Source organism: Ranitomeya imitator, chromosome 5 (assembly GCF_032444005.1).
Source record: "Ranitomeya imitator isolate aRanImi1 chromosome 5, aRanImi1.pri, whole genome shotgun sequence".
In the NCBI taxonomy this organism is placed as follows: Eukaryota; Metazoa; Chordata; class Amphibia; order Anura; family Dendrobatidae; genus Ranitomeya; species Ranitomeya imitator.
The window spans coordinates 459,290,448-459,361,992 of NC_091286.1; the positions used below are offsets into that span (position 1 = coordinate 459,290,448).

A 71,545-nucleotide genomic window follows, 5' to 3' on the forward strand; every position below is an offset into this window, starting at 1 on the left:
AGGATGGATGGAGGCAGAATGGAGGCAGGATGGATGGAGGCAGAATGGAGGCAGGATGGATGGAGGCAGAATGGAGGCAGGACGGACCGGGCTACTCTAGTCCAATGGCAGATGCCAGCGGCCCCGGGGCCAGAGGAGGGAGCAGCCGGGCGGCTATTTATAGAGGGGCCTGGGTGACGGACACTTGTCTGCCGGGTGCAGGCGGTCACATTAACCAGCGCCAGCCCGGGCGCATGTGACCACAGACAACACGGTGACGCAGAAGCAGGGGGGATTACAGTCCTAAAATGTGGCCCTTGTGAGCAAAAAAGAATGACTACAGAGGCAACGCTTCTGATGGAAAACCTCCTGTGTAGTATCGTACTAGAAACGCAGTGTGTGACCGCAGCCCGGCGGACAGGAGCCATGGAAGTCTCCCCCCCTCTGCAGCTCTTATTGACACCGCGTTATGCGAGTCTGAAATCCGCAACCTGTCAATTTCTCTTGAGGTAAAATTGTTTTATTTGTGGATTTTCCTCATAGACTTGAGTGATATGAGGTAAATTTGCAGGTAAAAAATATATTTTCTGCAGAGGAAACGCACTAAAACACATTACACAGCCTGTCATCCGTAACATTACTATTGGCCTTCAAGGCAATAAACAATAGCATATTAGAAACACGCAGTGACCAACCTGATTTTTTTTTTTTTTTTTAAAACTACTCTTTTTCTCGCGTTGCTTTTTCTCTCCATTTTTTTTATATGTATTAGGCTACTTTCACAATAGCGTTGGATTCGGCCCGTCGCAGTGAGTCGGGCCGAGATTCCGACGCTAGCGTTTGATGCACCGCACAACAGGTGCAGCGGATGCATTTCTCCGGCGCATCCGCTGCCCCATTGTGAGGTGCGGGAAGGTGGGGGCGGAGCTCCGGCCGCGCATGCGCGGTCGGAAAAAGCGGTCCGTTGGCAGCAAAAAACGTTACATTTAACGTTTTTTGCTCCCGGCGGTCCGCCACAACACGGCAACTGTCGCACGACGGTTGCGACGTGTGTCAATACGTCGCAATGCGTCGGTAATGTTACTCTATGGGGCAAAAACGCATCCTGCAAACAACTTTGCAGGATGCGTTTTTTCCCCTAAACGACGCATTGCGACGTATTCAAAACAACGCCAGTGTGAAAGTAGCCTTAGCAGTAGTGCCGTGCTATTTTAGCAAGTTTTCAATAAAGATCAATTCCTTTTAGATTTTACAAGCCAGCTACTGTGCCATCCTCACCAGGAGCCTTCTGCTACATACAGCCAGGATGGCAGCCACATACAATCCTTGCCGTTTATGCTTTGTGCACATGTTGCGGATTTCCTGCGAATCCGCAGCGGTTTTTGCCGTGCAGAAACGCTGCAGATCCGCAAGTGATTTACAGTACAATGTAAATAAATAGCAAAAAAAAAAGCTGTGCTGATGGTGCGGAAAATTCCGCGCCGAAACGCTGCAGAAGAAGTAGCATGTCACTTCTTTTTTGCGGATCTGCAGCATTTTTGTACCCATTCCATTATAGAAATCTGCAGGGGTAAAAAATGCAGTAAATCAGCACAAAAAACGCCTCAAATCCGCACCTGCGTTTTCTGCCAAGAGATGCAGAATCCTCACCAAAAATCCCTAAACCTAATCCGCAATGTGTGCACATAGCCTAATTCTTTTCATGCCACAGTTGTCTGTTAGATAGCTCAGTCTATCAAACCATGCCATAGGTTGGGGGTGGGGGCTTGATAGTCTAAGGCTGGAGTCACACATGCGAGAAACCCGTCCGTGTCTCACATTTGAAATCCAAGCTCTGGCGCCAGCACTCCAGAGCGGAGCGTGCGGCCGCATAGCAACACATGGAGCCGCACGCTCCGCTCTGGAGTGCTGGCACCGGAGCTTGGATTTCACATGCGAGACACGGACGTGCACACATATCTGTGAGGGCTGCGGATTTTTCCGCTGCAGATTTGAAAAATCCGCAGTGCAAAACCACTGCGGTTTTTACTGCGGATTTATTGCAGTTTCTATTGCGGACTCCGCTGCGGGTTTATACCTGCAGTTTTCTATTGGAGCAGGTGTAAAACCGCAGCGGAATCCGCACAAAGAATTGACATGCTGCGGAATGTAAACCGCTGCGTTTCCGCGCGTTTTTTTCCGCAGCATGTGCACTGTGGATTTCGTTTCCCATAGGTTTACATTATACTGTAAACGCATGGGAAACAGCTGGGGACCCGGAGCTGCGGATCCGCTGTGTGTGCACATATCCTAAGGCTAAGTGCACACGCTGCGGATTCCTTTGCGGAATTTTCCGCAGCGGATTTGCAAAATCTGCAGTGAAAAACCGCTGCGGTTTTTACTGCGGATTTATCACGGTTTCTTTTGTGGATTTCTCTGCGGATTTTCACCTGCAGATTTCTATTGGAGCAGGTGTAAATCCGCAGCGGAATCCGCACAAAGAATTGACATGCTGCGGAAAATAAACCGCAGCGTTTCCGCACGGCTTTTTCCGCAGCATGGGCACAGCGTTTTTGATTTCCCATAAGTTTACATTGTACTGTAAACTCATGGGAAACTGCTGCGGATGCGCAACATCCGCAAAATCCGCAACATGTGCACATAGCTAATTCTCAGGCTGGAGTCACACACGACGTATAAAAAAATTAAAAAAAATCGGTCCATTTTACACGGACGAGAATCGCAGAAATGTTCCCTGAACAGTGATCCGTATGTCATCCGTGTGCAGTGCGAGGATGCGATTTTCTCACATCTAAGCATCCGTGTGACATCCATACGGCGAGATTTCCTCACCGACTTGCAAGATGGACATAGGATGGATTCATAGGCTGAAATATTCATAAAAACATATATATATATATATATATATATGTATATATATCATTGAGACACCTATATATATATATATTAATATTTCATACAGAGCTAGATAGCAGAATAGCCGGTAATTCAGTTGCCGGCTTTTGCTAAATCATTACCGAACCTGACAGGATATGAGACATGGTTTTACATACAGTAAACCATTACATATCCATTAGATTTTTATATATTCCTCACTAATAATGTTAGGTGTGTGTGTGATTTGGGAGCTGTGTAAGGATATATGCACACGTCCAGAATTTCTTGCAGAGATTTCCTGAGGAAAAACCTGAAATTTTCTGTAAGAAATCTGCATGCGTTTTTTGCGCGTTTTTACCACATTTTTGGTGCGTTTTTGGTGCATTTTTTTGCGGATTTTTCCAGACATTTCCCAATGCATTATATAGTGGGAAATCCGCAAAATTAATGAACATGCTGCATTTTTTACCGCGATGCATTTTTTGCGCGGAAAAAAAAACACATCATGTGCACAAAAATTGCGGAATTCATTCTAAATGATGGGATGCATAATGTATGCTGTTTTTTTGCAGTTTTATAGTGAAAAAACGCGAAAAATCAGCAACGTGTGCACACAGCCTTAAAGGATTAATTCACGGAAAAAAATGGCGTGGGCTCCCCCGGCTAAAAACATCTGTCCCCAGCCAACCGATATGCAATGGTTTACTGTATGTAAACCATGTCTTATATCCTGTCGGGTTCTGCAATGATTTTACAGAACCCGACAATTGAATTATCGGCTATTCTGCTATCTACCTATGTATGAAATATAAAGATATATATATGTGTGTCAATGACATATATATATATATATATATATATATATATACAGTATATACCTATACTATGTGTAGACATTTATTCTATCTATTTTATTCTATACTAACCCGTCAGTGTGATTTTACTGTACACCGCACTGAATTGCCGGCTTTTCTAAAGGACACCGGTGCGTATTTCTCGCACGTCACACTGATGGTCCGTTTGTGCGAGTTTTTCTCACGCCCATAGACTTGCATTGGCGAGTCTCAGCTGATATCGCATGCTGCGATTTCTCTCGCACGTATAATACGGCTGAGAAAACAACGGTTGATAGGAGCTGCTCCATAGAGTAACATTGGTCCGAGTGCTCTGCGACGTTTTATCGCATAACACTCGTCCGTATTATACAGTAGTGTGACTCCGGCCTCAGTTAAACGCTGACGGGATAAGAAATGCACTGTACTACATAGGAGGCACAGTGTATTTCAATGCAATCAAACTCATTTGTTGTAAAAAAAAAAAATACATGTATTTTTGCTGTAAAAACAAGGCTCATTCAGATGTCAGTTTTTCTCGTATGGGTTCTACCCATGTTTCTCACGGATAGCATCTATGACGTTCCTCAGAGTGTTCCTCTGCACAAATGTACAGAAGCTTGTCCAACATTAATGTGTCAGATCAAACTCACCAATGCAAGTCTATGGGTCAATTTAAAAAAAATCAGACAGCACTCAGAGGCCATCCATGTGCTCACCATTTTTCATGGACTGTGATAGGAGAAGCTTGAAAAACCTCCATAAATTTTTTTCATCCAAGGAAAACTGATGAACTCTGACCAAACTCTGATAGTAGCTCAGTAACTCTGATGCTCTGACTCATTATTGATGGAGTTCTGAACAAAAACACTACTGAAACTAGAGAATCACTATTTCTTGCCAGGAAACTGATAGCCATGTGTTGGATTGGTGGTTCCCCTCCTGGGAGACATCTTGTATTAAAAGCACCCTCCCCAATAGGGAGGTACCTTAGCAAGCCCTATAGTTATGGTTAGGTGGTTTTGTGTGTGCACCTGAATGTTGCAAGGTCCCCCATCTATAGTCTGTTAAAGCTATCCCCTTATCATGTGTCCCATTAGTCCATTATAGGTTGTCCTTGTTTCTTGTGACCGCTTCAGCGGTGTCTGCACCCTGTGGAAGCATTGGCGGTTCCTGAACTGTAACCCGAGACCTGTGTCTGAACCTGTCCCAAGTGGCCATCCTGTCTGCACAGTCTGAACCTGTCCCGAGTGGCTGTATTGTATGCACAGTCTGAACCTGTCCCAAGTGGCTGTAGTGTATGCACAGTCTGAACCTGTCCCAAGTCGCCGTCCTGTCTGCACAGGCTGAACCTGTCCAGAGTGGCTGTAGTGTATGCACAGTCTGAACCTGTCCCAAGTCGCCGTCCTGTCTGCACAGGCTGAATCTGTCCCAGTGTATGTCCTGCCCTGTCTAGAAATCTGGATTAACGGCTGGGACCCTTGGAGTCAACTGCTACTGTCGGACGCTACCCTGTAGTGGCACCTGGCAGCTACCTGCCACAAGCCTGACCTCACCAGTAGAGGCTCCAGTGAACACCAAGGTAGCTGCTTAATTATGCCCCTCCAGGGTAGGTCCGGTCTGCGGCACAGAGGGTCCACAAACCACATGTACCACCTGCAATGTAACAATTTGCTCAGGCCATGGGCCCCGCTGAGCTTCATGGTCCTCTGCTCTTGGGAGTTATTTGAATCATTGTTTGGCCAATGTATGCGACAGGAAGATTTTCTTTTTCATCCACAGACTCAGGATACCCGATCAGAAACCCTGACTATTGCTGCAACAGCCCAAGTTGCAGTACGTACAGCTGTGCTTATGCAACCCAAAACCTATGCCTCTGAAGTGGAACTCATCCTGTCGGATCTGCCTGTGTACTATGGAGATCTGAAGCAGTGTCATTGTTTCTAAGAGCAGTGCATGCGGCACTATGAAGTTTTCGGTCAACACATTACCTCCGATTGGGCAAGGTGGGATTCCTGATGTCGTGCCTAGCAGGAGATGCCCTGGCATGGCTCAACCCTCTATGGGAAACAGGGGCTCCCATCACCTCAGACCTGCGTGCTTTACTGGTGGCCTTCCAAAAGGTTTTCGATGAACCGAACTCCGAGTCCTTTGCAAAAACTTCCTTCACAGGGTTGCTGCAACAGAGAGGAGCCAGAAGACCGCAGCATCTGATTGCTTCTACTCCTGTGCTGAGAAGAACACTTCTCCTTCGTTTTAATGGGGTTTATTTCTTTTGGAAGAACATGGGTTAATAGGCCATGTTGGAAACTCAGATTTCAGCTGAGCTCACTAGGTCCTCATTCAAATCCATGTCAGAGCTGGCATTTGCTGCATGACTTAGGAGGAGAGGTGTTCGTATGAGAAGTTTTGGAGAAGTGAGTTAACAGTCACGTCTGGCCCTATTGTTTCAAAGACCATCCGTTCCCAAGCCTTTTGAGGTAGCTGCTAGTACAGAATCCATGAAGGTCAACCGTGTTAGGCTGAGCAGATGCCGTAACTCGGTCGTGAGATGGGACTGCAGCGTCAGGTATTCCCATTGGTCGTCCAGAGCTGAGAACTCAGGTGCCTTTTCTGGTCTGCAGACCCCGTCTGGTGCTTCATTGGAGGCAGCAGAGTCACTAGAGGTAGGTGTCTGGTCACCATACGTCCAGGTTTGCTAGTTGCAGAGTCTCTGCGTACTCGTGTCTCTGAAGAAAGGGAAGCGGAGGCGATGTCCTCATTCAGTCCCAACAATTGTCCAAATGATCTGCCCCCAGGATCCTCCCAGCATCGTGGACTTTTCACCAGGCTGAAGATGGATCCTCAGCAGGCATCTTCAATTTCTAGTAGGTCAGAAGAGAACGTCAAGTTGGTAGTATCTTCCAAGTCTCTTTAACCCACCCACCAGGTGGGGCGGAGGAACTCCAGTCGGTCGTTGCATCCTTCGGGGAGGTAACTGATCCCAATGAATCGAGAAAGATCTCCCAATGCCATGTTCCTGGTACTACTCCCGCATCGTCCTATGCTGAGGATGGCTTGATGGAAAGAAGCATCCTAATCATGAAGATGGTGAGAGCGGTCACTTCTAGTGGACAGAAGTCATGGTCTTGATAAGAAGTTGTTGAAAGAGGTGTCAGCTTCCAAATTCTCTGCAGAGTCCTCCCGGGCTTGAAGAAGAGGGGGTGTAGAGGAGGGGGGTACTGTAGAGCTACTGCTGGCACCCCTGCATGGTGTCCCCTTCTCCCTCCATGCAGGAACGCGGCCTTAACACACTGGCGTGCTCCTGCTTTCTGTTTTGTGTGCACACTGAAGTTCTCAGAGACGCACCTAGTACACGCTACATTGCTCTTAAAGGGGCAGTACACGCATGGCAAAATACCACCAGCTGACGGCTGGGAGGCATTTTGTTAACGTAATCACCTGTGAAGGAGGCTCCTAGCCAACATCTGGGAGACTTCTTGTATAAAAAGCACCCTCCCCAATAGGGAAGTTCCTGAGCAACCCCTATAGTTACTGATAGGTAAAGCTATTCCCTTATCCTGTGTCCTGTTAGTCCAGTAGAGGTCGTCCTTGTTTCCTGTGACAGCTGCAGCAGTGTCCATATCCTGAAACCATGTCCGTGGTATCTGTACCCCATGGCCGAATCCATGGTACCTGAACTGTAACCCGAGACCTGTGTGTCTGCACAAGTCTGAACCTGTCCCAAGTGGCCATCCTGTCTGCACAACTCTGAACCTGTCCCAAGTGGCCATCCTGTCTGCACAACTCTGAACTTGTCCCAAGTGGCCATCCTGTCTGCACAACTTTGAACTTGTCCCAAATAGCCGTCCTGTTTGCACCTGTCCCAAATAGCTGTCCTGTCTACACAGGCTGAACCTGTACGAGTGGACATCCTGCCCGGTTTAGGAATCTGGATTAATGGCCGAGACTTTTGGGGTCAGCTGCTAGCGCCGGACGCTGCCCTGGAGTGGCATCTGGCAGCGCTACCTGTCGCACAAGCCTGACCTCACCACTAGAGGCTTCAGTGAACACCAAGGTAACTACTTAGGCTACTTTCGCAATTCCGTCTTTTTAGAGCCGTCACAATGCGTCGTTTTGGGAAAAAAAACGCATCCTGCAAACGTGCCCGCAGGATGTGTTCTTTTTCCCATAGACTTGTATTGCCGACGGATCGCGAATTATGGCCACACGTTGCATCCATCGTGCACTGGATGCGTCGGTATTTGGAGGACCGTCGTAGCGAAAAAACGTTCAAGGGAACGTTTTTTCGTAAGCTCTGTCCTGCATTTTAAACTGCGCATGCCCGGACGTAACTCCACCCCCTCCTCACAGAGTTTACTATGGGCAGCGGACGTGTTGAAACACTGCGTCCGCTGCCCACGTTGTTCAAAAAATCACCACTGTCCGTCGGTATGTTGCGCCAACGCTTTGTGACGGCCCCATACTGACGGAAGTGTGAAAGAAGCCTTAGTTACGTACACGAACCACATGTGCAAGCTGCGAGCGTAACATGTTGTAGGGCAACATGTCCGTGACGGAGGCGAAAACGGTCCATATAAAGGAAATGTGGGGACTTTATTTTCAGCCAAAATGCAGCAGACAATGTAGCTGAAAAACAATGACTTGCCCAGCTAGGCGCTAAACAATACACCATACCTCTGACTCATGTTACCAGGGATGTGTGCGAGGCTCGACTCTCCAGCAACCCAGCGTTTAGCACATTTAACCTCTGTACATATCCTTTTCTGAAATACACCATATCGGTCTGGAGGCTGTGTCTCGCTCTGAATCTTTTCCCTCAGTCTTTTTCGGTGTCTGTAATGAAGCGACCTCTCTCAGCTGAGCTGCCTAAGCCTCCAGTACTGGATCGGGAGTTAGGAGTCCCACTACCAAATCCTACTCATCATTCCAATAAAAAACCGATTCGGACCACTGTCCCTTTATGAGGTTATAACTCTGGAACGCTTCAACGGATCCCGGTGATTCTGACAATGTTTTCTCGTGAAATATTGTACTTCATGATAATGGTAACATTTCTTTGATATTACCTGCGTTTATTTGTGAAAAAAATGGAAATTTGGCAAAAGTTTTTAAAATTTCGCAATTTTCCAACTTTGAATTTTTATGCAATTAAATCACAGAGATATGTCACACAAAATACTTAATAAGCAACATTTCCCACATCCATTATCATAGTCCTAATTATATTTGTGGCTCAAAAAGTCACTCCAAAGGGTATCTAACAACCATAATCCTCTAAAGGGTATACCAGGCAGAGGATAAGAAGTGAAATGAACAATAAATAAAGTTAAAATAACTGTTTATTAATACATTAATTAAAAACGTGGGGGGACACAAAAATGTTTAGCATAGAAAAGACACAAAATGGGACCTCCAAGTGGTAGAGGGAGAGAGAAGCCAGCAAGATAAATAATGTTGTAGAGTGGTATATATGCCGCATGAAATAGATCCCCCCTCCAAACCAGGGTATTACTGATCTATAAAGTGAAACACCAAGAAAACCATCCTTCACACAATATCAAGTAAAAACCATATATACTTTATTGAAAATTTCTTAAAAAGTAAACAGTGATAGATAAAATCCACAGCACAGGAAAAGGTGGGCTGTCCAGGAAGTACACTCCGAGTATAATAACTAAATCCTAATACATGACATATGTGCCAAGTGACCATGTACATACATGCAGAGGAAAATCGGTAAAAGAAGACACAGTATAAAGTAAATACAAAGTGTATATAATATAATAATTACCTATGGAGCGCTCCTGGAGACCCATCACACCCGACGCGCGTTTCGCAATGAAATGCTTCGTCCAGGGGTGATCTATAAAGTGCAAGTGTGGCTATAATACTATGGCTATCTGGACTAACAGGTATATTTTACCACCTTGAAGAACCATCTCATACATAACGTATATAGTGACAAGGCCAAAAGCAATGCATTGGTAAGGGGTGTTCCAGTTTACAAAAAGCCGCTGGTACTTAAAAAGCTACACATAAGACTGATGCAGGAATCCCTATATAGTCACAGCGTCAGTTTCCCGACACCTGCGCTCACATTGGCTCCGACAGCCCCACCTCTATGCACCTCTCCTCCTATCAGCACTTTCCCTTCCCCACAAAACACCGGTCTTCTCTGAACTCCTGTACCCGCCCCCCGGAAGAAGCATCCTTGCGAAACGGCGCTCGTCGGGAGAACGCAGCCACACGCCTCTATATGCCTGCTTGATCCCAGGGCACTTGCCTCTATCTCCTCCACGGCACAGGTAATAAAATCCATTTTATAAAACGCCATCTATACCTCTCTCAGCCACTGACGCTGTGACTATATAGGGATTCCTGCATCAGCCTTATGTGTAGCTTTTTAAGTACCAGCGGCTTTTTGTATACTGGAACACCCCTTACCAATGCATTGCTTTTGGCCTTGTCACTATATACGTTATGTATGCGATGGTTCTTCAAGGTGGTAAAATATACCTGTTAGTCCAGATAGCCATAGTATTATAGCCACACTTGCACTTTATAGATCAGTAATACCCTGGTTTGGAGGGGGATCTATTTCATGCGGCATATATACCACTCTACAACATTAATTATTTATCTTGCTGGCCTCTCTCTCCCTCTTCCACTTGGAGGTCCCATTTTGTGTCTTTTCTATGCTAAACATTTTTGTGTCCCCCCACGTTTTTAATTAATGTATTAATAAACAGTTATTTCAACTTTATTTATTGTTCATTTCACTTCTTATCCTCTGCCTGGTATACCCTTTAGAGGATTATGGTTATTAAACATTTCCCACATGTCTACTTTACATCAGCACAATTTCGGAACCAAAATTTTATTTTGTTAGGGAGTTATAAGGGTTAAAAGTTGACCAGCAATTTCTCATTTTTACAACACCATTTTTTTTTTTAGGGACCACATCTCATTTGAAGTCATTTTTAGGGGTCTATAACCAAGTGTGACACCATTCTAAAAACTACACCCCTCAAGGTGCTTAAAACCACATTCAAGAAGTTTATTAACCCTTCAGGTGTTTCACATGAATTTTTAGAATGTTTAAATAAAAATGAACATTTTACTTTTTTTCACAAAAAAATTATTTCAGCTCCAATTTGTTTTATTTTACCAAGGGTAACAGGAGAAAATGGACCCCAAATGTTGTTGTACAATTTGTCCTCAGTACGCTGATACCCCATATGTGGGGGTAAACCACTGTTTGGGCGCTTGGCAAGGCTCAGAAGGGAAGAAGCACCATTTGGCTTTTCAAGGCAAAATTGACTGGAATTGAGATGGGACGCCATGTTGCGTTTGGAGAGCCCCTGATGTGCCTAAACATTGAAACCCCCCACAAGTGACACCATTTTGGAAAGTAGACCCCCTAAAGAACTTATCTAGATGTGTGGTGAGCACTTTGACCCATTAAGTGATTCACAGAAGTTTATAATGCAGGGCCATAAAAATAAAAAATCATATTTTTTCACAAAAATGATCTTTTTGCCCCCAATTTTTTATTTTCCCAAGGGTAAGAGAAGAAATTGGACCCCAAAAGTTGTTGTACAATTTGTCCTGAGTACGCTGGTACCCCATATGTGGGGGTAAACCACTGATTGGACGCAAGGCAGAGCTCGGAAGGAAAGGAGCGCCATTTGACTTTTCAATGCAAAATTGACTGGAATTGAGATGGGATGCCATGTTGCATTTGGAGAGCCACTGATGTGCCTAAACATTGAAACCTCCCACAAGTGACACCATTTTGGAAAGTAGACCCCCTAAGAAACTCATCTAGATGTGTTGTGAGAGCTTTGAACCCCCAAGTGTTTCACTACAGTTTATAACGCAGAACCGTGAATATAAAAATTCTTTTTTTTTCCCCACAAAAATTATTTTTTAGCCCCCAGTTTTGTATTTTCCCAAGGGTAACAGGAGAAATTGGACACCAAAAGTTGTTGTCCAATTTGTCCCCAGTCCACTGATACCCCATATGTGGGGGGAACCACCGTTTGGGTGCATGGGAGCGCTCAGAAGGGAAGGAGCGCCATTTGGAATGCAGACTTAGATGGATTGGTCTGCAGGCGTCACGTTGCATTTGCAGATCCCCTGATGTACATAAACAGTAGAAACCCCCAAGTGACCCCATATTGGAAACTAGACCCCCCAAGGAACTTATCTAGATGTGCTGAGAGAACATCCAAACACACCCCTAACCCTGACACACCCCTAACCCCAACCATAAATGTAATCCTAACCCTAACTGTAGCCCCAACCCTAATGGGAAAATGGAAATAAATACATTTTTTAATTTTTCCCTAACTAAGGTGGTGGTGAAGGGGGGTTTGATTTACTATTTATAGCGGGTTTTGTAGCGGATTTTTATGATTGGCAGCCGTCACACACTAAAAGACACTTTTTATTGCAAAAAATATTTTTTGCGTTACCACATTTTGAGAGCTATAATTTTTCCATATTTTGGTCCACAGAGTCATGTGAGGTCTTGTTTTTTGCGGGACGAGTTGACGTTTTTATTGGTAACATTTTTGGACACGTGACAGTTTTTGATCACTTTTTATTCCGATTTTTGTGAGGCAGAATGACCAAAAACCAGCTATTCATGAATTTCTTTTGGGGGAGGCGTTTATACCGTTCCGCGTTTGGTAAAGTGGATGAAGCAGTTTTATTCGTCGGGTCAGTACGATTACAGCGATACCTCATTTATATCATTTTTTTATGTGTTGGCGCTTTTATACGATAAAAGCTATTTTATAGAAAAAATAATTATTTTGGCATCGCTTTATTCTCAGGACTGTAACTTTTTTATTTTTTTGCTTATTATGCTTTGTGGCGGCTCGTTTTTTGCGGGACAAGATGACGCTTTCAGCGGTATCATGGTTATTTATATCCGTCTTTTTGATCGCGTGTTATTCCACTTTTTGTTCGGCGATATGATAATAAAGCGTTGTTTTATAGGTCGGGTCGTTACGGACGCGGCGATACTAAATATGTGTACTTTTATTGTTTTGTTTTTTTTTAGATAAAGAAATGTATTTATGGGAATAATTTTTTTTATTTATTTAATTTTTTTTTTTTTTTTTTACACATGTGGAAAAATTTTTTTTTCACTTTTTTACTTTGTCACAGGGGGGACATCACAGATCGCCGATCTTACAGTTTGCACAGCACTCTAAGATCGGCGATCTCACTGACATTGCTGCAGGCTTACCAGCACCTGCAGGCGACCCGGAAGTACTCCCTGCAGGACCCGGATGCAGCCCCGTGGCCATTTTGGATCCGGGGCCTGCAGGGAGAAGACGTTCGGTACAAGGTGAGCACATCACCTTGTACCGATCGTCTCAGGGAAGCATGCAGGGAGCCCCCTCCCTGCGCGATGCTTCCCTGTACCGCCGGCACATCGCGATCATGTTTGATCGCGGTGTGCCAGGGGTTAATGTGCCGGGAGCGGTCCGTGACCGCTCCTGGCACATACTGCCGGATGTCAGCTGCGATAGTCAGCTGACACCCGGCCGCACTCCCCCCCGTGAGCGCGGCCGATTGCATATGACGTACTATCCCATCACTGGGAATTAAGTCCCAGGTCACCTCGACGGGATAGTACGTCATATGGGATTAAGGGGTTAAAGCCAAGAAAATTGCCATTTGAAATTACTTTAATTTTGTGCAGTGTCTGTGATCTGCTTTTTTTCTACAAAATTAAACAACTGAATGAACATCCTGCAAGGCCGGTGATTCCATAATTTTTGCCAGGGGTTGTACATCTGCCTTGCTGACCTGATACATCCATCAGAACACAGATTCTGAGTTTAATCACTTGAATTGAACAATACGAATTAGAGCAAATTATATTAAAGCATACATCTGAATCAATAAGTGTTTCCAAGTCAGCAGAGGACAAATATGTAGATCTACCGGTTCAGAATTGTGCTGGATGGAAGCACTATGAGTGACAGAGAGGGCATGATCCCTACACAGCCAAGGTTTATAACTTATAACTTCACAATAATGCTGATGTACCCTCTTGTCTTCCTGCTGCTAGTCTATGGACTTAGACTAATATTCAGTGTTACATTTTCATTTCCGCATTACGTGCCCATCATTTTTCCCATTGTTGTATTAAAAAATATTACACTAAGCTGGTAGAATTTATTTGAAACAGATTCACCAGAATAAGTAGACAAGAAATTAAGATTTACAACACTGAGTGGTCAGGAGCACTAGTTATCAGGGAAAGCCTTTGGTGTATCATCAATAAGGGTCTTGTCCAAAGTTGGAAACTGATACCATGGACCATCTCCGTTCTGTCTCATAGAGCGGCGTGCTGCATTTTCATGGAGCCTGCAAGAAGAATCAAATCAGAATTGAGTTACGGTCATTCAAAGATTACAAATAGATATCAGACGATCAGTGGACATTGAAGGCACCACAACACCATGTGAGAAAGCCAGAGCATTGGGGCCAGTCTACACACAGAGATGGCCAGACACCGCGCTGTGCAGGGGCTCTATGATCACAGCTAAAAGTCAGATCCCATCATGTGTAAAGAGGAAAGCCTCTCATCCTGAACAGACAAATTCCAAAAATGTTATCACCATCTCTAAATCCTCGTTCACTTCCCCTCAGTAAGTTGGCAAATGGCCCCTGCTTTGCATTGTACTGCATTCCCAGACTCTTAAAGGGAAATTATCATTAAGAAAAAACAAAATCTTTATCTGCAGCCATAGTGCTAAACTGTAGGTAAACACATTCTAAACATCAGTCTAACAATGTTTGATTATACACCATGTTCCAAATTATTATGCAAGTGACATTTTTCTCGGATTTTCCTAAATGGTCGGTGCAACTGACAGTCAGTCTAATAAAAGTCATCACCCATTAGAGTATACATCAAATTTTATTGAAGACGCCTCCCAATGATAACAGTATAATCTCCAAAATGAATAAAAACTCAAAATGCACTGTTCCAAATTATTAGGCACAGTAGAATGTCTAAATATTTGATATGTTTTAAAGAAATGAAAATGCTCATTTGTGGAATTTGCAGCATTAGGAGGTCACATTCACTGAACAAAAAAAGCCATTTAACTCCAAAAAATCCTAACAGGCCAAGTTACATGTTAACATAGGACCCCTTCTTTGATATCACCTTCACAATTCTTGCATCCATTGAACTTGTGGGTTTTTGGAGAGTTTCTGCTTGTATTTCTTTGCATGAAGTCAGAATCTCCTCCCAGAGCTGCTGTTTTGATGTGAATGACGTCCCACCCTCATAGATCTTTTGCTTGATAATACTCCAAAGGTTCTCTGTACGGTTGAGGTCAGGTGAAGATGGTGGCCACACCATGAGTATCTCCTTTTATGCCCATAGCAGCCAATGACTCAGAGGTATTCTTTGCAGCATGAGATGGTGCATTGTCATGCATGAAGATGATTTTGCTCCTGAAGGCACGTTTCTGCCATGGAAGAAAGTTGTCAGTCAGAAACTCTATATACTTTGCAGAGGTCATTTTCACACCTTCAGGAACCTTAAAGGGCCTACCACCTGTTTCCCCATGATTCTATCCCAAAACATGACTCCTCCACCTCCTTGCTGACGTTGCAGCCTTGTTGGGACATGGTGGCCATCCACCAGCCATCCACTACTCCATCCATCTGGACCATCCAGGGTTGCTCGACACTCATCAGTAAACAAGGCTGTTTGAAAATTAAGTCTTCGTGTATGTCTGGCCCCACTGCAACCGTTTCTGCTTGTGAACACTGTTTAGGGGTGGCCGAATAGCAGGTTTATGCACCACAGCAAGCCTTTGAAGGATCCTACATCTTGAGGTTCGAGGGATTCCAGAGGCACCAGCAGCTGTTTGCTGCTTTGTAATGGTATTTTGGCAGCTGCTCTCTTAATCCAATGAATTTGTCTGGCAGAAACCTTCCTCATTATGCCTTTATCTGCATGAACTCTGTCTGTGCTCTGTTTCAATCACAAATCTCTTCACAGTATGATGATCACTTAAGTTTTCGTGAAATATCTAATGTTTTCATACCTTGTCCAAGGCATTGCACTATTTAACGCTTTTGAACAGCAGAAAGATCCTTTTTATTTCCCATATTGCTTGAAACCTGTGGCCTGCTTAATAATGTGGAACATCATTTTAAGTAGTTTTCCTTTAATTAGAATCACCTGGAAAACTAATTATCACGTGTTTAAGATTGCTTTCAGTGATCCATTGAGCCCTGAGACACAATTCCATCCAGGAGTTTATTTGAAAAACAAAACAGTTAAATCTTTATAAACACTTAAAGGGAACTTGTCACCCCGTTTTTTGAGATTGAGCTATAAATACTGTTAAATAGGGCCTGTGCTGTGTGTTCCTATAGTGTATGTAGTGTACCCCGATTCCCCACCTATGCTGAGAAATAACTTACCAAAGTCGCCGTTTTCGCCTGTCAATCAGGCTGGTCAGGTCGGGAGGGCGTGGTGACATCGCTGGTTCTTCCTCAGCTTTACGTTGGTGGCGTAGTGGTGAACAAGCAGCGCGCGATCTGCGCTGTCATCCCTTTCGTCGGTGGGGGCGGCCATCTTCCTGGGGCCGCGCGTGCGCAGATCGAGTGCTCTGCTGCACGGGGCTTCAGGAAAATGGCCGCGGGATGCCGCGCGTGCGCATTAGAGATCGCGGCGGCCATTTTCCCAAAGCCGAGTTTGCATCTCGGCTTTGGGAAAATGGCCGCCGCGATCTCTAATGCGCACGCGCGGCATCCCGCGGCCATTTTCCTGAAGCCCCGTGCAGCAGAGCACTCGATCTGCGCACGCGCGGCCCCAGGAAGATGGCCGCCCCCACCGACGAAAGGGATGACAGCGCAGATCGCGCGCTGCTTGTTCACCACTACGCCACCAACGTAAAGCTGAGGAAGAACCAGCGATGTCACCACGCCCTCCTGACCTGACCAGCCTGATTGACAGGCGAAAACGGCGACTTTGGTAAGTTATTTCTCAGCATAGGTGGGGAATCGGGGTACACTACATACACTATAGGAACACACAGCGCAGGCCCTATTTAACAGTATTTATAGCTCAATCTCAAAAAACGGGGTGACAGGTTCCCTTTAAATCCAATTTGCATAATAATTTGGAACATGGTGTAGAGAGCTGATGTAATATACCCCCAGCAGCCGTTCACTTCTAGTCAAGTCGCGGCACTGGGTGCTGTGCACACTCAGAACTCCAATCACTCTCCTAATGCTGGGAGTGATATCCTGCACTGCACGCATACTGCGAGCAAATGTCATTCAATCAGCATGGGGGGTGGCCCGGACGTGCTCCCTGCCGCCAGTGGCCCAGACGTGCTCCCTGCCGCCAGTGGCCCAGATTTGAAACGATTGACTGCAGGGAAAAGGGAACAGTTTTCTCATCCAGTCCGACAAACAAATGTTCAGATTTTTTTTTTTAATCACAATTTCATTTTTAGCCTTCTGACAAATGTATGTACAAGCTGAAACAATATTGAAAACGTTGCAAGTAACAAACCTGAGAATACGTTTCTCATTTTCAACATGAATGAGACATAAATTTTGTTCATATGCCGCCTGATAATCTTTATATACGTAGTGGACAAGAAAACGGGTAATCGGATGCTGAAAGAGAAACATCACAAGTCTCAGGAGCTGTTCTCACAGCAACAGACAATGGCTCACATAGGTAAATACACTTAAGGCAGATCACATGACAGAATAGTGTGACCTACAGTGGGTAAGGAAAGTATTCAGACCCCGTTAAATGTTTTCACCCTGTTTCATAGCAGACATTTGGTAAATTCAAAAAAGTTCGTTTTTTCTCATTAATGTACACTCTGCACCCCATCTTGACTGAAAAAAACAAAACAAAAACAAATGTAGAAATTTTTGCAAATTTATTAAAAAGGAAAAACTGTATGGAAAAATATCAGCTCCAGGGCTCGCTCACACTTGCGCATAAATTGGATGAATGCAATCCGATAAAAAAAAAAAAAAAGGCATTGCACTTGAACCAATGTTATTCTATGAGGCAGTGCAGATCTACATATTTTTTTCTCAGCTGTGTTTGGCAAGAGAAAAAAAATTGCAGCAGCCTGTGATTTCACTCAAAAATCGAACAGTGCGAGACTAAAAAATAAAAAAACTAAAAAATATGTCATGCCATACGGCCAATCAATATAACATGCAAATTTTGTGGATACATTCTAATTCTGTAGCATAGGAAACTGTAAATGGTTATGTAACAGATTAATGGCTGCCGAGTAAAACAATGGATTGTATACAGATGACAAGTGAGAAAAAAAATTTGGCCCACGATCCTAAATAGGAATGGACTGATTATATGTAAATGTGAGTGAACCCTTAAAGAAGTAGTGTTTTGTAATCTCTAAGGCTAAAAGCACACAAGTACCCTTAAATCCCCATACACCAGAGGCCAAAACATTGTTCTATCGGCCTCTGTCTGGTCATTTATACATCTGTATACCATTTATCTACCGATGTAGGAAAGAGGAGCAGCCTGTGCTGTCCTGTACAGAGAGCCATCAAGAAAGGTAGAGGCCTGTGCCTGCCATTTGATGTATGCGTCAATGGTATGAAGATGCATTTAGCCTTAGTGACCATCTTGGGCAATCAATTCATTTTCCAAAACGTACCGGGTGGTATTCCCATGGTTCAGGAATATAATCCTCTGGAGTTTCCACTAATTCTGCAGGTCCTAATAATAAACAAACATCAGGATTTAATATTTGTCAGCAGCAATGGTCAGGCAGTACATATTACAGAATATCTAATTAAATATTATGAGTATATAGTGTATCCTTACACCTGACAACTCCATGGAAAAGGCTGTTTTCAAGTTTCTCGTGATTGGGTTAATCCCGTGCTTGTACACACATGGCATGATGATATTACATTATTATTATTATAGTGCCATTTATTCCATGGCATTTTACATGTGATCATTCACATACATGGTTTATCAGATCTCTATAAAAGGCTAGTCTCATCTTCATTAAAAGTGTTGTCCCAAAAAACAAAATTGTGATTTAGTGAATAGATAATGGAAAATAAAGCATTTTCACAATTGGATGCGTTTTAAAAAATATTGCTGTGCAGAGAACCTAATAATGCTGCCCCTGCAGCTTCCTGTGTAAGGCCGGCGTCACACTGGCGTTTAAAACGGCCGAGTGCAATGTGATAAAAAAATCGCATTGCACTCGGACCAATGTTAAAATATGGGGCCGCTCCCAGCAGCCGACTTTTTGTCGGCCGTTTTCCTCGGTCCGAGACAATCGCAGCATGGCTCACTCGCACCCATATGAGCCTATGGGTGCGAGTGAGATAGCGCACACCACTCGGATAACATCCGAGTGATGTGCGCTATAAGCGGACCCCAGCAATGGAGGAGATGGAGAAATTCATTTCTCCGCCTCCTCCGCAGCTGTGCTCTGATCCTCCCTGTGCGAGAGAATCGGAGCACAGACGCACGACACTCGGCTTCTGCTCTGCTGCGAGCAGGAGCCGAGTGTCATTAGCATATCGCATCCAATGCTCTCGCATCGGATGCAATACGCTAGTGTGACGCCGGCCTAAGGCTTGTAGCCGACCACGTAGGGAGGGAAAATAAGTTCCCCTTCATTTAAATAACAATGGTCTCTGTTTAGTAGAGGACCTTTGAACTCCCTTAACCCTGAAGCCTGTTTTCACCTTCCTGACCAGGCCGATTTTTGCAATTCTGACCACTGTTACTTTATAAGGTTATAACTCTGGAACGCTTCAACACATCCCACTGATTCTGAGATTGTTTTTTGTGACATATTGTACTTCATGTTAGTGGTAAAATTTCTTTTGATATTACTTGCGATTATTTATGGAAAAAATGGAAATATGGCGAAAATTTTTAACATTTTGCAATTTTCAAACTTTGAATTTTTATGCCCTTAAAATCAGAGAGATATTTCACACAACATAGTTAATAAATAACATTTCCCACATGTCTACTTTATCCCTGCTGTTCTGTTCGGTCTGGGGAGACCTATTTTGAACTTTGGTATTTTTTGGGGTGTTCAAGATGCGGTTCTGAAACTTGTGGTTGATTGACTTAAATGAGGATGGGTCGGTCGGCCACGGGTTTCAGAGCCGCATCTTGAATATTTTAAAGAATATTGAAGTTCAAAGTCGGTCATTTTTGACCAACAGAACAGCAGGGTTAAATCAGCACAATTTTTTGTTTGTTAAAAAAGTTATAAGGGTTAAACGTTGACCAGCCATTTCTCCTTTTTACGACAATTTACAAAACCGTTTTTTTGGGGGTGACCACCTCACATTTGAAGTGACTTTGAGGGGCCTATATGACAGGAAATACCCATATGTGACACTATTATAAAAACTGCACCCTTAAGATTATTCATGTAATGGAAATCACCGCACACTCAGAACAGTTATGATGCAAAATATTACACAAGTTTACTGTGTTCACAGTCAATGTTGCCACAAAAAGAAAACGTGCTGATAGAAACCCAACGTTTCGACCCTCCCGGGTCTTATTCGTGGGGTTACTTGTTTAACGATTCGACACATATAATAGTGGCAGACGTAGAGTAGGAGCAAAGATCCTTGGCGTATGAATTGTCACTTTTGCAAGGATTGCATGTAAGCGGCGCTCCCACGCCCTGCTGACTGTGTACATGCGACAACCAGACACAACAGACCCATCCAGGACGTGACAGTCTCCCACTGGGAATCCACCTGTCCCCGTTCCAATCCTTGCAAAAGTGACAATTCATACACCAAGGGATCTTTGCTCCTACTCTACGTCTGCCACTATTATATGTGTCGAATAGTTAAACAAGCAACCCCATGAATAAGACCCGGGAGGGTCGAAACGTTGGGTTTCTAGCAGCACGTTTTCTTTTTGTAGCAACATTGACTGTGAACACAATAAACTTGTGTAATATTTTGCATCATACCGGTTCTGAGTGTGCGGTGATTTCCATTACATGACTATTGGGACCACATGGTCTGTTTCACCAGCACCTCCCTGTTCTTGACCCGAGTGCACACAATTACCCCCCTTAAGATTATTAACCTTTTTGGTGCTTCACAGGAATTAATGGAACATGGAAGGAAACAAACATTTAACTTTTTTTTTTCCACAAAACACAAACATTTTCCTTTAGACCTCATTTTGTTTTTTTACTTTCACAAGGGCAACAGGAGAAAATGGACAAATTTGTTTGGCAGGTAGAACGAATAAAAACCAACAATGCAGGAATTGTTATTTGGGTTTTTTTTTTTTTTTTTTTTTATACCGTACCACGTGTGGTAAAATTGGTAAGGAAGCTTTAATCTTCAGGTCAGTACAATTAAAGTGATAACACATTTATATAATTTTTTTTATTTTTTATACCTTTGGCACAATACAAACTATTATATAGAAAAAATAAATTTTTGCATCATTTTATTCTGAGAGCTATAACTATTTTTCTGCTGACGGAGCTGTATAGTGGCTTGTTTTTTTGCAGGAGAAGATGGCTTTTTCAGCTGTACCATTTTTATGTACATTAGTCTTTTTGATAGCGTTTTATTGCACTTTTTGCTCGGCGGTATGATGATAAATAAAAAACGAGGCAAAAAAACTATGCTTTATTTTTTATGGTGTTCACTGAAAGGGTTAATTAGGGGGACCGTTTTATAGGTCGGGTCATCCTGGACACGATGATACCAAATACTGTATTTTCTGGCGTATAAGACTACTTTTTAACCCCTGAAAATCTTCTCAAAAGTCGGGTGTTGTCTTATACGCCAGGTGTCGTCTTATAGGGCAGGTGAGGAGTAATCTGCGGTCGCCGCATATTGTGGGGGGAGCGACCCCAATAACAAGGAGAGGGGGCACCTCACCGGGAAGGTGTAAGTGAAGCAGAGGCAGAGAAGGAGATAATAGGATACAAGGGCGAGCCAGATTAGTGAAAGAGGAGTGTTTTTCTGGGCACAGCATTGCTCTCTCTCTTTTTTGCATAACTCTGGCATCCCAGACACTGACAGTTTGCTTCACTTACACCTTCCTGGTGAGGCGCTCCCCTCACCTCGTCATCGGGACCACTCCCCCCACTATATGTCGACCGCAGATTGCTCCGCACCCACCCTATAAGACAACACCCGGCATATAAGAAAACCCCCACCTTTTAAGAAGATTTTATATTTTAACTGGAAAAGTTGGGGGTCGTCTTATACGCCCAGTCGTCTTATACGCCGGAAAATACGGCATGTGCACTTTTTTACATAAATGTATTTATTAGATTCATAGTTTATTTTTTTGTTCTTTATATGGGGATTTTTTTTTTTACAATATATTTTTACATCTTATAAATAAAGTTTTTACATTGTCCCAGGAAGGGACATCATCTTTACACTGACAGATCGCTGATCTGATACTCTGCATGCTTCTGCACTGCAAGGCATCAGAGCAGCGTCTGACATTTAAAATATCTGTCTGGTGATCACTGTTTTTGCATAACCCTTTCCTCTTTTTTTTTTTTTCTTGATCGGCAGGGGAGGAGGCATGTCAGCACCCGGGTGGGAGGTTAACCATCGGCAATGGGTGCCAGCACCAATCGTGGGCATTGCTGCAGGGTGTCAGCTCTCACATACAGCCGATAACCGCACCCAATCGCAGCGGCGCTCAGTCTGAGCCCCGCGATCGCAACGCTGTACATATACTGCGCTTTTCAGGAACGCAGCTCCATACATGTGCGGCGCATGTCTGGAAGGGGTTAAATAAATTACCCTATTGCATTGCAACAGCTCAGTAACTGAACATATAGGCTGTTTTTGTTTGTATTTTTCCAGTTGAACCCCTTCATGACGTGGCAAATTTCGGTTTTCGTTTTTTTTCCCCTCCCCTTCTTCCCAGAGCCAGAATTTTTTTTATTTTTCAGTTCACAGACATATAGTTTTTTTGCAGAACGAGTTGTACTTTGTATGACAATTTATTTTACCACATAATGTACTGGAAAACGAGAAAAAAATTCCAAGTGGGGAGAATTTGTGAACCCCCCTCCCCCCTACACCAATACTAAACATGCCCAGATTATTTATTATTATTTTAGTACTTAAAAAAAATCAGTTTGCAAAAAATTAATTAAAATTTGGAGTTGTGTCGCTATTTTTCAAGACCTGTAACGTTTTAATTTTTTGGTTGATGGAGCTCTAAATTTTTTTAATTTTCTTTTTATTAGTACCATTTTGGGATAGAGTTGATGTTTTGATTGCTTGTTATACAATTTGTCATATTCCAGCAACCAAAAAAAAAAACCACGCAATTTTGGCTTTAATTTTTTCGTTTACGGTTTTTACTGATCGGGTTAATTAGTTTTATATTTTGACAGATCGGACTTTTCTCAACGCAGTGATTTTTTTATTTTATTTTTAATGGGGTAAAACTGGGGCGATTTGAACTTGTTTAGCTTTTTTTCTTTTAGTTTTCACGGTCCTCATTATTAATCACTTGTGCTATATACAGAGATATCACAGTATTGCTGTATATAGTAAAATTCACAGTCTTCAAAAGACCCCCTGCTGTCATAGCAACCCATAGGTGACTTGCAATCACGTTACGGGCTTGCTGATGAGTGCATAGAATGACGCGCCCTCATGTCAGCGCATGTTAAATGCTGTCTGATTTTGACAGTGACATTTAACAGGTTAACAATCGCGAGGAGAGTTTATTAGAGGCAGGTCCTGGCTGTAACACACTTTCGTCACCTGCCGAGCATGAAGCAGGCTCACCTCGTAAGTCATCTCCATATACCTGCTTTCAACTTAGGGTTTTTTTTTTTTTTTTTTTTAACCCCTTAGTGACAGAGCCAATTTGGTACTTAATGACCGAGCCAATTTTTACAATTCTGACCACTGTCACTTTATGAGGTTATAACTCTGGAACGCTTCAACGGATCCCGCTGATTCTGAGACTGTTTTTTCGTGACATATTGTACTTCATGTTAGTGGTAACATTTCTTCGATATTACTTGCGATTATTTATGAAAAAAACGGAAATATGGCGAAAAATTATTAAATTTTGCAATTTTCAAACTTTGTATTTTTATGCCCTTAAATCAGAGAGATGTGTCACGAAAAATAGTTAATAAATAACATTTCCCACATGTCTACTTTACATCAGCACAATTTTGGAAACAAAAATTTTTTTTTTGTTAGAGAGTTACAAGGGTTAAAAGTTGACCAGCAATTTCTCATTTTTACAACACCATTTTTTTTTTAGGGACCACATCACATTTGAAGTCATTTTGAGGGGTCTATGATAGAAAATAACCAAGTGTGACACCATTCTAAAAACTACACCCCTCAAGATTCTCAAAACCACATTCAAGAAGTTTATTAACCCTTTACGTGCTTCACAGGAACTGAAACAATGTGGAAGGAAAAAAATGAACATTTAACTTTATTTTGCAAACATTTTAATTCAGAACCATTTTTTTTTATTTTCACATGTGTAAAAACAGAAATGTAACCATAAATTTTGTTATGCAATTTCTCCTGAATACGCCAATACCCCATATGTGGGGGTAAACCACTTTTTGGGCGCACAGCAGAACTTGGAAGTGAAGGAGCGCCGTTTGACTTTTTCAATGCAGAATTGGCTGGAATTGAGATTGGACGCCATGTCACGTTTAGAGCCCCTGATGTGCCTAAACAGTGGAAACCCCCCACAAATGACACCATTTTGGAAACCCCTTAAGGAACTTATCTAAATGTGTGGTGAGCACTTTGAACCCCCATGTGCTTCACAGAAGTTTATAACGTTGAGCCGTGAAAATAAAAAAAAAAAAAAAAAAAATTTGCATTTTTTCTACAAAAATGATCTTTTTGCCCCCAAATTTTTATTTTCACAAGGGTAACAGGAGAAATTAGACCACAAAAGTTGTTGTGCAATTTCTCCTGAGTACGTCGATACCCAATATGTGGGGGTAAACCACTGTTTGGGCGCACCGCAAAGCTTGGAAGAGAAGGAGTGCCGTTTTTACTTTTTCAATGTAGAATTGTCTGGAATTGAGATCGGACACCATGTCGCGTTTGGAGAGCCCCTGATGTGCCTAAACAGTGGAAACCCCCCACAAGTGACCCCATTTTGGAAACTAGACCCATTAAGGAACTTATTTAGATGTGTGGTGAGCACATTAAACCCCCAGGTGCTTCACAAAAGTTTACAACGTAGAGCCGTGAAAATAAAAAAAATAAAAAATTTAAAAAAAAATAATAAAAAAAATAAAAATAAAAAAAATCGCATTTTTTTCTACAAAAATGATCTTTTTGCCCCCAAATTTTTATTTTCACAAGGGTAACAGGAGAAATTACACCACAAAAGTTGTTGTGCAATTTCTCCTGAGTACGTCGATACCCCATATGTGGGGGTAAACCACTGTTTGGGCGCACCGCAGAGCTTGGAAGAGAAGGAGTGCCGTTTTACTTTTTCAATGTAGAATTGGCTGGAATTGAGATCAGACGCCATGTCGCGTTTGGAGAGCCCCTGATGTGCCTAAACAGTAGAAACCCCCCACAAGTGATCCCATTTTGGAAACTAGACCCCCCCATGGAACTTATCTAGATGTGTGGTGAGAACTTTGAATGCCCAAGTGCTTCACAGAAGTTTATAATGCAGAGTCATGAAAATAAAAAATATTTTTTTTTCCACAAAAAAAGATTTTGTAGCCCCCAAGTTTTTATTTTCACAAGGGTAACAGGAGAATTTGGACCCCAAAAGTTGTTGTCCAATTTATCCCGAGTACGCTGATGCCCCATATCTGGGGGTAACCCACTGTTTGGGCGCACGGCAGAGCTCAGAAGGGAGGGAGCACCATTTGACTTTTTGAGCGCAAAATTGGCTGTCGTGTTTGGAGACCCCCTGATGTACCTAAACAGTGGAAACCCCCCAATTCTAGCTCCAACCCTAACCCCAACACACCCCTAACCCTAATTCCAAACCGATCCATAATCCTAATCACTAACCCTAACGATAATCACAACCCTTACCCCAAAACAACCCTAATGTCAACCCTAACCATAACCCTAATCAAAACCCTAAATCCAACACACCCATAATCCTAATCTCAACCCTAACCTCAAACCTAACCCTAATCCCAATACACCCCTAATCACAACCCTAACCTTAACCCTAATCCCAAACCTAACCCTAATCCCAAGCGTAACCCTAATGCCAACCCTAACCCTAATAACCAACCCTAATCCAAACCCTAACCCTAATCCCAACTCTAACCCTAACTTTAGCCCCAACCCTAACCCTAAGGCTACTTTCACACTTGTGTTTGGCATCCGTCGCTATCCGTCGTTTTGGACAAAAAACGGATCCTGCAAATGTGCCCGCAGGATGCGTTTTTTGCCCATAGACTTGTATTGCCGACGGATCGCGATGGATGGCCACACTTCGCGTCCGTCGTGCACTGGATTAGTTGTGTTTTGGCGGACCGTCGGCACAAAAAAACGTTCAATTTAAGGTTTTTTTGTACGTCGCGTCCGCCATTTCTGACCGCGCATGCGTGGCCGTAACTCCGCCCCCTCCTCCCCAGGACATAGATTGGGCAGCGGATGCGTTGAAAAACTACATCCGCTGCCCACGTTGTGCACAATTTTGACAACGTGCGTCGGTATGTCGGGCCGACGCATTGCGACGGCCCCGTACCGACGTAAGTGTGAAAGAACCCGAACCCTAAATTTAGCCCCAACCCAGCCCTAGCCCTAACCCTAACGCTAACCCTAATTTTAGCCCCAACTGCTCTTCTCCTGCCGGCCGGCAGATGGCGGGCACACTGCGCATGCGCCCGTCATTTTCTTTTCCCCGGCGGCCAGGAGGAGCAGCAGGAGGACCCAGGGACACCGGTGAGTATGATAGGGTCCCCGAATCCCCCTATTTCTGTGTCCTCTGATGTGCGATCACATCAGAGGACAGAGAATTGCACTTTGCTTTTTTTTTTTTTTTTTTTTGCGGTCGCCGGTAAATTACCGGCGATCGCAAAACAGGGGTCGGTAAATCTGACCCCGATCATGTTCTTTGGGGTCTCGGCTACCCCCGGCAGCCGAGACCCCAAAGATCCTCCTGGTGCCGGCCGGCGGGCGCACTGCGCATGCGCCCGCCATTTTTTTGCCGGAAGAAGATGGCGGCACCCATCGGAAGCCACAAGGAGCACCGGGGGAGACAGGTGAGTATAGGGGGGCTATTGGGGACCCCATTTCTCTGTCCTCTGATGTGCGATCACATCGGAGGACAGAGAAATTAAAAGGGAAATTGCGTTTTTTTTTTGTTTGTTTTTTGCGATCGCCGGTAAACGGTTAATTACCGGCGATCGCAAAAGCGAGGTCAGCAAAAAAAAAAAACCCGAATCATGTTCTCTGGGGTCTCGGCTACCCCCGGCAGCTGAGACCCCGGAGAAAATCCGACTCTGGGGGGCGCTATTCACTTTTTCCACAGCGCCGTTAATTAACGGCGCTGTGGTTTAAATACCCTTAGCAGCCGCCGTTAAAAGGCGTATCGGCAGTCGTTAAGGGGTTAACAGTCCACAAGCAGTGCTCTGAAGCTGGCCTCCTTACTGAATCCGGCCAAATTCAGTGCCCCTGCACTTCTCACATGGTGCAGAGGCAAAGCTGCTTCACTTTGGACAACCAGCATAACCTTGCCATTGGTCCAAACTGGCAATCTTCAAAGCATTGCAGAGTATTAGAGCAGCAATCAGAGCAGGGAAAGAGGACAAGGTAAGGTAACGTTCACACTAGCGTTATGTTCGTTTGCGTCGGGGGACGCAGCGGCGATGCATGCGTCATGCGCCCCTATACTTAACATGGGGGACGCATGCGTTGTTTTTTTTTGTTGCGTTGTGCGACGCATGCGTCTTTTTTGCCGCTAGCGTCGGACCAAGAAAACGCAACAAGTTGCATTTTTCTTGCGTCCAAATTTCGGCAAAAACCGACGCATGCGTCGCAAAACGCAGCGTTTTCGTGTGCGTTTTGCTGCGTTTTTGCGTGCGTTGCGTCGCCGACGCAGCGGCGCACAACGCTAGTGTGAACGTAGCCTAAAAAAGTTTAAAAAAAGGTTTAAAAAAAAAAATTGTAAGAATATATTTTTTTAAATTTCCAAAATAAAGAACAAAAAATGAAAAATATTATACCAATAAATACATATGTTTAAGTAAAAACAAAAATATACAAAGTACACATATTTGGTATATCCATATCCGGAACGACCCGACCTATCAAACTATCACACTAATTAACCCCTTAAAAATAAAATAAATGCGACAAAAAGGTATGCTTTTTCATCATACTAAATTTTGAGGAGACATATACGAAAAAAAAAACTTTTTTTTTTTTTTTTTTAAATAAAATGGTGGTGCTTCTTATTATCGATGCATCTTATTGTTTACTGGGGATGGTGGCTGCGGTGAAGCGGGGTCCCAGGATCGCTTCTGGAGGAGGCAAGAGTGGATCATGGCCACAGGCTGGGATGAGGGGGTGTTCAGATGTTCGGCATGCCGCTGCAGGTGTTCGGTGTTGCAGGGGCTCTGCCGACGTTTTGTGAAAGCCCAGAGCCCCCACACTTACATGGTTTCCTATGCGGTGGACTCCGAGAAAATGGCTGCCTTGTAATTCGGAAAATACGGTAATGTGATCAAAAAGTCGAATGTAAAACATATGGCTGAAAACGTCATCTTGCGCCACAATAAACAAGCCATCATACGGCTCCATTGGCAGAAAAATTTTAAAAAGTCATAGCTCCCAGAAAGTAGTGATGCAAAAACAATTTATTTTTTATAAAATTGTTTTTCTGTAAATGCAAAAAAAAAAAAAAAAACCAGCATTAAAAAAAACAAATTCCTAAATTGCTGTATTTTGTTCATTCTGACTCACAAAATGCAGAATAGAAACGGATCAAAAAATGTCATGAGCCCAAAAATACCAATAAAAACCACTCGTCCTGCAAAATACAAGCCATCACATAACGGTCAGCATAAAAATAAATTATAACCCTCAAAATATGGCAATGCAAAAACTGTTTTGCAAAAAAAAGGGTCATAAAAAAAACAATATAAATCTGGCATTGCTGTAATCGCACCAACCTGAAGAATAAAGTTGCCTAATAACTTGCACCACACTGGGTAAGGCGTAATAAATAAATAAAACCAATTCTTGACCTGCTGTTGATTTGTTCATTCTGCCTCCCAAAGATCGCAGTAAGGCTCGGCGCACATTTATCTTGCTTTCTGCACTGAGCACTTACACCAGGGTTTCCATGTAAAGCTCTGAAATAAGTGATTCAAACAGAACCCCCGAAGCAAGATTCCCTATAGTGAGACAGATGGGAGGCACTATGGACGTCGTCTGGACTATAATCCAGCCACAGTCTTGTGCACCTCTGAAAAGAAGGAGACGGCTAAACAAAGGCCAGACAGAGTCCAGAGTAACTCATTATAGTGAATGGATCCCTCGGGGGTTTCATCTGAATCACATCACTCAGAGATTTATAAATGCACCCTGATATAACTGCTCAGCGTAGAGTGCTGCATAAATGTGATCCAAAATGTTATGTAAATATTCCCAGCAAAAGCTTCAACTCAATCCACAAAAAAAGCAAGTCCCCACTCAGGTCCATCATCTGTCAATGGAAAGATAGAGGCTTGCATGTTACTGGTGACACAAAGTCTCTGGAAAAGCGCTATACCTCCTCGCTCCCCAAAAGAAATCCAGCAAATTCTGCACTCCCAAATCCAAAATGCCCCCTCCTCCCTTCTGAGCACAAGTGTGCCTAAACCACATTTAGCGTCCACAGGAGAGGAGAGCCTGCTTAATTTACAGGGTGTGTGTGTCTCCAGAAGCACAAACTGGACACAATGTATGGGCACTACAACGTATTGGGCACTACAACAGTAGATTTGCAATTTCCACTCAACATCTACTGCTGCTTGTTTCTGGAACACACCCATTGAGTCAAAATCATTACTACGCCTGTAGCTAAATTCCCAGAGGGGTGTAATAGCACTTAGAGGTTCTGTATATGGAGTCAGCAAACTATTCTACGATAATTTGTTCTCCAAGAGTCAAATAGTGCTCTGTCCTGCCAGAGTCTCGCTGTGTGGCTAAGCAGTACTGTACAGGCACATTTAGGGTATTGCCACGTTCAGCAGGCAGTTGGTTCAATTTTTACCCATTTCCTCATGTGAAAATGTAAAATTTGGGGCTCAAATTACAAAAACAATATTTTTGTAATAAAAATGTAATTATTTTTTGTTCACTGCCTAATGGTATAAAGTTGTGTGACACACCCGTGGTGTCAATAGGATCACTGCTGTCCAAGATGAACTCATTGAGATGCAGTTTGTAAAATAGGATCAATTATTGAGATGTTCTGCCTCCTCACGGGCTCTCCCAGTGGGTCAAGACACCCGCAACAGCAAAATCTGCACTATAATATGACACTCCTTCCCTTCTGAGCTTTGCACTGTGCCTGAAAAGCAGTTCCCGATTACATGTAGGGTATTGACGCAATCAGCGAGTTCCATTTTTTCCTATTAACCCTAAAAAAATTAAAAACTTGGGGCTAAAACATTTTAGTGGTAAAAATGTAATGATTCTTTCTTCACCACCCAATGAGATAAATTTCTGAAAGGCACATGTGGTGTCAATATGATCACTGCAACCCAGGATGAATTCATTGGGGGTGTAGTTTGTAAAATTATGGCACTTATGGGGGGGGGGGGGGGGCCTGCTGTTCTGGCATCTCAGAAGCTCTGCCAATGTGACATTCCACCCTCAAACCATTCCAGCAAAATCTGAAGTCCAATATGGTGTTTCTTCCCTTCTGAGCTTTGCACTGTGCCTCAAAAGTAGTTTTCGACCACATAAAGGGTATTGGCTAACTCGGGAGAAATTGCGAAACAAATTGTATTTTTCATTTTGGCCTTTTACCCCTTTTTGAAAATTGTAAACTTGGGTCCAAAGCAACATTTTAGTGGAGAAAAAAAATGATTTTCCACCGACTTCCAATATTATACAATTCTATGAATAGCTTGAGGGTTAAAAATGCTCACTACATCCCTAATTGAATTAATCAAGAACGGTCTTTTCCAAAACTTGTGGGGGTTTCTGTTTTGGTACCTCAGAGGCTCTTCAAACGTGACATAGCATCGGCAATCTATTGCAGCCAAAATTGCACTCCTGAACTCAATTGGCGCTCCTTCCAAGCCCTGCCATCCATCACATATGGGATATTGATGTACATAGGAGAAATTGAACAACAAATTGTATAGTCCATTATCTTCTGCTACCCTTGTGAAAATTCTAAATTTGGGGCTCAAGCATCATTTTTGCGGGAAAAATGTAAATGTTCATTTAGTCCTTCCACATTACTTTAATTCCTGTGAAGTAATTAAAGGGTTACTAAACTTCTTTAATAGGGTGCAGTTTTAGGCTAGTTTCACACTTGCGTTTCAAAACGCATGAGTTTAAAAAAAAAAAAAAACGCATGGTGAAAAAACGCATGTAAACGCGTGCAAACGCTGCGTTTTTTTAACGCATGTGTTTTTGCATGTGGTGAAAAAAATGCGGCGTTTTGACGCGTTTACATGCGTTTTTTCATGCGTTTGCGTTTTTTAAACGCATGCAGATAAATGTGTGACAGCTGCCAATCATCAAAATAAAGTAAAAAACCCAGTATAAACATAAAGAGCTAGGGTTAGGGGTAGGGATCCTAACCCTAACGGGATCCTAACCCTAACCCTACCCCTAACCCTACCCCTAAAGGGATTAGGGTTAGGGGTAGGGTTAGGGGTAGAGTTAGAGGTAGGGTTAGGGGTAGGGTCAGGGGTAGGATCTCTTTATCAATTTTATGGTGTGGGGTGGTTTATCAGTGTGTGTTTTTTTTTTTTTAACGCATGCAAACGCATGTGGTTAAAAACGCATGCGTTTACATAGACAGCAATGCATTTTTTTGCCGCAAAAAACGCATGCGTTTTTTTTGCGGCGAAAAAAACGCCGCTAAAAATACTACATGTTGCATTTCTGCAACACAACCCATGCAGAAAAAAAACGCATGCGTTGCAAAAATGCGTCAAAACGCATACAAAAAAAACGCATGCGTTTTTAATGTTAAATATAGGGAAAAAACGCATGCTTTTTTTGCGTTTTTACCGCAAAAACGCAAAAAAAAAAACGCAAATGTGAAACCACCCTTATATTGGTGTTACTTTTAGGTATTTTCTGTCACGTAGGCCGCTCAAATTACTTCAAACGTGATGTGGTCCCCAAAAAAATGGTTTTGTAAATGTTGATGGAAAAAAATTAGAAATTGCTGATAAACTTTTAAACCCTCTAACAAAAAAAAAAAAATATGCTTAAAAAAGGATGCTGATGTGAAGTAGACATACAAGAAATGTTATTAATTATTTTGTGTGATATAGCTATCTGGTTTAAGGGTATAAAAACTCAAAGCTTGGAAATTGCGAAATTTTCTAAATTTTTGTCAACACACCAATATTTTTTAAAAATAAATGCAAAACAATATTCTGCCTAAATTTACCACCAACATAAAGTACAATATGTCATACAAAAAAAAAATCATTCTTAGAATCGGTGGGATCCGTTGAAGCATTCCAGGGGTTATTACCTCAAAGTGACAATGGTCAGAATTGTAAAATTTGGCCTTGACAGGAGGGTGAAAGGAGGGCCTGTGGGTGAAGGGGGTTCATGAATATGAAAAATCGGCCTCCCATAATATATTACTGTCTTACCAACAAAAATGTTGATGAGTGCAATGGCTATTCCTGCAGGTATGGCTGTCAGCAACGTGTAAAATTTCTGTAAATAAAAGATAAATTAGCTCTTAGTTCGTGTCTGCAGTCAGTTTATATAGGGCACATTTACAGAACACATAACAATACAGCAAGAGTGACATTTTGGTGTTGAGATTCTGAAAACAACTGTTTTGTCCAGCATCCAGTCACCAGTGGCAGCTGAACCGTGGCAGACTTCACTGCGGCTGTCACCCTGACGTTTTGGGGTGTAATAAATGCCAAAGTCACTTAGTATGGCAAGATGACAGAGCAAGCCGTAAAAGTGCAGCCCAGACGCCAGACTATTAATCCATATCTGAAAACAGAGACGTTTCGGTTCTTACATGAGGAACTGATACATCGCTGACCCTGGATATGGATTAATAACATCTCTTTTTCATTGAACCGATGGAGTGCTGCAGTTTTTGGATTATATTTACTATATACATGGTTGAAATGTGGATTGCACCCATCTTTGCTACCCCCTCCCCCCCCCCCCCCCAAAAAAAAAAAAAAAAAAAAAAAACAGCACTCGCCCAAGATAGCTGTTGGTGTAAAACTGAAGATTTGTAATTAAAGTTATATTATTATCCTTACTTTCATGTTGTGAGTTAAAGGGATGTTCTATGAAACTCAGTATTGTCAAAATGTTGTTCTCGTGCTCAGTGACATACCGATAAAATCTTACTTTTCAAATAGGGGGTGTGTTCATTTATGTTGAGCACTGTACACATACCGGTATATACAGTGGCGTGTAAAAGTTTGGGCACCCCGGTCAAAATTACTGTTATTGTGAACAGTTAAGCAAGTTGAAGGTGAAATTATCTCTAAAAGGCAAAAGTTCGAGCACCCTGCATGGTTAGTACCTAGTAGCATCCCCTTTTGAAAGCATTACAGCTTGTAAACATTTTAGGTAGCCAGCTAAGAGTCTCAATTCTTGTTTGAGAGCTTTTAATCCCTTCTTCCTTGGAAAATTCTTCCATTTCTGTGAGATTCCTGGATCATCTTGCATGCACTGCTATTCTGAGGTCTAGCCACAGATTTTCAATGATGTTCAGATTAAGAGACTGTGAGGGCCATTGTAAAACCTTCAGATTGCGCCTTTTGAGGTAGTCTATTGAGGATTTTTGTTTAGGATCACTATCCATTTGTAGAAGCCATCCTCTTTTCAACTTCAGTTTTTTTTACAGATGGTGTTCTGTTTGCATCAAGAATGTGCTGAAACTTCATTGAATCCATTCTTCCCTTTACCCGTGAAATGTTTCCCGTGCCATTGGCTGCAACACAACACCAAAGCATGATTAATTCACCCCCAGGCTTATTGGTTGGCAAGATGTTCTTTACCTAAAATTCTGTGCCTTTTTTCTCCACACATACCTTTGATCATTGTTGCCAAAGAATTCTATTTTACCTCATCCGTCCACTGGACTTGTTTCCAAAATGCATCAGGCTTGTTTAGATGTACTTTTGCATACTACTTAGGCTGAATTTTATGGTGAGGACGCAGGGAGAGGTTTTCTTCTGAGGACTCTTCCATGAAGGCCACATTGTGAAGGTGTCTCTGAACTGTAGAACAATGTACCACAACTCCAGAATCTGCTGAATCTTTATAAAGGTCTCTTGCAGACAAGCAGGGGTTTCGATTTTCCTCTCTAAGGCTACTTTCACACTAGCATCATGTGACGTACATCGCAATGAGTCGTTTTGGAGAAAAAACGCATCCTGCAAAGTTGCCCGCAGGATGCGTTTTTTCTCCATAGACTTGCATTAGCGACGCATTGTGACGTATGGCCACACGTCGCATCCGTCGTCCGACGGATGCGTCGTGTTTTGGCAGACCGTCGGCACAAAAAACGTTGCATGTAACTTTTTTTGTGCGTCGTGTCCGCCATCTCCGACCGTGCATGCGCGGCCGGAACTCCGCCCCCTCCTCCCCCGGACCTTACAATGGGGCAGCAAATGCGTTGTAAAACTGCATCCGCTGCCCCCGTTGTTCATTTTTTTCGCAGTTTGCGTCGGTACGTCGGGCCGACGCTAGTGTGAAAGTAGCCTAACAATCCTACGAGCAGCTCACTGAAAATTTGTTTGGTCTTCCAGACCTTCTCTTCTCTTCCACTGGGTCAAGATTAGGTCTGGAAGACTAAGCAAAATGCAAGCGCTGCTCGTAGGATTGTTGGAGAGGCAAACAAGAACCCCAGCTCTTTCAAGTCAGAATGATCATATATGTGTCTTCTGAATAGGATTGCCAGGATTATTTTTTTGCTTTGGTGGTGTATGATATTTTTTATGCATTTTATATTCGTGAAATTTCTTATGCACATTAGTATTTTTCTATAACTTTGTAATATATACACTTGTATTTGATTCTGGACATTAATTGCATTTGAACACTGGTATGATTTTGTATTAATTTGTGATTATTATGGATAACTGTAATAATGACATTCATCCATTTCACTATATTCCCTTAATATTTCTTATAGCTTAATGGAATAGTTTCTTCTTAAATTATTCACATTGAATCCGATTGTGTTATTCTGTTTCGGCACTGTTTCACTTTATTCCTTATGCCAAATGTAATATTGATCTAGTCATTGTATCCTACAGTTACACATCCAGAGTGTTCTCTATCTTTTTCTTGTTTCATCTTACAGCTGGTGCGCATACCTATGATGCGATGCGTTGCGGAGCATCGCAGACAGCGCCATGTGTGTGACACTTGCAGTTCACTGACGTCATAGGAGAGTGTCCCCTGACCCGCAGTGCCACATGGGCAGCCCGGATGCCCCACCATGCTTCACTGTTGCCTGTAGACATTGATTATTGAACTGCTCTCCAGCCCTTAGGAGAGCAAGCAGTCTTCTATTACAGAAAAATAATTTCAAATTTTGTCTCATCAGTCCAGAACACTTACGGCTATATTTCCATACTTAAGTTCATTTGTTTTCAAGCACAGTTGAGTCATTTTTCCTTGTTTTCATCTCAAAGCTCTGGCTTTTTTTGCCACAATGCTTCCATGACGATCACTTCTCGACAAACTACTCCGAACAGTAGATGGGTAGCTGGGTCCCACTGGTTACTTTGAATTCTGAGCTGATGACACTGCTGGAAATTTTCCTACTTCAAAGTTAATAAGAATTGTGTCTTTTCTGCTGCAGTTCGTTTCTTTGGGCGACCATAGGCTTTAAGGTCGTCAACGTTGATCCGTTCTTGGTGCTTCTTCATAAGAGCTTCAACAGCAAATCTTGAAACCTTTGCCTGGGAGAGATCTTGCTGATGCAGTGTAACTACCTTGTGCCTGTTGCTATGCTCATAGTTTATTACCAGTGACATGCAATGGGCTTTCCTCAAGCTAACCTTTGTAGTACAGTTTTAAATCTCCTATACAGCTGTTTCTGTTTTAGTTATTGACGGTTTCAACCTACCTATGAAAATTATGACCATTATCACCTGTTTGGTATAACTGGTTACGCATACACCTGACTATAATCCTACAAAAATTCGACTTTTTGCAAGTGTATCTATTAGTGATGAGCGAGTGTACTCGTTGCTCGGGTTTTCCCCGAGCACGCTCGGGTGACCTGCGAGTATTTGTTAGCGTTCGGAGATTAAGTTATCATCACGGCAGCTATTAGACAGCTTGATTACATGTGGGGATTCCCTAACAACCAGGCAAACCCCACATGTACTCAGCCTGGCTAGTAGCTGTAAATCATTCAGCTAAGGCGATGAAAACTTAATCTCCGAACACTAACAAATACTCGGAGGTCACCCGAGCAACGAGTATATTCGCTCATCACTAGTATCTATAACTATTGATGCTTTCATGCCGTTTGGAAGCCAAAAGGTGGTCACACCAAATATTGATTTTAATTGGATTTATTCTCGTTTGATCATTGATAAAAAATAAACTGTTAAAGCTTTTGTTTTTTAAAGTCACTTACTTTTTACCTTTTTTTTCCCGTTGTGAGACAGTAACCAGCCGGTTTGTGTCACAGAGGAGGAGGTCCTCTGTGCTGTAAGCCTGGAGTGTTTATCTGGGACTTGTAGTTCCACAAGCCTTGCTTAGTGTATAAGGGGCAGGACTTGCAGGGTTAGTCGGAGAGCTGGGCGGGTCTGGCTAACCACATACTTCTCATCAATGGGTGTGTGTCATATAATGAGACTGTGGTTTGGTCACATGGGCTCTGTGTTGGAAGGTCCTGCAAGAGTACAGGTTTCCTGGAAGGCACATGGAAGTGGCATGTGCCTGCTGAGTCCTGACGGCTATCTGTGTTTGGGAAGCTATCGTCCTTCTGTGGGTCTGGAACTGACAGATGTGTTCACTGATGAGGGTCAGTTAGTGAACTGTGCAGACATAACCGCAATTGAAAGTGGACTGTATGTTAGGTCTGGGAGGTATAACATAGCATACGGTGGTTTATGAGTGCTGAATAAACCACATGGACTGATTTAAGTGGAAAAATCGTTCCTGTGTGCCTTAATCCCGCTGCCAAGTGAGTGTCCCCCAACATATTCAGTGAGCACTGCAATACATAGTGTACTGTACATACATATTTGTTGTGTTTTAAATGCATACACAACGTGAAGGATATCTACATGAAAATGGCAGTTGGAGCAGACTTACCAATAACCTGAGAAATCTTTTGTCATAGTACGTAGATGGTGTTACTACAAACAACTTCTTTCCATGACTTCCAAATCGTACAGGTACTATAGGAAGAAATAACATTTTTAGTATAAGATGTGGTACGTTTAAATTTAATAATCAACTAAACCTTACAAAAGGGAAATCCAAACACTTGGAACTTTAGGAAAGCTAAATTCACTTGATTAAGGGAAGAGATTAGCCTTGTAGACTGGGATCATGTCCTGCTAATTGGGGGTACAGAACTTAAATGGGGAGTGTTTAACAATGTACTACTAAAATCCAGTAGAAAGTTTATACCCTCTGGTAATAAAATGTCCAGGAATAAAAAGAAACCATGGATAAATAGAGCAGTACCAAGTATAAGACAAAAACAAAGGGCATTTCAAACTTTGAAAGCTGAGAAGTCAGAAATAGCATTCCAGGAGTATAAAGATCTCAATAGGAAATGTAAAAAAGAAATCAAGCTACAAAGTTACCAAAGAAAAATCAACAGCGGCAGCAAATTAATTAAAACAGTTTTATAACTGTATATCAATGCCCAAAAAGAGAAAATTTGATAGCAACAGCACCTTAAAAATGATTATAGCAATGTAATTATAGAGTTCAAAGAGATAGGTGAGATATAACCTCCTGTCGCCTCCAGCTCAAAAATATCTCCAGGATCCGTCCTTTCCTCAATCCCCAATCTACTAAAATGCTTGTGCACGCCCTCATCATTTCCCGCCTTGACTACTGCAACATCCTTTTCTGTGGCCTCCCTGCTAACACCCTTGCACCTCTCCAGTCCATCCTTAACTCTGCTGCCCGACTAATCCATCTCTCTCCTCGCTACTCCTCTGCTTCCCCCCTCTGCAAATCTCTTCACTGGCTCCCATTCCCTCAGCGTATCCAGTTCAAATTGCTAATACTGACCTACAAAGCCATCCACAACCTGTCTCCTCCATATATCTTTGAACTAATCTCTCGATATCTTCCCTCACGTGACCTCCGGTCCTCCCAAGACCTCCTTCTCTCCTCCACACTTATTCGCTCCTCATCCAATCGCCTCCAAGACTTCTCCCGAATATCCCCCATCCTCTGGAACTCTCTGCCCCAACACGTCCGACTATCAACCACAGTCGGATCCTTCAGACGGAACCTGAAAACTCATCTCTTCAGGAAAGCCTACAGCCTGCACTGACACCGCTGCTGCCTCATCACCAACGAAGCTACCGCCTCACCAACACCGGAGCTACCGCCTCACCAACACCGGAGCTACCGCCTCACCAACACCGGAGCTCCTGCAACCCTCAACCTACTGTCCCCTTCCCCATAATCCTGTAGAATGTAAGCCCGCAAGGGCAGGGTCCTCGCCCCTCTGTATCAGTCCGTCATTGTTAGTTTGTTTACTGTATGTGATATTTGTAACTTGTATGTAACCCCTTCTCATGTACAGCACCATGGAATCAATGGTGCTATATAAATAAATAATAATAATAATAATAATAATAATAATATAAAAGACACTTTTCATCCGTATTCACCAATGAGCTGCCTGTGCCAGGCATCATTCAGTGAGGCAGAAATTTAAATTCACAACCCAATATAAACACAAGTACGGCTGTGTCTGAGCAAATTACGGTAAATATTTATTGACAAAGCTCCCTGGCCAGATGGCATTCATCCATGGATACTGAGGGAGTTGAGCTCCGTATTTGACAGGCAGCTGTATCATCTTCTTAGATTCTCTCGTATCAGGGGTGGTGACAAGATTGGAGAATGGCTGATGTGGTATCGATATTTAAGAATGGTAACTACCATGGACTAAGTACATTTTTGAGGGCATCATAAAAGATGACCTGCAATGACTATAATGCACCTAGGCCGTATTAATCGCATTTCTGCATATACAGTACATTGAATGGATACTGTGGATTACAGAACAGGAGAAGGGCTTGGGTATTCTGGTTACAAGCAAGATGAGCAGCAACACTCAATGACAAGCAGTAGCCGCAAAAGCAAACAAGAGTTTAGGGTGCATAATAATAATTAAAAAAATCCCATGATCCCAGAGTATTACTATAGCTCTATAAATGACTTGTAAGGACATCTTGAATATGGCATATAGTTTTGAGCTCCATATTTTAAAAAGGATATTTGGAAGTTAGAATCAGTTTAACCCCTTCACGATCTTGGGATTTTCTGCTTGAGCGTTTTTGCTCCCCTTTTTCCCCACAACCATAACTTTTATATTTTTCAGTCAATACGACGGTGTGACGGCTTGTTTTTTCGTGGACCGAGTTGTACTTTTGAACGTCACAATTGATTTACCATATAATGTACTGGAAAACGGGAAAACATTTTTCCAAGTGTGTGTTTTTTTACCATGATCACTAAATGCTAAAACTGACCCACCATTATTATTATCCAGGTCATTACGAGTTTGCAGATACTAAACATATATGTATGGGTTATTATTTAAGTGGTGAAAAAAAAAAAAAAAAAGTTTGTGTTAAAAAATAAATAAAAAAATGGTTACATATATAGCGTCTCAAAAATATATCTATAGAGTACGAGGTACATACGGCTCAAATCATAAAGTAGACCTCAAAAAAACATATAAAACCACTGTTTATTGTTAAAATCAAGGCGACGAACCCAACCCTAAGTGACAAATACACACAAACAAACCAAAAAGCACAAAAACACGTGCTATAAAACCTACTTGAACTAATGGGGATGGCTATATGCCCCTAGTAAGGTAACTAGATGCTCCCCTACCTATCTGCGGAGGTTGACACCCTAGGGGGAACGTACTGGCGCCCCCGCTCAACGATGAATATCCCTAGGGGCCCTAGTGTGCCCTATACCACTAGATGGTCACCTCTACCCAGCAGCTAAAGGGTCCTCTAGTACTATACAGAGATCAACTGCACTAGGGAAAGCCTATACCCCAAAATGAACAAGAAAAATATGAATGATAGACACTAATGACGGTAGGTGAAATGCCAATATACATATAACAGATAGTACCGCAAAAATAGCTGGACTAAAAGCAGGTAGCTGCCAAAAATAGGGTATAATTGCTGCCAGACAGAACCAACTCGTTCATATTCACTGGAGCATCCTCAATAGGTATCCCTGATGTAACGCCAATTGCTATGTCATCTCAAAACATTAATATATACAAAAACTGTCGGTACTCATCTGCCGGCATGTCAGCGCTGCCGCCATCTTAATAAAGAACGCCTCAACGCGTTTCGCCTGCCACGGCTCTTCAGGAGGCCAGATATGATGATAGGTAGTGTCACTTATGATGAACGATAGCATAAACGCCCAGGCTCACCTTCCCTCCTTATATAGCTGCCGTCAGTCATGCTTCCCCATGGTGCCGTCTTACCACTTCCTGTGGCGTGCCCCCAGATGAACTGCGCATGTCAAACTCTACCTGCGCACTCAGGGCACCAGCCGTTGCCCACTGCGCAGACATCCCGGCCCGGGTCCTGGATGGAGGAAAGTACGTCCATTTCTGCACATGTCCGTTACAACCTGCGCACTAAGGGCACTGCGCAGTCGTCCTCCCGTGCGTCCTGGACAGGACAGAAAACCAAAACCGCTCCTGCGCATGTCGATAACACGTCACAGAGTGCCCCCATCTGACTGGACTCACACATCACCAGTCCCGCCCATCGACATAGCCGCACGCAGAGAGGTATACCGAAGACAGGAGGAGTCAGTGCTACAAATGTACGATCACAAAGCACAGCATCTATTTGAGTCAGGCGGAACCACTGCTTCTCAGAGCTACAAGGCAAAGTAGATTGCACCTAGATGTAGCTATTGTAGGATGCTAGACATATACGTACTCCTTTGCCCAGATGTAAACAAAAGTTTCATAGCTGTTAGGCCGTGCCTGGTAAGCAGTTTACCTCTACTTGTGTTATAGCTAAAACCGTACTTGCAAATAAATAAGATACAGCAATTAAGGGCACAATGTCCCAAGATGCATATCAACTGTAGTTGAAAGTAAATGAATTAAAATGAAACAGAAATGAAAAATGAGGCCAGCATTTAACGAAAAGTACCAGCATACATCTTACGGGCTTACGGGGTGAAAAATTACACCCAAAGGAGCAGCAGACATGAACACCTAAACACAATAAATAATAAGATATAATAAATGCATTTAATGCGGCAGCCACAAGGCGGTGAGTCACGAATAACATAACATCAAAACCCTAACGATGCAGAACGCATAATATATTAGATATGTCATGGAAATCCATGTGAATCCTCAAACATGGGGATCCCATCGACAACAATGGTTACGCCAAAGTGTTCCTTAAGCCGAAAGAATTCAGACAAAATAGGGTTACAAACCCCAAGAGTAACAATATAGGTGGACAAGTACATAAATTACAAAAAACAGGTGTATGATATTTGTTCATTAATCCCCTTTGGTTCAAGAGACTCCATTCTAAAGATCCATTCGCACTCACGTCTCAGGATCAGTCTATCCAGATTACCTCCTCTCGGGTTCACTTTCACCACCTCTAAGATACTGAATCTCACCCCTGTCGGATCTTCACTATGATGAGTATACATATGTTTTACCAGGGGGGTGTCCCTCTTATGGCGAATATCGCCCATATGCTCCCCCACTCTTCTCCTGAACTCCCTCTTGGTTTTCCCGATATAATCCTTAGGGCAGGAGCAGGACGCCACATACACCACACCATTGGTTTTGCAGTTAGAGAAGTCACGTTGGTAGAAAATTCTACCTGTACTAGAGCTCTTAACCTGTTTGCACGGTCTCATCCACTGGCACAGACTGCAATCTCCGCATTTAAAGAAGCCACAGGGCCTCCTATCAAGCCAGGTTCCAACAGATTTAGGTCGCTGGTACTGACTGTGTACTAACAGATCTTTAATGGAGCGGCCCTTTCTGAATGTTATGTTGGGGCGTTCACCTACCACATCAGTTAGATCTGGATCTAATTTCAAAATGTCCCAATGCCTGGCAAAGGCCCTCCTAACCTCTTGATGCTGCATGTCAAATGTACCGATGACTCTTACAGTGTCCTCAGCCTCCGTCCTCCTATGTTTCTGTAACAGCCCTTGTCTCTCAGCTCTCCTCGCAAAGTTATAGGCCCTACTCACCACAGGTCTCGGGTACCCCTTCTCTCTAAACCTGTCAAACATATCACCAGATTGACTCCTAAATGTATCCTCCCTGGGACAATTCCTCCTAAGTCTGAGGAATTGCCCTTTGGGTATACCTCTCTTCAGGGAGACCGGATGGTGGCTATCCCAATGTAGGAGACTATTGGTGCTTGTTGGTTTCCGATAAATGCTCGTAGCTATTTGCCCACATTCCTCTTTCGAAATTTTCAAGTCTAGAAACGCCAACTCTATCTCACTGATCTCTGATGTAAATTTTAGGCCCACCTCGTTGATGTTAAGGCTTCCCATGAATAGCGTGAACTCCTCTTTTGTGCCAGTCCATACCATAAAAACATCGTCGATGTATCTATACCAGATAGAAATAAATTTATGCCACCACTTCTCTACATATATAGCGTCACCATTAGTGATGAGCGAATATACTCGTTGCTCGGGTTTTCCTGAGCACGCTCGGGTAATCTCCAAGTATTTGTTAAGTGTTCGCAGATTTAGTTTTTGTTGACTCAGCTGAATGATTTAAAGCTATTAGCCAGCCTGAGTACATGTGGGGGTTGCCTAGTTGTCGCAAATCATCTAGCTGCGGCAAGGAAAACTAAATCTCCAAGCACTAACAAATACTCAGAGATTACCCGAGCGTGCTCGGGAAAACCCGAGCAACGAGTATATTCGCTCATCACTAGTCACCATCTTTTGGGATTTGGGGCTGGGTGAAGGGTTATTTTCTGCACGCCGAGCTGATTTTATTGAAAATATATATACAGGTGGCGCAAGGTGTCAAGAGGATAATTTCCTGATGCCAATAAACAATCACCGCAAAAATTGTAGTAAAGTATAAAATAAAGGAAAAATATTCACTCTGAAAAAAGCCAATGGAATAAAAAATAAATATATGTATGACCACGAGAAGCACCAGAATCCGTACACAAAGGTGCAGGTATAATCAACCAGTGATACAAATACTAATATAACCCGCAGGTATCTTCCAGCAACTAGTGTTGGACACATGCGCTAAGGAGAAACAGTCTATGTTGTGTAAAGATAAGTTGATTGTTTACCACCAGCAAGATAACCATGGAAGTTGGTGATTTCCTGATGCTCCAAACTGAAGTAAGTAGAGTAGATGAAGTCTTTAAAATGATGCTGGAGAGCTGCCCCGAATGTTGTTGCGATCAAAAAAAGTATTTCTTGCATTTTGATTCTTTTTAGATGTTGATATATCGGGCATTTCTGAAGATGGCGATACCAAATATGTGTATTTTTTTTTATCGATTTATTTTGAATGGGACAAACAGCGGGGTGATTTGAACTTTTATATTTTTTAAAAACTTTTCTTCTACTTTTTACTTGCTTCAATTCCTTAGGGAGACTTGAAGCTGCAATCATAGTCCTACTGTGTGTAGCAAAAATAATCATCTCCTATAGGAAATCTGCAATGACTAGCACAGGGGTCTTCTGCAGACCCCTAGTTGTCATACCATCGGTGCCCCACGATCATGTGACACGGGTGCCGATGGGTGGGGTTTGTGATGCTCTTCAGGCGCAAATGTATTAAATGCCGTGTTAGAACCTGACAGTGGCATTTAAAGGGAACCTGTCACCCCGAAAATCGCGGGTGAGGTAAGCCCACTGGCATCAGGGGCTTATCTACAACATTCTGTAATGCTGTAGATAAGCCCCCGATGTTAAGGTACCTTCACACATAACGATATTGTTAACGATATCGTTGCTTTTTGTGACGTAGAAACGATATCGTTAAGGAAATCGTTCTGTGTGACAGCGACCAACGATCAGGCCCCTGCTGGGAGATCGTTGGTCGCTGAGGAAAGTCCAGAACTTTATTTCGTCGCTGGATCTCCCGCTGACATCGCTGGATCGGCGTGTGTGACACTGATCCAGCGATGTCTTCACTGGTAACCAGGGTAAACATCGGGTTACTAAGCGCAGGGCCAGTGCAGGAGGAGTGCAGAGAAGCTGAGCGCCGGGGACAGACAGCGGTAGGCAAGTATGTACTGTTTTTTTTTTTTACTTTTACGCTGGTAACCAGGGTAAACATCGGGTTACTAAGCGCGGCCCTGCGGTCACCCGGGGACCTCGGCATCGTTGGTTGCTGGAGAGCTGTCTGTGTGACAGCTCGCCAGCGACCAAACAGCGACGCTGCAGCGATCGACATCGTTGTCGGTATCGCTGCAGCGTCGCTGAGTGTGACGGTACCTTTACCTGAAAGAGGAGAAAAAGACGTTAGATTATACTCACCCAGGGGCGGTCCCGCTGCTGGTCCGGTCAGATGGGCGTCTCTGGTCCGCTGCGGCGCCTCCCATCTTCATTCCAAGACGTCCTCTTCTGATCTTCAGCCACGGCTCCGGCGCAGGCGTACTTTGTCTGCCCTGTTGAAGGCAGAACAAAGTACTGCAGTGCGCAGGCGCCGGGCCTCTCTGACCTTTCCGGCGCCTGCGCACTGCAGTACTTTGTTCTGCCCTCAACAGTGTGGCCAGTACAAAGGAATGGCACATGACTTACTCCTTCCAAGGGCCATACCAAGGACCAGGGGGCACGCATTAAGGGGGAAAGAAAGGAGATTCTGGTGTCTAAATAGGAAAGGGTTCTTTACGTTAGAGCAGTCAGACTGAGGAATGCCCTAGTAATTCTAATGGCAGATACTAGAACAGTATTTTTTAAAAAAGACAATAAATAGCATTGTGTGTTATCGATAATATAGTGAATGGATAACTAGTGGCGAAAGGCTAAGCTTGCAGGACCTATGGGCCCAATACATGATGGCTGGTGGTATTCACACTGCCCATGATGAGATGTACTTGAGTCACATGATCCAGATTCACGAATAGGCATACTCCTCTTCATGAATTAGGAGCGCTGACTGGGTAGCATCAACTTTTATGTGCCGCACCACAAATACTACTCCAGTCCCAGCTGGTGTCCTTGTGGTGCAGCGGATGGCGCAGTTCATCAAAAATTTGAGGCGCAGAGGTCACTGTGATCGGCAACCCCCTACCAAGCACACGTCACAGCCGTAGAAGGCGACCCACCGTCCAGTGCACGTGCCATAGATGTGGTCAGTGACCCACTGTCCACTGCACGTCACGTCACAGCCATAGCAGTCGACCCACTGTCCAGTGCACGTGCCATAGATGTGGTCAGTGACCCACTGACCCGTGCATGTCACAGCCGTAGCAGGCGACCCACTGTCAGTGACCCGTCGTCCAGCGCACGTCACAGCCTTAGCAGGCGACCCACCATCCAGTGCATGTGCCATAGATGAGTTCAGTGACCCACCGTCCAGTGCACTGCACAGCCGTAGCAGGCGACCCAGTGTCCAATGCACGTGCCATAGATGTGGTCAGTGACCCACCGTCCAGTGCACGTGCCATACGTGTGGTCAGTGACCCACTGTCCAGTGCACGTCACATAGAAGTGGACAGTGACCCACTGTCCAGTGGATGTCACAGCCGTAGCAGGCGACCCACCCTCCAGTGGACATGCCATAGATGAGTTCAGTGACCCACCGTCCAGTGCACTGCACAGCCGTAGCAGGCGACCCAGCGTCCTGTGCACGTGCCATAGATGTGGTCAGTGACCCACCATCCAGTGCACGTGCCACAGACAGTTCAGTGAACCACCGTCGAGTGCACGTGCCATACATGTGGTCAGTGACCCACTGTCCAGTGCACGTCGCAGCCATAGCAGGCGACCCACCGTCCTGTGCACGTGCCATAGAAGTGGACAGTGACCCACTGTCCAGTGCATGTCACAGCCGTAGCAGGCGACCCACCCTCCAGTGGACGTGCCATAGATGAGTTCAGTGACCCACCGTCCAGTGCACTGCACAGCCGTAGCAGGCGACCCAGCATCCTGTGCACGTGCCATAGATGTGGTCAGTGACCCACCATCCAGTGCACGTGCCACAGACAGTTCAGTGAACCACCGTCGAGTGCACGTGCCATACATGTGGTCAGTGACCCACTGTCCAGTGCACGTCGCAGCCATAGCAGGCGACCCACCGTCCTGTGCACGTGCCATAGAAGTGGACAGTGACCCACTGTCCAGTGCATGTCACAGCCGTAGCAGGCGACCCACCGTCCAGTGGACGTGCCATAGATGAGTTCAGTGACCCACCGTTCAGTACACTTGCCATAGATGTGGTCAGTGACCCACAGTCCAGTGCACATGCCATAGATGAGTTCAGTGACCCACCGTCCAGTGCACTGCACAGCCGTAGCAGGTGACCCAGCGTCCAATGCACGTGCCATAGATGTGGTCAGTGACCCACCGTCCAGTGCACGTTCCATAGATGAGTTCAGTGACCCACCGTCCAGTGCACGTGCCATAGATGAGTTCAGTGACCCACCGTCCAGTGCACGTGCCATAGATGTGGTCAGTGACCCACCGTCCAGTGCACGTGCCATAGATGTGGTCAGTGACCCACCGTCCAGTGCACGTGACATAGATGTGGTCAGTGACCCACCGTCCAGTGCACGTGACATAGAGGAGTTCAGTGACCCACTGTCCAGCGCACGTCACAGCCGTAGCAGGCGACCCACCGTCCAGTGCACATGCCATAGATGTGGTCAATGACCCACCGTCCAGTGCACGTGCCATAGATGTGGTCAGTGACCCGTCGTCCAGCGCACGTCACAGCCATAGCAGGCGACCCACCGTCCAGTGCACGCACCATAGATGTGGTCAGTGACCCACCGTCCAGTGCACGTGCCATAGAGGAGTTCAGTGACCCACCGTCCAGTGCACGTGACATAGAGGAGTTCAGTGACCCACTGTCCAGCGCACGTCACAGCCGTAGCAGGCGACCCACCGTCCAGTGCACATGCCATAGATGTGGTCAATGACCCACCGTCCAGTGCACGTGCCATAGATGTGGTCAGTGACCCGTCGTCCAGCGCACGTCACAGCCATAGCAGGCGACCCACCGTCCAGTGCACGCACCATAGATGTGGTCAGTGACCCACCGTCCAGTGCACGTGCCATAGAGGAGTTCAGTGACCCACCGTCCAGTGCACGTGCCATAGAGGAGTTCAGTGACTTACCGTCCAGTGCACGTGCCATAGATGTGGTCAGTGACCCACCGCAGGCGACCCACAGTCCTGTGCATGTGCCATAGATGTGGTCAGTGACCCGTCGTCCAGCGCACGTCACAGCCATAGCAGGTGACCTACCCTCCAGTGCACGTGCCATAGAGGAGTTCAGTGACCCACCGTCCAGTTCACGTGCCATAGATGTTATCAGTGACCCACCGTCCAGTGCACGTGCCATAGAGCAGGGGTCCCCAACTCCAGTCCTCAAGGCCCACCAACAGGTCATGTTTTCAGGATTTCCTTTGCATTGCACAGGTGATGCAATTATTACCTGGGCAAGATTAAGGAAATCCTGAAAACATGACATGTTGGTGGGCCTTGAGGACTGGAGTTGGGGACCCCTGCCATAGAGGAGTTCAGTGACCCACCGTCCAGTGCACGTGCCATAGATGTGGTCAGTGACCCACCGTCCAGTGCACGTGCCATAGAGGCGTTCAGTGACCCACCGTCCAGTGCACATGCCATAGATGAGTTCAATGACCCACCGTCCAGTGCACGTGCCATAGATGTGGTCAGTGACCCACCGTCCAGTGCACGTGCCATAGAGGCGGTCAGTGACCCACCGTCCAGTGCACGTGCCATAGATGTGGTCAGTGACCCACCGTCCAGTGCACGTGCCATAGATGTGGTCAGTGACCCACCGTCCAGTGCACGTGCCATAGAGGAGTTCAGTGACCCACTGTCCAGCGCACGTCACAGCCGTAGCAGGCGACCCACCGTCCAGTGCACATGCCATAGATGTGGTCAATGACCCACCGTCCAGTGCACGTGCCATAGATGTGGTCAGTGACCCGTCGTCCAGCGCACTTCACAGCCATAGCAGGCGACCCACAGTCCAGTGCACGCACCATAGATGTGGTCAGTGACCCACCGTCCAGTGCACGTGACATAGATGAGTTCAGTGACCCACCGTCCAGTGCACGTGCCATAGAGGAGTTCAGTGACCCACCGTCCAGTGCACGTGCCATAGAGTTCAGTGACCCACCGTCCAGTGCACGTGCCATAAATGTGGTCAGTGACCCACCGCAGGCGACCCACAGTCCTGTGCATGTGCCATAGATGTGGTCAGTGACCCGTCGTCCAGCGCACGTCACAGCCATAGCAGGTGACCTACCCTCCAGTGCACGTGCCATAGAGGAGTTCAGTGACCCACCGTCCAGTTCACGTGCCATAGATGTTATCAGTGACCCACCGTCCAGTGCACGTGCCATAGAGGAGTTCAGTGACCCACCGTCCAGTGCACGTGCCATAGATGTGGTCAGTGACCCACCGTCCAGTGCACGTGCCATAGAGGCGTTCAGTGACCCACCGTCCAGTGCACGTGCCATAGATGAGTTCAGTGACCCACCGTCCAGTGCACGTGCCATAGATGAGTTCAGTGACCCACCGTCCAGTGCACGTGCCATAGATGTGGTCAGTGACCCACCGTCCAGTGCACGTGCCATAGATGAGTTCAGTGACCCACCGTCCAGTGCACGTGCCATAGATGAGTTCAGTGACCCACCGTCCAGTGCACGTGCCATAGATGTGGTCAGTGACCCACCGTCCAGTGCATGTGCCATAGATGTGGTCAGTGACCCACCGTCCAGTGCACGTGCCATAGATGTGGTCAGTGACCCACCGTCCAGTGCACGTGCCATAGATGAGGTCAGTGACCCACCGTCCAGTGCACGTGCCATAGATGTGGTCAGTGACCCACGGTCCAGTGCACGTGCCATAGATGTGGTCAGTGACCCACCGTCCAGTGCACGTGCCATAGATGTGGTCAGTGACCCACCGTCCAGCGCACGTGCCATAGATGTGGTCAGTGACCCACCGTCCAGCGCACGTGCCATAGATGTGGTCAGTGACCCACCGTCCAGCGCACGTGCCATAGATGTGGTCAGTGACCCACCGTCCAGCGCACGTGCCATAGATGTGGTCAGTGACCCACCGTCCAGCGCACGTGCCATAGATGTGGTCAGTGACCCACCGTCCAGCGCACGTGCCATAGATGTGGTCAGTGACCCACCGTCCAGCGCACGTGCCATAGATGTGGTCAGTGACCCACCGTCCAGCGCACGTGCCATAGATGTGGTCAGTGACCCACCGTCCAGCGCACGTGCCATAGATGTGGTCAGTGACCCACCGTCCAGCGCACGTGCCATAGATGTGGTCAGTGACCCACCGTCCAGCGCACGTGCCATAGATGTGGTCAGTGACCCACCGTCCAGCGCACGTGCCATAGATGTGGTCAGTGACCCACCGTCCAGCGCACGTGCCAAGGATGTGGTCAGTGACCCACCGTCCAGCGCACGTGCCATAGATGTGGTCAGTGACCCACCGTCCAGCGCACGTGCCATAGATGTGGTCAGTGACCCACCGTCCAGCGCACGTGCCATAGATGTGGTCAGTGACCCACCGTCCAGCGCACGTGCCATAGATGTGGTCAGTGACCTGCCAGCCATAATCCTAAGAAGTCTCTTTCCAGCCCTGATGTAAGGTGTCCTCCCTCCTCCGGTCACTCCCGCCATTGGTGCCAGTATTCCCGCAGCAGCCCCTGCAGTACACAGGGTTCCCCCTCCATGACCCGATGTCCTGCACACACATCCCCTCAATGTCAGCTACCAAGGTCACCCCGGGCCTGGCTCCAGACATCCCGGACACACAGTTCTCCTCACCCGCCGGCAGCGCTGTCCTCGCCAGGCCGCTCCTCCCCAGCACTCCGTGCGGTACCGGCTGCACCCGGCTGACAAGAGAAGTCGCCACCGAGCGCAGGAAGCTCATGGCCGCCATGTTTACTGAGGGCAGGCGCGGAGGTTGTGGGCAGCGCTGTCATGACGTCTAACTGCTGCGACAGGTCGCGTCTACGGTGTCCTCTGGAGTAATAGTATACAGAACTGCAGTTATCACTTCGCCTGTATAAGGGCGCGTGTATTTGGCCTGTCCGGCGACATGTCTGGGCGCTTTTCACATCATCCCGTTATTGCACACTTGTGACTTCCGGCCCCGGAGCAGTGTGGGAGATGGCAGCCTGACATGATGGCGGCAGCCGCAGTCAGGGGGCTGCTGAGCGGAGGTCGGGGGTCCGCACGAGTCCTCTCCAGGTAGGTGGGGTCAGCAGTGTGCTCGTGTGAGAACTACAAGTCCCAGCGCGCAGGCCAGTGACGTGTGCTCTCCCATTGCAGTGTGTTCCGTGGCCTGGCTCCTCGGCTGCAGGGCTCCTCTCTGCACTCGTCCGCAGCGCGCACAGGACTGCACGAGTTCTTCGATGACCCCAAAAATTGGGGAGAAACTACAATGAAGTCCGGTGAGGCCAGAAGTGGGGTTAGCGCCCCGTAATGTAAGGAAAAAAGCCTAAGTGCTGGGCAAGGGGCTGCTAATGGGCCCGAGGTTCTGTATACAGGAGAGTCTACAATTCCCTCCACAGGGGACTCCCAGCATAACCCCTGGTGACCGCTGCAGCCAATCAGTGGCCCTTGGTCGCCTGCAAACTGCACGGTTGAGTCTGAGTGGAAGTACAGTGAGGAGGAGGAGGGTGTATGGCCGTACAGCTAGGTTCATCTGGTGTGGGGGCACGGTGTGTGTGGGGGCACGGTGTCTGCTCCATGTGGTCACGCTCTCTTTTTTTGGTGCAATTTACATTTAAAATAGTGTTCACCTGGCGGATGGATGTGTGTCTATCTATCTATCTGAGGCACACATATCATGGGTGCAACCTCTGCGGCTCATGAGGTAAAGGGCCCATTTCCTCCCGCTAAGCAGGTGGCAATGTGCAGTTGGAGGAGCGGTTGGACGGCAGGAGGCCCATACATTGTTCTGGCACAGGGGCCCATACATTGTTCTGGCACAGGGGCCCATACATTGTTCTGGCACAGGGGCCCATACATTGTTCTGGCACAGGGGCCCATACATTGTTCTGGCACAGGGGCTCTTCTGCCTGTGCCCGCCAGTGATATAGATATACGCCATGGTTGTAAAGCCGCACTCTAGAATTGTTTTGTTACTGCTGGGTGCAGATATTAATGTAAAGGTTCTGTCACTAGTCTCATACTCTCCATCTTCTGCTGATATCTGCGCTGCTGCAGTCGGTCTCCACTAGTTTGTGACCTGCTGGTTGACTCCATTGTTTGCTGGAGTCACTTTTCACTGCAAGTCTGAGGGCCTCGCTCTGTCCTTGTTCTGGCCCTCATACACATGCATTGAGAGGTTGTGACAATCATGGTCAGTCAGAAGTTGCAGTCCCAGACTGGCGGCACTGGACCACAGTGGCGCCCTGAAGAGCTGAAGACAACAGGTGGTGAGTGTAATATTAGGTGCAGGGACTTTGTGGTAGTAGCACCACTCCAGCGCTGCGCTACAAACACCAGCTTGCTGATGAGGCGCTTTAAAACGATGAAATAAGACGCAAGTACTTGGCGTTTAAGGCTACTTTCACCCTTGCATCGGTACGCGGCCGTCGCAAAGCGTCGGCTTGACGTACCGACGGACATTGTGCAAAATCAGCACAACGTGGGCATTGGATGCAGTTTTTCAAGGCATCTGCTGCCCATTCTAAGTCCCGGGGAGGAGGCGGAGTTCCGGCCGTGCATGCGCGGTAGGAAATGGTGGATCCAACGCATGAAAAAACATTACATTGAACGTTTTTTCGTGACGACGGGCTGCCAAAACACGACGCATCCAGTGCATTACGGACGCGATGTATGGCCATATGTCGCAATCCATCGGCAATACAAGTCTATGGGGAAAAAAACGCATCCTGCGAGCACATTTGCAGGATGCGTTTTTTTCCCAAAACGAAGCATTGCGGCGGATCTAAAACGACGCAAGTGTGAAAGTAGCCTTACCCATAACCTAATGTGAAAACCTCATAAGACCGATCTAATTGCCCCATATTAGGGGGAAAAATACAGAACTCTGCCTCGGTTTATAACTTGGGAAGCCCCTTTTAATCCAACATAATGTGTGTGTGAACCTGGCTTGCTATGTCCCTAGTAGCTGCATGGGGCTCATTCATGGGGCATGTCAGTATGTCCGTGCAGAGAGAAGCCAACGCAGCAGCACAAGAGCTGAGCAGTCTTCCTCACTTTTCTGACCATGTCTTTGTTTTCAGGTGATTTGTGGACCATTAACCATCTGAGATGCAAAGGCAGTGAAGACTTGCACAAACTTTGGTTAGTAACTCCAAGTAATGTAAGCAAATAATCATATTGACTTGGGATTTATTCCCAAGCAGCAGATTTTTTGCAGGAATTTTTGTGACCATCTCCAAAAATCTAAATGGAGCGTGCTGAAATTATGCGCTTGTTGCCAAAACGGCCCCGTTTAGATAGTTGGAACAGAAGTCCAAGACACAACTGCAGCAAATCTCCCACATGAGCATAAACATTACAGAGAAACCTATAGCCATCTGGTCATTGCTTTTTTGGCAATCTAATATATAATTGCCTAGAATACTACTTCCTGCAATTTGTGCCAACTTCCGTGGCTTTGTCCGGAGCTAATGTCCGGAGCTAATGTCCGGAGATAAGTGACGTCAACAGTGTCCAGTGTCTGATTGGTTGCCGCCTGCTGCGAGCGACCAATCAGAAACGTGCCGTACTGTGACACACTCCGCCCGCCATTTTGGTGTGATTTTTGAATTTTTACCTCACAGCAAGTTTCTACTGCGTGGAGGCGGGCCCAGTGACGTTGCTCTTCAAGCTCCTGCCGAATTTCGTCAAAAAAATGATAATACCATTTACCAAAAATATATATTTAGTTGTGAAGTGGTTCAGTGACATTTTCACACCAATTTTGAACTTTTGTTTGGTGTTTTCTCCATATACTGCCTATTATTTTTGTTCTTTCTTACTATTATTTATTAATTGTATTATTCTTACATTTGAATAAATAAAGTATATATGGATTCTAGCCTCCCGATTCTTTAGAATTGGGCTGCCATCTAGTATATTCTAATAGTATATTGATAGTAATAGTGCACTATATTTTCATATTTCTGTATTTTTTCCTCATTTGTCCACACTTGTATGTTTTATTCCTGACCTTCCTGCATTGTAGATATAGGGGGTGCACAGGTAAGTCACACCGGTTCTCTGGTGCCTGCTCGTACCTATAAGAAGACACCAACAATGTAAATGGCACACAATAGGTAGAGGGTCCTATTGCAGATTTTACATAGAGACCTAGGAACTTCAAATTGCCCTTCTCACCTGGTCAAGAAAAGGGAACATGTAACTCCACGTCGACCATCCTGCATACCTTGTACGTGGCCCCTCGCCCTGCCTGGTGCACGCGGCCCCTCGCCCTGCCTGTGACCTCATTGAAGTGCTTCGCAATGTTCAGAGAGGCAGATAATCTAGTTTTGTCAGGCTAATCCTACAAATACAATTCTTTTTCAGGATTGCACAAAGATTTTTCTGATAAAGCTTGTAGCCCCCATCGTGTGTTAGATGGTAAGGGGAGGCTTAACAATAAGCGATGTATTCGTTGTAGATGGAGTAATATATTTCTTTACTTTCAGGTATGTGTTATTAAAAGAAAAGAACATGCTGATGACTTTAGAGCAAGAATCCAAGCGACAAAGAGTAGCCATGCCAAGTCCTGAGCGTCTCTACAAGGTATCACCAAGAAAGGGACCGATATATAATGTATTAGTTTTTTTCTCCATGGGTTGTGAGAATTTTGGTTTTCATGCAATTGTACATATGTGAGATATTAACTGTTTACTAAATCGGACAAAAAGTTCTCTACTCGGTGTGATTACCTGATTAATTGTGCTTGTTCTCTTTATTGCAGGTAAACAAGTCTATGGAGAATCTTCACACGGTGGTTACAGAAAGGGAAGATGCCCTTCGACTCTTACAAACTGGTCAGGAAAAGGCAAGGCCCGGAGACTGGAGAAAGGACTGCTTTGGCGATACAACATGGTACAACATATTAGTAATGTTATAGTGTCCAACATGGGGCGGGCAATAACCTGAGCATGTAAAGGTGTTTTTCAAGTTCAAAAGCAATTTGGCATGAAGGGCATTGTAATAAAATAAAAAAAGACTTTATATTCCTTGTCACTCCAATGCCATTATTTCCTGACAGTCTTAGTTTTCTTTGTACCTGGTAGCCCCTTTACGGCATCTCTCTTATACCAGGTCCTACACTTGCCTTACCTCGCTGAGAATAAATGTCTCCATCTGAATGGGTACATATGAAACCTCTTCTTAGACTAAAATTCTCTCTCTCTGTGGAGGGGTATCGGACCTGCTGTAATTAAAACACCTGTGACTAGGAGGCGGAGTGCACGATCAGAAGGCTAGAGAATACATTTCAAAAACCTGACCGGCACATACAAACATAGACTAAGTGTGAACAGGTGCTGAACCCAGAGTCGCCAACTCGTATGTAGCTAAGTAAATAAGGCAGCACACTGCAGCGCTAAACGCTCTCATTTTTCATATTTCTAGTGCAGTAATGCAGTTCAAATTTCGTGTTTCAAGTTTGCATGTTCTAGCGCTGCAGTGTGCTGCCTTATTTACTTGGTCTTTGTCCTTGATGCAGCCAAGAAAACTATGTCTAAACGTGACCACTGCAGCCAGTCACTAGCCTTGGGCCAATACCATACCCTTCTAAAACCAGTGATTGACTGCAGTGATCACTTGTATTGATGGTCCATCATCGCAGCAGAGACCCTACTCTTAAGTGTGCTGCCATGTTTTGTCTCTATAATACCCTCTTTTTAAATTAGAACTACTTATATCTTTGCAAATGGACAGGTGTAGCAAGGATTACAGAAAAAAGCACCCATGCAATAAAATGAGAAAATTTTGCTTCTATTGTACAACAATTTTATATTAAAAAAATAATGGACAGGGTTGATTCCTTCTCCTAATATACACTACTTTTCCCATGGTGGATCTGCTTTTGCAGAAAGAGCAAAGTCTCACCACAATGCTCTTGTTTCCGTCTTAAGGTACCGTCACACTGACCAACTTCACAACGATATCGCTAGCGATCCGTGACGTTGCAGCGTCTTGGATAGCGATATCGTTGTGTTTGACAGACAGCAGCGATCAGGATCCTGCTGTGATATCGTTGGTCAGAGCAGAAAGTCCAGAACTTTATTTTGTCACTGGATCTCCCGCAGACATAGCTGAATCGGTGTGTGACGCCGATCCAGCGATGTCTTCACTGGTAATCAGGGTAAACATCGGGTTACTAAGCGCAGGGCCGCGCTTAATAACCCAATGTTTACCCTGGTTACCAGTGTAAATGTAAAAAAAAAAAAAACACTACATACTTACATTCCGGTGTCTGTTGCGTCCCCCGGCGTTCTGCTTCCCTGCACTCCTCCTGCATCCTGTGTCAGCGCCGGACAGCCGTAAAGCAGATTACAGCGATGACGTCACCGCTCTGCTTTTACGGCCAGCACTTACACAGTGCAGGGAAGCAGAACGCCGGGGGACAGACACATGAATGTAAGTATGTAGTGTTTGGTTTTTTTTACATTTACACTGGTAACCAGGGTAAACAGCGGGTTACTAAGCGCGGCCCTGGTTACCGGGCACCTCGGGATCGTTGGTCGCTGGAGAGCTGCAGCGATCGGCATCGTTGTCGGTATCGCTGCAGCGTCGCTAATTGTGACTGTACCTTTTATAGTAGCTAGTGATAGAGCTAGAATATGTATCGGGGGACAGACTGGGGTCTATGTGGCGCGCCCTGTTTGACGCACTTTTGTCCTGTGGAGTCTCGGCGCACCCTGTGCGTTGCACTTTTGTCCTGCAGAGCCTTGGCGCACCCTGTGCGTTACACTTTTGTCCTGCAGAGCCTTGGCGTGCCATGTGCGTCGCACTTTTGTCCTGCAGAGCCTTGGCATGCCATGTGCGTCGCACTTTTGTCCTGCGGAGCCTTGGCGTGCCATGTGCGTCGCACTTTTGTCCTGCAGAGCCTTGGCATGCCATGTGCGTCGCATTTTGTCCTGCGGAGCCTTGGCGTGCCATGTGCGTCGCACTTTTGTCCTGCAGAGACTTGGCGCACCCTTTGCGATGTAGCTTCATGTCTCCCCTGTCAGCTTTTAGCTGTGTGAAGCTGCATCTCACAGAAATATATTAAACATTAATTTCTAGATATAGACTGTGAGTGTCACAAGTTGCACAACTGCAGCTAATCATTGCATGGACTCGCCTATTATACCAGTGCTCTTATATAAAGAAGATATTATATCCTCAGTCCCATGGGGGAAATTTATAGACTAACAAAGAAGGGCAGAGCTCGGTGGGGGAAGGAGTAGTCTAAGCTTCCAGGAGGGATATGATAGGTGACAATGACATCCTGCACATCACAGGAAGTGAAAGACTGACAGCTTGTCTATACATAAGAGCATGTACTGGACAACTTCTCATACTGGAGATCATATGATCCAATTGTGAATGGGGAAATGTATTGATGTAACTGAGCTGCTAGAATATTGCCGAGGAGTTGGCGCTCACTCAGACATCCGTACATATCAATCCGAGCCCGGACTGGCTACAGACTGGATTCTGACCGCTTCATGTATTTCTATGTGGCTTTCACATGTGGGTTGGGAGAGCGTCTGCCAGTCCTTGCATTGCTTTCCGTGTTCTGATTGATATTTATGGACGTTCGATTGAGCCCTTAGATATTTATGCACCTGTAGGATAAATAATAATCCTTCACAGCTTCAGTGTGAATTGTCTTGTTTTTTATTTTATTTTCCTATTTTTACAGGCATAGATTCAAAGAATGGCCTATACCTTGGTACATGAACACGCGTTACCAGAAACAGAAGTTTTATGCCTTGCCATATGTTGATCATTATGATAGGTAAGATTAATATGTTTAACGAAAACTGTAAAGCTTTTATATGTATAATACAAAATAATTTATTGGTAAATCGTGCATCTGATGGTGGTGTAAGGTACTCACAGCATTTTTATGTCAGAGATTTCCACTATGACAGCAGTGTGTCGCAGGTTTCAGTCTTCTGGATGGTGGACATAACTTTGATCTGCGTGTCAAGAACTTGCATAAAAACTCAACTTTTTTTTGTCCTTTCAGATTAAAAATAGAGAAGCAGCTGCGAATAGAGGCAAAACAGAAAAGTGCTGCAAGAGACCGGCAACGGAAATTAGAGAAAAGGTTCCCACACATAGCTAAAAAATCTTAAAATAAAATGGTAACTTGTACAATAAATCATCCTGCATTTCTAGTTACATATGTATCTGTTATTTGTAATTTCTCATGCTTGTCACCTCACAAATAAAGTCCATTAAGTCTAACTGAAATGTGTTTTAATGAAACAGTTAACAGGCATAGGAGAACGGTTCATATGCAGGGTGACAATATAAATGTATGGGTATACAGGTGCTTTTCACAAAATTAGAATATCATCAAAAAGGTTAATTTATTTCAATTCTTTAATACAAAAGTGAAACTCATATAAGAGTCATTACAAACAGAGTGATCTATTTCAAGTGTTTATTTCTGTTAATGTTGATGATTATGGCTTACAGCCAATGAAATCCCAAAAGTCATTATCTCAGTAAATTAGATTAACAAAAAACACCTGCAAAGGCTTCCTAAGTGTTTAAGAAGGTCCCTTAGTCTGTTTCAGTAGGCTCCACAATCATGAGGAAGACTGCTGGCTTGACAGATGTCCAGAAGGCAGTCATTTACACACTGCACAAGGAGGGTAAGCCACAAAAGGTCATTGCTAAAGGAGCTGGCTGTTCAGAGTGCTGTATCCAAGCATATTAATGGAAAGTTGAGTGGAAGAAAAAAGTGTGGTAGAACAAGGTGCACAAGCAACCAGGATAACCGCAACCTTGAAAGGATTAAGTAAACGCCATTCAAAAGTTTGGGGAGATTCACAATGAATGGACTGCTGCTGGAGTCATTGCTTCAAGAGCCACCACACGGACGTATCCAGGACATGGGCTACAAGAGTCGCATTCCTTGTGTCAAGCCACTCATGACCAAGAGACAATGCCAGAAGCGTCTTACCTGGGCCAAAGAGAAAAAGAAAAGGACTGTTGCTCAGTGGTCCAAGGCGTTTTCAGATGAAAGTACATTTTGCATTTCATTTGGAAATCAAGGTCCCATAGTCTGGAGGAAGAGTGGAGAGGCACACAATCCAAACTGCTTGAGGTCTAGTGTGACGTTTCCACAATCAGTGAAGGTTTTGGGAGCCATGTCATCTGCTGGTGTAGGTCCACTGTGTTTTATCAAGACCAAAGTCAGCGCAGTCGTCTACCAGGAAATTTTAGAGCACTTCATGCTTCCCTCTGCTGACAAGCTTTTTGGAGATGGAAATTTCATTCTCCAGCAGAACTTGGCACCTGTCCACACTGCCAAAAGTACCAATGCCTGGTTTAAAAACAACAGTATCACTGTGCTTGATTGGCCAGCAAACTCACCTGACCTTTATCCCATAGAGCAGTGGTCCCCAACTCCAGGCCTCGAGGGCCGGAAACAGTGCAGGTTTTCAGGATTTCTTTAGTATTGCATCAGTGGTAATGTGATCATCTGCACAGGTGATGATTCCAACCCCTGTGCAATACTAAGGAAATCCTGAAAACCTGCACTGTTGGCGGCCCTCGAGGCCTGGAGTTGGGGACCACTGCCATAGAAAACTATGGGTTATTGTCAAGAGGAACACGAGAGACACCAGACCCAACAATGCAGATGAGATGGAGGCTGCTATCAAAGCAATCTGGGCTTCCATAACACCTCAGCAGTGCCACAGGCTGATCGCCTCCATGCCACGCCGCATTGATGCAGTAATTGATGCAAAAGGAGCCCCGACCAAGTATTGAGTGCTTTTGCTGAACATACATTTCAGTAGGCCAACATTTCGGATTTAAAATTATTTTTCAAGCTGGTGTTAGGCTGGTTTCACACTAGCGTTTTTGAACGCATGCGTTTTAAAAAAAAAAAACGCATGGTACAAAAACGCATGTAAACGCTGCGTTTTTTTGACGCACGCGTTAAACGCGTGCGTCAAAAAAACGCAGCGTTTACACACGTTTACATGCGTTTTTGCATGCGTTTGCGTTTTTTGGGGGATTTTCAAGAAAAAAAATAAAAAAAAAAAAGGTTACCAGACACAACCAATGGGAATAGAGAGGGCGTACATGATTGGCAATCAATATATAGACCCTAGGGGAACAGAAATTTTCAGAGCTTGCTACTGTTTCCGGTGTCATGATGGATCTTTCAATGGCGAACTTTTATTTCAAACTGGAGTTCAGCTTCAAGATTTTCCTTGCCTGTGTTTTTGCTTGGGAGCAAGACCGAAACCGCCAAAGATGGAGGAGACAGCGTCGGCGTTTTTGGAGGCACCCCATCATTGAAGTGCGTGAGACCCGTGGAGCATATCACACGCTCTATGCGGAGCTGAATGCCAACCCGGAGAAATTCCAGGATTACACCAGAATGTCTCAGGATTCTTTCCGGGATTTACTGTCTCGTGTAGAAGGTTCCATACGGCGACAGGACACACGGCTCCGTAGAGCAATTCCACCCGAGGAACGTCTGTTAGTGACATTACGGTACGTTCCAAAACTAAACCAATGACAGTCCAAATTTTTGGTTATGACATGTATTTTTGGTTGGTTTTTTTTACCTTTTTCTTATTTAAAAACACCATTAAGAGCAGATTTTAAATGTTTTTTTTGTTTCCTTTTCTTCTAGATTTCTGGCCACAGGAGAGAGTTTCTTCCCTGCACTTCCAATACCGCCTTGGAATCTCAACCCTGTCCGGAATTGTTGTGGACACCTGTCGTGCGTTATGGAATGTACTCCGTGAGGAGTTTATACCCGTACCCACCGTGGACATGTGGCGGGAAATATCAAAAACATTTTTGAACGTGTGTGATTTTCCAAACTGTTTAGGGGCGGTGGACGGGAAGCACATCCGCATTGTTAAACCTGCCAGAACCGGATCTGAGTTTTTTAATTATAAAAAATATTTTTCGGTAGTGCTCATGGCAATAGCGGATGCGGAGTGTCGCTTCATCGCCGTGGACATTGGAGCTTTTGGCCGTGGCAATGATTCCCAGACATTCAAGAGCTCGGATATGGGCCGTCGGGTATATGGCAACAATTTTAATTTTCCCCCACCACAGCCTCTCCCCAACACTCAAGGCCCACCGCTGCCATTTGTTATGGTTGGGGATGAGGCCTTCCAGATGTGTGAAAATCTCCTGAAGCCCTATTCTAGTAGGGACTTGGACCACACTAGAAGAATATTCAACTACAGACTGACCAGGGCCAGAAGAACCGTAGAGTGCAGCTTTGGCATTCTGGTTGCTAAATGGCGCATTCTTGCAACAGCCATCAATCTAAAAGTGGAAACTGTGGACGAGGTGGTCAAAGCCTGTGTGGTTCTACACAATTATATAATGGCTAAGGAGCGACCCCACATTGAACTTGATGAACCAGTTTCACACCCATTGCCAGATTTTCAGCATCACCCGATGCGGTCAACTGCAGCCGTTGGTCTTATGAGGACCAATTTGCGGCCTATTTTGTGTCCGATATTGGACGGGTTTCATGGCAGGACAATGTTGTTTAAATGTCCTGTTGTATGTTAATGTTTACCAATTATTAAATACTGATACAAATTTTTCTAATTAATAAACTTTTTTGTGTTCACCAGGTCTCCTGTCTTTTTCCTCTCTAAAAAAAGGTTGAACAAAGATGGGCAGTAGATATGTATATCATAATTTGTAATCCAAAACCAGGAGTGGGTGATAGTTGATGAGGTAATAATTTTTATTTTTTCATCATAATTGACCTCAGTTGCACTCCCTATTTTGGTTTACAAAGAATGATATAAACACTGGCCGCATATACTTATAATAATGTAACCAGATTTTAATTTATTTATTGGTAATCTTCTTGACGTCATTGCGTCAAGACTGGCACGCTCTCTATACCCGTCAAGTCAAGTGTAAGAAATAATGAATTCATGATGAACATATACATGATCATGAATTCAAAATTTCTTACACCTGCCCAGGTGAGGATAGATAGTTAGCGTGTGCCAACCATTGTCCCATCAGTTTGACAAAAATTGTCACATAATGTGCTATATAGAATATGGTGAATATACAAGTCAGTAATCAACTCAATAGGTCAGGTGTCTATTTTGACATCTGACCGGTTCAGTTGAGTTCTGAACTTGATTGCCACCATTTTCTCTTTGTACAGTGACACTACACTAGTTAAAAATTAAAAATAAGAGTATGGAAATACTACTATTTTTTGGCCAACTCATATCTGTATACTAAAGAAACACATATAGATGTTGTCTGGTATTTTATACTACTGGAGATATGTGTAGGCCAAAAGAATAAGTGTGTGACGAAGTTTATTGGTGTGTATTGAGAGCGGTGAAAGACACAATAAACCAAACATAATTGTTGCAAATAATCTTTTTTTTTTTATTGAGGAAAAACAGAACAAATTTATTTTTTGGTACCGCGCCGGGTTGAACCACGCCGGCTTGGGGTTGAGTGACGTAACTGGGGGGTATTCAGAACTGAAGCCTGGCTCACCGTGGAGGAGGCAGAGGTGGCAGGAGAAGGGGCAAGAAAACTTGAAGGGTCTGGAAGTTCGGGGATGGGGCTTAAAACATGAGGGGCTTGAGACACACTGGAAGGTTGAGACACATCGGTAGGTGATGGGGGAGGAATAATCAAAGTTTTTTGTTTTTTATGCGTTTTGCCAGTTTTACGTTGGGTTTTCCGGGTTGGGGGAAGTCTTCTTGGGCTAGGTTGTAAAGTGTAGGCGGGAGACACGTCAGGACCTGGCTCCACAATTACACAGTCAGTCTCCATTGTGGAGCGCTCGGCAATGTCTGAGTCCAATGGGGGGAAAGATAAAGTCCCGCCTGGGTCCTGGTGCCTCGTTGGGGGTGGGGGGGGGAAACAAAAACCCTCCCAGGATCCTGGTGCCTCGTTGGGGGGGGGGGGGAACATAACACCCTCCCAGGTTCCTGGTGCATCGTTGGGGGGGGGGGGGGGAACATAAAGCCATGGATGGGTCCTGCTGCATCGGGGTGGGCTGCATCGGGGTGGGTCCTGTCCGGAAAGGTATGGCTTGGTCGTGCTGCATCATGGGGGGCCCGGTGCGATACGCCATGGATGGGTCCTGCTGCATCGGGGGGTGTCCTGCCCGGAAAGCAACGCCTCGGTCCTGCTGCATCGGGGTGGGTCCGGTCCGATATGCCAGGCCTCGGTCCTGCTGCATCGGGGGTGGGCCGGTCCGATATTGCATGGATGGGTCCTGCTGCATCGGGAGGGTGCCGGGCCGATAAGCCACGCCAGGGTCCTGCGTCATCGTGGTGTGAGCGGAGGAGGTCCAAGCCGGAGCAGCGGTCATCACGGTGGTGGCGGTGGGATGTCCAACAGCACTCGTCATCGTGTTGGCGCTGTAGTGGAGTACACCTGTAGAGGGAATAGAGGTGGCCGTGCAGTGGTATGCAGCAGAGGTAGGAATAGTGTTTACTTGTGACAGTGACGGCACAGTTGGATATGCCGCCACATTACGACTCTGCCTCTGCTGCATAGCCTGCACAAAAGCAACATTGCAGGCCTGCATCACACTCAGCTGGAGATCAGGGCTAAGGTGTTCCGACATGCCCTGTTCGATTTGATTAAAAAAATGATGAGCTGGCTTCTGGAGGTCGGCTTTCACTTGATCAACGCTTTTGGCGACATCCTGGATGCGGCACTCTAACAGGTTATGGGACACATCCATTCTGTCACCTAAAGCCTTGATAGCTTCGTGTAAAACCGAGCTCAAGTGCAAAAACTCTGGCATGAGGGACCTATCCGAAGCCCTCTGTCGCTGCCGGGATGAGCCCGCAAAAATGGGTGCAGCGAAAGAGGACTGCGAAAGGGGAAGACCTGATGGGCCAGCCCCTGGTCTCCAGTGAGTGTGGAAGACCCACCTGGTGCTGCGCTGCTGCATGGCTGGGACGGGTCCGTGGCTGCCGGCTGAAGGACCGCTCCAGAACCTGTGGCGACAGTCGTGCAGTGTGTGCTGTGAAAAAAGAAAACAGAAAATTAATACCAAACTATAACAAGACGGTACATCCTGTGGAATTAAAAATGACAGATTATGTCAATGCAATACAACCGGAGGCATGTGAGAAATACTTACGTTCTCATGAGAAGGACCGGTCTCAGGAAGGCCAACACACGGTGGTATTTGTACAGCCGGTGCCTTGCTCCGGAACCACTAGCTGCACTCTTCTCTGCACGCAGGTCCTTGTTGAAGCGGTCCTTCATGGAACGCCAACGTGTCCTTACTTTGTCCACTGTGAAATAACAATAAAATATAATGGTCAGAATAAGGACTTTTGGCCGTGCTCTCGTGACTGTGTGTGATGACAGAAACTACGAAAAGTTTCTTTCATCACACACAGTCAAGAGAGCATGGCCAAGGTCTGTTGCTTCACACTACCGTGCAATACTTACCAAATGCATTACGGACCCGTGGCGGGGAATTCTCCCAGCCATCCCACAACGCTTGGGCCACCTCACTCCACAAACAACGGAGAACACTATTGACGGCGTGCTGTTGATCCCGGCTGTCCCACAACGGGACTCGCTCCTGGACCAGACTGATCAGCAGGTCATTATCAATCCGGTCGTCGTCCCGTTGTGAAACCTAAAATTAAAAGAAAATCATTTAAGTTTGCTCAACCACATTTGGAAAAAATAAGACACGAAGATGAGAAAGGGCAGGAATATGAAAGACAACTTTCAGAAAAGGATGATACAAGAAAAATGTAAAGAAAAACAAGGGTACAGAAAAGGAAGTTAAAAGAATATTACAATAAGGACAGTCTGCCTGGTATACATACCCGCTGCCGTCTTCCACCTGGACCTTGACTCCGCTGCTCAGTACCTCTCTGTCCCTCAGTTGAAGTGCTCTATATAATTTTAAAAAAAAAATTGCCTCATGTGTCGATGTGACAGTCAATACTTACCAAGCTGACGAACAAAAAACTTACCTCGCTCACGTGATCCACTTCTGATTGACGTGGCTGGAACTCCTCATCAGACGAGGAAACCGGAGAAGACATTCTGATGCGTGGTGAAAGAAAAAAATAGAAGAAATTAGGAGATGTAGATCCAAAAAATTGAAAATGAATGCATTGGCTAGGATATACTCACATTGCTCTGTGTCTTGTCCAACAATGCGTCCGGGCAGGGTGCTGTCTTCTTTGGAGTCTGATGAGAAGTGACCAGAAACTTCCCCCAACCTTCCTTTTATAACCCTGCTGCTATGGGGGAGGCTTATCAGTGTCTAGACATCCTTATCTACAGTTAATTCAATGGTGCCAAAAAAAACGCATGCGTCAAAAAAACGCATGCGTCCCCATTGACTCCAATGCATTTTTTGTCAAAAAAAAAACGCATGAAAACGAAGGCGTTTTTTTGGGGAAAAAAAAACGCCCCTCAAAATACTACAAGTTGCATTTTATAAAATGAACGCATGCAGTAAAAAAACGCATGCGTTCACAAACGCGTGCAAACGCGTACACCAAAAAACGCATGCGTTTTCAATGTTAAATATAGGGAAAAAAAACGCATGCGTTTTTTTGGTAAAAAACGCTGCAGACAAAAACGCAAGTGTGAAACCACCCTTATAAAGTATTCTAATTTACTGAGATAATGATTTTTGGGTTTTCATTGGCTGTAAGCTATAATCATCGACATTAACAGAAATAAACATGTGAAACAGATCACTCTGTAATGACTATATAATGAGTTTTACTTTTTGTATTGAAGAATGAAATAAATAAATTTTTTTGATATTCTAATTTATTGAGAAGCACCTGTGACTGTTAGAAACATCAAGTCATCTTACACACGAAAGGATTATTTTTATAATTATTCAAGCATAAGGAAAAAAAACCTGTCAGGAGGCTGGATCTCTAAAGCTTCATTCAGATGGCACGTTTTTCCCATATAGTCTGTGAGGCATATGAGAACAACAGATGCCACCCAGATGCAAAAAATGACTGAAAATCTGATCCAGCACAGAGATAAATGGTCTGCTTTTTCACCTATGCAAAGGGAAAAAAATAAAAAAAACTGACATCTAAATGAGGTCTATTTTAGAGTGTGATATTTTTACATGTGTGGGCACAGTAGTTCAGGTCCACATGGAGAGCCAAGAGGTCTTTTGCTGAATATAATGGAGACGATCTATCCTATTAGCCCAAACGGCACAAAAACAGTTTTGATTGGCAAATTAAAATGGTCAGAAAATATATATAAAAAAATCCCAATGCAGCCGTGTACTGCCTGTATATAAAATGGAGTGCTAGCTAACATATATATAACTCAAAAGATTGGCTGCACTTTCTAAATTTTAGCAATACAAATCTTAAGTCTATCAAACACAAAAACAAGACCAAAAAATAACATATGCACATTGCCCAAAACCTGTTTCTAGGCTAAAAAATCGTACTGGAATAAAACCAATATGACAGTCACGATAACCAATAGATCATTTTAAATACAATGGATATATATGTATACTACCCCTAAAGTCATGTTAAATAGTCTTCAATAATGGAGAGATGCGATGCACTTGTACAGATAATAAATGATGATGATGTTTGTCCTTCATAGTCAAAGATGACCATGACCTCAGGGTTAGAAGAGAATTAGTAGTTATGGGTCCGGAGGTGGCTGAGTCCAATCCAGGCCCTGAAGATTCGCCCACATACTTGACATAAGGAAGCAGATGTAGTCAGCATGCCAGATTTTACTTGTGCCTTGCGGACAGCACGCTTTCTTTTTGTATCAAAGATTTTCCTATCTTCTGCTGCACGTGATCCTGCTCCGCCAACCTGGACGATCCAGGGCAAGCTCACATTCATTGGTGTTGACTTCCAGGTTTTTGAGAGACACCTTAAGGCAGGCTTTATAGTGCTTCTTCTGCCACCCAACTGCTCGCTTTCCTTGGCACAGTTCTCCGTACAGCAGTTGTTTCGGTAGTCGGCTGTCAGGCATTTTGACCACATGTCCAGCCCACCTGGCTTGGACTTTCAGCAGGAGTGTAAACGCAGCAGAGCCCAGTTTGTTCCAGAATTGCCATGTCCGGGACATGGTCTTGCCACCTGATGTGGAGAAGTCTGCGGAGGCAACTCCTGTGAAAATGATTAAGCTGTTAAGCATGCCGGCTGTAGACTGTCTAGATAATAAATAATGCTTTATCAAGAGAATATAAAAGAGGTAAGCAGTAACACTGTGCAATAATGTGCCATGTGCATAGTCATCTAGGTAAATTGGCTCATAGAAAAACATCATGTGGGAATGAGGACCTGACGTGTACCACCACAGGTTGCTCTATCAGAGGAAGTGTGTTCACTGAGGAAGCAACCTACCGTATTTTCCGGCGTATAAGGCTATGTGCACACGTTGCGGTTTTTACCGCGGCGATTTTGCAGCTGCGGGTCCGCAGCAGTTTCCATAGCGTTTACAGTAACCTGTAAACCCTATGGAAACCGCAAACCGCTGTGCGAAAAACCGCACAAATGCAGCGGTTTATAACCCGCAGCATGTCACTTCTTTGTGCAGAATCGCAGCGATTCTGCACCCATAGAAATGCATTGATCCGCTTACTTCCCGCATGGGGCTGTGCACACCATGCGGGAAGTAAGCGGATAATGTGCGGGTTATACCCGGGGTGGAGGAGAGGAGACTCTCCTCCAGGCCCCGGGAACCATATTTGTGGTAAAAAAAAGAATTAAAATAAAAAATAATGTTATACTCACCTCTGAAGTCTCAGCGCTGCACGCGGCCGTCCGGTCTCAGGTTTGCTATGCGACCAGGACCTGCGGTGACGTCGCGGTCACATAACCGTGACATCACGAAGGTCCTTCTCGCACAGCATCTTTGGAACCGGACCGCCGCCTGCAGCGCCGAGGAGGTCGGGACGTCAGAGGGTGAGAATATCATGATTTTATTATTTTTAACATTACTATTGATGCTGCATATTGTTGCATATGCAGCATCAATAGTAGGGGTAAAATCCCGCAGCGGAACCCGCAGGACAAAACGTGATAAATCTGCAGGGATAACCGCAGCGGGTTTGCCCTGCAGATTTATCAAATCCGCTGCGGGAAAACCCGCAGGGACCCGACGCAACGTGTGAACATGGCCTAAGACAACTTTTTAACCCCTGAAAATCTTCTTAAAAGTCGGGGGTCGTCTTATACGCCTGGTATCGTCTTGTACGCCGGGTGTATATGGTGGGTGGGTGGGGGGGAGTGGTCCCGATGACGGAGGGGGCGTCTCACAGGAAAGTGTGAGTGGAGTATGTCCCATTACCTCACATTGTAGCTGCAGCCAGCGTCAGCGTGGGGTGCTGGGGAGCGGCGGCTGCTCCTCTTTGTGCCGCGTGGGTGCTGTGGGGCGGCGGTTCCTCTTCGTGCAGCGTCGGGGCTCTGTGCTGTGGGGCGGCAACGGCGGCGTATCTTCCCGCAGAGTCAGTCGGGGCTCCTCCGGCATCTCCTGAAAGCCCGGAGGCGCCGGCAGCTCCATTGCTGCGATGCGGTGGCCTCCGGGAAAATGGCCGCTGGGGGCGGCGCATGCTTAGATTCAGATCTCGTCTCCCGAGCTGCAGCTACAATGTCAGGTAATGGGGCATACTCCACTCACACTTTCCTGTGAGACGTCCCCTCAGTCATCGGGACCACTCCCCCCCCCCAAAAAAGGCACATTAGTCACCGGCCCTATAAGACGACATACAGCGTATAAGACCACCCCCGACTTTTAAGACGATTTTATATTTTAACTGGAAGAGTTGGGGGGTCGTCTTATACGCCCAGTCGTCTTATACGCTGGAAAATACGGTACTATGGCGGTACGTGTCAGATCCTCATTTCCACATGATGCTTTTCTATGAGCCAATTTACCTGGGTGACTATGCACATCGCACATGTTTTGATACAGCATTATTTATTTACTAGATTGTGGCCCGATTCTAACGCATCAGGTATTCTAGAACAGGGGTCCCCAACTCCAGTCCTCAAGGCCCACCAACATGTCATGTTTTCAGGATTTCCTTAGTCTTGCCCAGGTAATAATTGCATCATCTGTGCAATGCAAAGGAAATCCTGAAAACATGACCTGTTGGTGGACCTTGAGGACTGGAGTTGGGGACCCCTGTTCTAGAATATGCATGTCCCCATACTATATATGGACAATGATGATTCCAGAATTCGCGGCAGATTGTGCCCGTCGCTGATTGGTCGAGGTAATGACATCATCGTCGCCATGGCAACCATTATGACATCTACGTCGATACTGTGCCCGTCGCTAAATCAGAAACTTGGGATTTCTACGTCCTTTATGACATCATCGTTGCTGTGCCCGTCGCTGATTGGTCGAGGCCTAGCGGCCTCGACCAATCAGAGACGCGGGATTTCCAGGACAGACAGACAGACGGAAAAACCCTTAGACAATTATATATATAGATTGTCTGTACATGTGCATCAAGCATGAAAAATAAAATCTTTTTTTCTCCTTCGCCACATTGGGGGACACAGAACCATGGGTGTATGCTGCTGTCGCTAGGAGGCTGACACTAAGCTGAGACAAAATAGTTAGCTCCTCCCCTGCAGTATACACCCTTATGCTGGCTTCCAGAGACCCAGTTCAAGCTTAGTGTCTGTAGGAGGCACACAGGGGGTCTGCTATTCAGACCAGAATTTTTTTTTATTTTTTACTATTTAACTTTTTTACCCAGATGAAGGGGCGACAGAACCTTTCAAGGCTCCGATCTCCCCGAACCAACAACAGAGTGTCGCCTCTCCGTATCCTCTCCTGCGACGTGGGATGCCACTGCCTGAGCTGATACTAGGGGCGATGGGCCCCTTCAAGGGCACCGATCTCCCCCACTCCCTTAACAGATGAGCACATGTAGTGTCACCTCCACGTATCCTCTTCTGCAGCCAGGCCTATTGCCGGACATTTTGCTCTAACCACCAGGTTATACCCTCGGATGCTCAGAGGCACTCTCCATTGTGGTGTCCGTGCAGCTTCCACTACATCACTGAAAAAAGCGGATGATGGAAGGAGGCGGACGGTTCCTCTCCACCCCTCTTTTAAGGGGATGGTGGATGGAGGCTACCCCGGGCACAGCTCTGACCTGCGGCATCTGCCATCCCCTTCATATCGAGGTAAGTGCCACCCGGGAGGGGTCGTTTTTCCGGAGGGTCACAAGACGTCTTCCGCTCGCATCTGTCATCGCACATGGAAAGCCTTCTTCTCATGGTGCAGGCTCCGTGGACGTCCTCCTTGTTTTTTCAATTCCCTCCATTCTGGATTTTCTCCAGTCCGGCTTGGATTCCGGTCTGGCGCTCAGTTCCCTCAAGGGTCAGATCTCGGCATTATCCATGTTCCTATGTAAGATTGCTGCTGACTTGCAAGTCAGGACTTTTGTTCAGGGGGTCTCCCACGTAGTACCCCCCTATAGAATGCCGTTAGAGACTTGGGATCTCAATTTGGTCCTGAGTGTTCTTCAGGAGTCCCCTTTTGAACCTCTGCAGCATGTCTCGCTGGTTGTTCTCTCCTGGAAGGTCGCCTTCCTTGTGGCAGTAACCTCTATCAGGCGAGTCTCAGAGTTGGTCGCACTGTCCTGCCGGGCGCCCTTCCTTTCCTTCCACTAGGACAAAGTAGTCCTACATCCATCTCCGTCTTTTCTTCCCAGGGTGGTTTCATCCTTCCACCTTAATGAAGATATCGTTCTTCTCTCTGTCGGGGTCGTCACGACAATACCCTTCCTTCACCAGTCATTCCAAATCAGAATAAGAGCAGTGGTACTGGGGTGAAGAATGAGTCAGACAAAAGCTGGTTCAAACTCAGTGCCTGCTCGTGCTTCCACACGTAGTGGCAACGTCACAGCAACTGACTTTATTTTCTAATACACAACATTATATGATCTATTGGGGGAAGGTGTGCAGAGGGCGGGGATAGGCAGGGTTTAAGCAATGTATCTAGTATTCAGTCTTTCTGGTTGGCTCTGACATCATCTGATGGATCCTCCTTCCTCCACGTCACTTTAAGTTTCCATTTCACCAGAAACGATACTTTAGCTTCAGAAACGAAAGTAGCTTCTTGGAAAGTACAAAAACTAAGGCAAAGGTGAATACTGGCAGCCATCTTAAATACAATTAAATTTGCATTAGCAAGCATAAAGGAAAAACTTATTGTTTCACAGCATAAGAATACATAAAAGTTCAAAAGAATATAAAGAAAATATATTTTCACCTTGACACCTCCTTCTGCCCACAGCCAAGACATAAGGTTGAAAAGGCCCTTCACACCTTGGACGTGGTAAGGGCCCTCAGGAGGTACATTTCTAGGACTGCCCCCCTTCTGCAAATCGGACTCCCTCTTTGTGCTCCCGGAGGGACACAGAAAGGATTTAGCCTCTTTTAAAGCCACGATAGCCAGATGGATCCGATCAGCTATTCAAGAATCTTATCTGGTCAGGGGCAGACCTATTCCAGCGGGGATTAGGGCACACTCAACTCGGTCGGTGGTTGCTTCCTGGGCCATTCGGCACCAGGCGTCGGCAGAGCAGGTTTGCAAGGCCACAACATAGTTCAGCCTGCATACTTTCATGAAGCACTACAATGTCCACACTCAATCTTCTGCGGATGCGGCCCTTGGCAGACGTATTCTGCAGACGGCCGTTGCGCATTTATAGTCAGTTGGTACACGGAGTTATTTGGTTGTATTGTTCCCCACCCAGGGACTGCTTTGGGACGTCCCATGGTTCTGTGTCCCCCAATGTGGTGAAGGAGAAATAGGGATTTTTGTGTACTCACCGTAAAATCCTTTTCTCAGAGTCACTCATTGGGGGACACAGCACCCACCCTGTTGGCCTTATGGCTCGTTCCTTTTTTGGTTATTGACTTACTCTGACATGTTATACTCTAATATTATGAAATATGTTGTTAATGATCTCCTGCTTTTACACTGAACTGGGTCTCTGGAA

General features: G+C 45.1%; 3 protein-coding genes across 3 annotated transcripts in view; 1 reads left to right on the forward strand and 2 right to left on the reverse strand.

Moving 5' to 3' along the window:
• USP13 (ubiquitin specific peptidase 13) overlaps positions 1-12 on the reverse strand; it is a 161,152-nt gene extending 161,140 nt beyond the window's left edge. The window contains exon 1 of the mRNA XM_069727263.1: positions 1-12. This exon is cut by the window's left edge and continues 159 nt beyond it. The gene's annotated coding sequence lies outside the window, so the exon portion shown is untranslated.
• Positions 13-13,875: 13,863 nt separating this feature from the next.
• NDUFB5 (NADH:ubiquinone oxidoreductase subunit B5) lies at positions 13,876-50,339 on the reverse strand. The gene is made up of 6 exons (XM_069727265.1): positions 50,179-50,339; positions 37,227-37,312; positions 32,558-32,624; positions 18,404-18,465; positions 17,263-17,369; positions 13,876-14,081 (listed from the first exon to the last, which is right to left on the reverse strand). Exons 1-6 carry the CDS (start codon positions 50,291-50,293, stop codon positions 13,961-13,963), a joined length of 558 nt encoding a protein of 185 aa, XP_069583366.1. The 5' UTR covers positions 50,294-50,339; the 3' UTR covers positions 13,876-13,960.
• On the forward strand, positions 50,329-57,789 carry MRPL47 (mitochondrial ribosomal protein L47). The gene is made up of 7 exons (XM_069727264.1): positions 50,329-50,604; positions 50,686-50,807; positions 52,611-52,671; positions 54,021-54,117; positions 54,296-54,426; positions 57,239-57,334; positions 57,569-57,789. Exons 1-7 carry the CDS (start codon positions 50,537-50,539, stop codon positions 57,675-57,677), a joined length of 684 nt encoding a protein of 227 aa, XP_069583365.1. The 5' UTR covers positions 50,329-50,536; the 3' UTR covers positions 57,678-57,789.
• Positions 57,790-71,545: the final 13,756 nt, after the last annotated feature.

Bases quoted from the DNA above. Each gene is read 5' to 3' on its own strand.
- NDUFB5 (XM_069727265.1), bottom strand. From the start codon at position 50,293: ATGGCGGCCATGAGCTTCCTGCGCTCGGTGGCGACTTCTCTTGTCAGC. The intron at 37,313-50,178 runs GTGAGGAGAACT...TTCTTCCTATAG, and splicing joins GAGGACAGCGCTGCCGGCGG to TACCTGTACGATTTGGAAGT. The intron at 32,625-37,226 runs GTAAGTCTGCTC...TTTTATTTACAG, and splicing joins AAAGATTTCTCAGGTTATTG to AAATTTTACACGTTGCTGAC.
- MRPL47 (XM_069727264.1), top strand. From the start codon at position 50,537: ATGATGGCGGCAGCCGCAGTCAGGGGGCTGCTGAGCGGAGGTCGGGGG. The intron at 52,672-54,020 runs GTTAGTAACTCC...CTTTACTTTCAG, and splicing joins GAAGACTTGCACAAACTTTG to GTATGTGTTATTAAAAGAAA. The intron at 57,335-57,568 runs GTAAGATTAATA...TTGTCCTTTCAG, and splicing joins TATGTTGATCATTATGATAG to ATTAAAAATAGAGAAGCAGC.